Source organism: Melozone crissalis, unplaced genomic scaffold (genome assembly GCF_028551555.1).
Source record: "Melozone crissalis strain CALT ecotype California unplaced genomic scaffold, PUWL_Pcris_2 ptg000023l_1, whole genome shotgun sequence".
NCBI lineage: Eukaryota > Metazoa > Chordata > Aves > Passeriformes > Passerellidae > Melozone > Melozone crissalis.
In genome coordinates, this window is record NW_026535801.1 from 39,804,529 (window position 1) to 39,876,160 (window position 71,632).

Here is a 71,632-nt window from a genome sequence, read left to right on the forward strand (position 1 = left end):
GGATCTTAAATGGAATTTAAGGTTAACCCAACCCTCCCTGGGCAGGGACACCTCCCACAGCCCAGGTTGCTCCAAGCCCTGGAAGGAGATACCTCTGGAAAGGTGGGAAGTAGTAATTCTCTTGGGCAAGGCAAAATTTGGGAGCAAAAAATTCCCTCTGCAAGCTGCTACTGGAAACTCAGAGCCTCTGCTTAGAGGAAAAAAAGGTCTAGGAAGAAAAAATCAAGTTTAAGTTTCTAATGCTGATCTTTTGCAGGGCTTAATTCTTTCTCTTTTTTTTTTTTCCTTTCTTTTCTGCTCTGCCTCAGTGGAAAACCAGGAATTTCTGTGGTCTAATTCCTCCCAGAACTTGGTGTCCAGAGTCAGCTCTTGCCCCTTCCCCTCAGGAATTCTGCTGGAGGCTCCTTGACCACTCTCCACCCCAGCCTGGGGGAACACAATGGGTTGGGGAGGATTTAAATCCATGAAAAGCTTCCCAAGCATCCTGCAGCTCTTCCCATCAGTGCCCCAGCAGCCAGGGATGGCGTTTCATCTCCCCTCTCCCGAAATTTCAGGAGAATGAACCAATTCCCTGCCTTTGGAAATCCCTTCCCAAGTGCTCTGGAGCTGCTTGGGGTGATAGGAGAGGGATGGGCACTGCTCCCTGCTCATGGGTGGTCCCAGCATTCCAGGGATTTCCCATCAGAGGAGCTGGGAAAAATCAGGGAAACACTTGGGCAGAGCTGAGCTCTATCCCAGGGAAATCCTGGGAGACCTCAGCAGGGAAATAAGGTGGGAAACTGGGAATTGCTGGGATTTCTGTCCTGTTCCTTTAGTGGTGCAGGATAGTAGGGAGAATTTATTGTCCTTGCTGTCATTGGGGTGTAAATCCCAGGACTGTCACTTTTTTGGGATGCTGCAGCACCTTCCTGGGATGGATATATTGAATATGGAAAGCAAATACACACACATATCACATATAGATAGAACATCCCTTTGAAAAACAAATGCATTAATTATTTCCTCAGGCTTTCCTTTGCTCTTGAGCTTTCCCAAGGTCCTCTGGACAAACTCCAGCACCCAAACCAGCTGGGAATTCTCCTGCTGGACATCAAGGAGTGGGAGCAGGGGGATCCCACTGAACTTGTACTGTGAGAGAGAAAACCAGAGTTATGGTTAATCTGCTGCAGGTATAAACAGCACAAATGATCCCTGCAAAGTTATTTTCCTCTTCCATTTCTGCCAATAAATTTAAAAAAAAAAGGAATTACTTTTAATATCCTCGAGTGCTGGAAATGTGAACATGTTGGAAATGCCTTGGAAAGGCTGGAAAGGATCCAGTCCCGGAGCACAAAAATCTCACACTCAAATCTCCAGTGAGGGTTTCAAAAAGTGATGGCTTGGAGCTGTAGTCATGGTGAGAAAACAAAATAGATTGGGAAAAAATACGGGGAAAGATGGGAAAAGGGGATTGAGGAGAGGAGAGGAGAGGAGAGGAGAGGAAAGGAAAGGAAAGGAAAGGAAAGGAAAGGAAAGGAAAGGAAAGGAAAGGAAAGGAAAGGAAATTTGAAGTTCGTGTTGGAAGGGCCCCTTAAAGCTCATCCAGTTCCAGGGCCAGGGCCACCTCCCACCATCCCAGGCTGCTCCAAGGACAGACTTTGCCCCGGCTGAGAGCTCTGGGGGGATTTCGAGGATGGGCCAGACGAAGCATCCCGAGTGTGCTTGGCCGAGCATCATCCCCGGGCTGGCACGGAGCAGATTCCTGCTGGCTCCTGGGGGTGCCCGGTGCCAGCCCTGCCCCTGAGGAGAAGTTTGGCACCGCAGGGAGCCGCTGGTGTTTCCCCGACCGTGCCATATGCGGGCAAACGGAGGAGAGGAGGGAGAACGCCCTTTTACCACGAACATTGGAAAAGGCAAAAAAAGAAATTAAAAAAAAAAAAGCGCCCCCATCCCAAGCCATTAGCACGGGCATTGTAGCATGAAACACAAACCCTTCCTCCCGAGGCACACAAAGGCCGGGCAGAGTAATTAATGCAATGAAAGGGCCGGGCCTTGCAGATGGAGATGCGGGAATAAAGGCGCTCCCCGGCGCTGGGCTGTCATGCATCGCATGCTGCATCTGTTATGGAAATCAGGGCTAGCGGGGCCCTTTGTTCGGGCTAAAGCCCTCCCAACAGGGATTTGGCCGCAGTAGATTTTCTTGTTATTAAACACGATTTCGGGCTAGTTGAGAGCAGATGCTGCCGCAGCGTTTGGAACTAATAACGGAGCTGGGAGCGTGCAGCATCCCCGAGAAGCCTGGGCAATTCTGCCAGAGCGGTCCCAGCGCCGCTCCCTGCTTTGCACATGAATGCTGCTGGCACCAGCTGAGCCCTCTGGGCTGCCCCGGCACCCCCATCCCGCAGGGACACTCAAATCACACACCCCAAACTCATCTCTGCCCTCCTCGGCACCACACGGCACCCAAAAAGTCACCCAACGCAGCCCAAAAATTTAAAACATCCCTCTGATGTCCTCTGTGATGGGTGTTTGGCCGTGTCAGGAAGGAGAGGAGCGCTCAGGGATGTCGGGGTTACAATGGGAAGGACTTTATTGCTCTCTACAGCTTCCTGAAGGGAGGTTGCAGACAGATGGGTCTCTTCCACCAGGCAGCACTGACAGAACCAGAGGACACAGTCTCCAGCTAGGCAGGGAAGGTATAGTTTGGATACTAGAAAATAATTTTTCACTGAAAGCATAATAAAGTACTGTTTTGTCATTACATTGCAAAGGTTCTATTGTCATTACATCACAAAGGGTTCCATATTGCCAGGGTTTTGTACCTCCTTGACGTTTCTTGTAGGCAGCTCCTCCAGGCACTGACTCTCCCCTGTCCTCACAATAACCAACTCGAGTTCCCACCAACCCACTCTTTTATAACACTCTTCTTATTGGCTACAGCTGTGACCTGTTAACATCAGGCCTGCTCCTAATCCTTCATAATTGGCTCAGCTGCAACTCTTTAGGGGGTAAGATAACTTTCTGTACTGCCTTTATTTACTTATGTTCTATCCCCCTACAAAGCACTGGAATGCTCTTCTCAGGGAGGCGGTGGAATCACCATCTCTGGATGTGTTTAAACAAAGACTGGACATGGCACTTGGTGCTATAGTTGAGGTGTTAGGGCACAGGTTTGGACTCAACGATCTTAGGAGGTCTCTTCCAACCTCATCATTCTGTGATTCTGCGTGATTCTGTGATTGTGTGACAAAGGCAGCGAGGTGAAAAAAGCCATGGGTGAGTCCCTGCAGGAGCACAATGTGGGAATGTTCCTCACTCAGGGTCACCAAATGTGGTGGTGGTGTTGACAGGAGTCCCAGGACGAAGGAAGAGATGAGAATCTTGACTCCATGCTTCAGAAGGCTGATTTATTATTTTATGATCTATATTTTATTAAAAGAAAATGATATATTAAAACTATACTAAAAGAAAAGAGAAAGGGGACATCAGAAGGCCGGCAAAGGAAAGGAACGATAACAAAATCTTGTGACTGCTCACAGCCTTGACAAAGGTGGCTGCCATTGGTCATCAAGTAAAAACAATTTCACATACTGGGTAAACAATTCTCCAAATCACATTCCAAAGCAGCAAAATGTGGAGAAGCTGAAGAGCATCAAACACATCCTGAGAAGCACAGAGAACACCAAAACACCTTTAAAATGGAATAAAGGGCACCAGAACACCTCCTGAGCGGGACAAAGAGCACCAAACTCATCCTGAGCAGGACAGAGAGCACCAAAACTCATCCTGAGAAGGACAAAGAGCACCAAAACACCTCCTTAAGAGGACAGAGAGTACCAAAGCTCATCCTGAGCAGGGCAGAGGGCACCGAACAGCTCCTGAGCAGGACAGAGAGCACCAAAACAGCTCCTGATCAGGACAAGGAGCACCAGAACACCTCCCAAGCAGGGCAGAGGGCACCAAATACCTCCTGATCAGGACAGAGAGCACCAAACACCTCCTGAGCAGGATAAAGAGCACCAAAACTCATCCTGAACAGGACAAAGAGCAAAACACTTCTTAAGAGGATAGAGTACCAAAACTCACCCTGAGCAGGGCAGAGAGCATCAAGCACCTCCTGAGCAGGACAAGGAGAACCAGAACACCTCCTGAGCAGGACAGAGGGCACCAAACACCTCCTGAACAGACACACCTCAGCAAACCGGCGCTGCTGTGCCAGGCAGGAGCGGGTGACAGGGCAGGGCAGAGGGCAGAGCCCGTTCTCACGTCACGGGCGTGCTGCTCCCATCAGCACTGACAGATTTCCCTACACGCCAGACAAGGAACGAGTCATGTCTGCTTCAGGGCAAGTCCTGAATCCCATCTGCAGCTATTCCAGCCAGGATGAGGTTAATGGCTCTGCTCGGAGTAACCTGAAACTCGGCACAGCCACCTCCAACCCCCTGACTTGGGAGGTCTCGACTTTGGGGGCAGAAAATGCCCTGCAGCCCCAGGATCTGCTTTTGTTCTCTGGAAAATGGTGCCGATGCCATCAGCATTCCCGAGGAGGGGGAACACATTCCCGAGGAAAAGGGGACCCATTCCCAAAGAAAAGGGACACATTCCCAACGAAAGGGGCCATATTCCGGAGGCAGGGAAACATTCCCAAGGCAGGGACACATTCTTGAGGAAAGGGGATATATTCCCAAGGAAATGAGACACATTCCCAAGGAAAAGGGGCATATTCCCGAGGCAGGGACACATTCCCGAGGAAAAAGGACATATTCCGAGGAAAGGGGACACATTGCCAAGGAAAGGGGACACTTTCCCGAGAAAAAGGGACATATTCCCGAGGCAGGGGCACATTCGCTAGGGAAGGGGACACATTCCCGAGGCAGGGACACATTCCCAAGGAAAGGGGCCATATTCCCGAGGCAGGGACACATTCCCAAGGCAGGGACACATTCCCAAGGAAAGGGGCCACATTCCTGAGGAAAGGGGGCCATATTCTCAAGGCAAGGACATGTCCCCTAGGAAAGGAGACACATTCCCTAGGAAAAGGTGCACATTCCTGAGGAAAGGGGCCATATTACCAAGGCAAGGACACATTTCCGAGGAAAAGGGACCACATTCCCAGCGCTCTGGATCACGCCGTGAAGGCACAGAGCTGTAGAAAAGAGGGCTCCATCTGTGTGGCTCCATCCCCTTTTCCCAGTCTCAGTGGTTTCTGTCACCTTGTCCTCAGCTCTGAGGTCACACCCAAACCTAACCCTCCTTCCTACATCCTCTGATCCACTTCCCCCATGCAGTTTAATCAGCCAAGATGGCGCCAACCCCGTGAGGGGACCCGCCATCTTAGGCCAAATGCTGCCAAATTTCACTTTGCCACTGCAAAATGGTGCCCAGGAGCACCCTGCTCCCCTCTCCCTTCCTGCTCCAGGGACTGTCACAGCTCCCTGGAGGTGTCCCAGGATGTCACTGCCGGTTTTTCATTCTCATAGCAGAGCACTTGACTCAGCATCCTCTGGCCCCCACCACAGGGACACCCCAAGGCACTCCCAGGACCCCCAGTCCCAGTGGCTGCCATGGATTCCAGCCCTGGAATTCCAGCCCTTCTGTTTATTTATCCTTCTGCTCCTTCCCTTCAGGTGTTTGCTCAAGTTGGGCCTCCTCGTGCTGGGGGTGAAGCTTTTCTTTGGGTTTTTCCCTCAAAAATCCAGGTGGCCCTGGCTGAGGCCACATGCTCAGGCTCACAGGGCATAACTTCACTCTCCATCTGTAAATAGTTCATAATATTCAATATTATCACCATTATTTCATTGCAAACACACTGAAAATCCCCTTTATTTCAGAAAAGCACACTGCAGGGGATTACTGCTAGCTCCTCACCCCCATATTTTATATTTTGCTGCAAAATGAGCAAAATGGTAACTTTTATCTCAAAATAGCACCTGGACTGGCTCCAAGGGGGCTGTTCCCAGGAAAATGACCCAGGAACACGGTTTAACCAGGGAATGTCCCTGTTTGCTGTAGGATTAAAGTCTGGTTTAGGGGCTTTGCTCATCCCTTCCTCATTCCCATGGGAATGATCCTGGTGCCACCTCCAGAGCAGGACAGGTGGCCACAGCAGAGCAGGAATCATCCTGAAAGGATCCATCTCCTTTCCATGAGTGAAAAGCTGGGAATGCCTTGCCAACCTCCACAGCAAATTGTAACAGAAGGAGATTTAGGATCACATCCCAGAATTTGTGCCATGAGGTGGGTGGAAGGCTAAAAATCCATTTCCCCACTTGGAATTCTTTCTTCACAGATCCTTTGGAAAATTGAGTGAGATCTTTTCTCTCCTCCTCCTCAGATTATTTCTCATCCCTCATCCTCCAAGATCATTTAGGGAGGATAAATAAAAACACTTGGCAGAACATTCCAACATTCCTTGTGCCAGATCCCAAGGATCAGGATCCAAGGTCATTTTGGACAGTTTAGGACCTGCTAGGAAGATGAAGGAGCTGCAGGAAAAAAAAAAATTAAAAAAATTAAAAATACGCTGTTTGAGCTTTTAAACTGGCAGCAGGCACTGTTGCAACTCCAGCCTCTCCATGGCTTTTTCAGGAAGGCTGGCACAAGAGTGGGATGAGATGGAGAATCCCTGGAAAAATTGGTTCATAAATCCTTTAAGAAAGGAGTTTGGAAGGAAGAAACTAAATGAGCTGAGAATTAATAATTACTTGATTTTCAGCAAATAATCCCTCCCTTAGGAGAGGCTGGCTATGTGAGGATGAGGCAAAGAAATGCCAGCACCCGACCCCGAATCCACCAAAATCCCAAAATACCCTTGGAGCTTTAAACTACCACCAATCTGGATGGGAAAAATCCTAAATATTCATCAAACAGCCCAACTTCAGCATATTAAATTTGGGTTTATTTCCTTTCTGGAGATGGTTTGAGTGTCCTTCAGCAGCACCTTGCTAACCCACCCCGTTTGGGTTGTGACCACACCACACTGGGGAGTGACCCAGGAGCACCATGAAACATTCAAAATCCCTACAAAATTTGGGGAACCTCCAAACTGGAGGCACCAGAAGAGACATTTCTATTCCTCAGCCTCACCAGGAGCCAGGCAAGAGCGGCTCAGAGGGAACAGAGGAGACACAAAGCCCAGCTTGCAGCTCACACAGAATTCCCTGCAAGCTCTGGTGAAATCCCAGGAAAAGCAGCAGGAGCCTGGTGTGGGACCACAAGGGTTGGGATGAAGCCAAAAAGAGTGACCCAACTGCTCCTCCAGGTTTGCAGCTCTGATAGAGACACCACAAACCCTCCAAGAGGAGCCATTAATTGGGAAAAATCCTTTATGGAAAGAGGCTCCAAGGAAGGAGGAGTGGAACTTTGCTGCTGGCTCAATTTTGGATCAGTGACCCATGAGCTGCGTTCAAATCCAGCACTCAAGGGCTCCTCAACCTGGCAAACACCAAAGACACCTTCAGATGGCAAGGACAGGGCGAGTTTGGGTCATTAATTAACCCCTCACTCATTAATTACAGCACCTACAGAATTGCTGGGTCATCGGGAATATCAGCACAGTCCCAAGGAACAGGGAGATGAACTTCTGTAAATTCAGAGATGGAATTCTGAGATGAGAGCACCACAGGGAGACAATCCCAACCTTTCCTGCCTGGACTGGCAGCAGCAGAAGCCCTCAGGAGGGCTGAGCTGCAGGAGGGATGAGCTGCAGGTCCTGGGTCCCAACAGGACACAGGAATTCCAGGACAACTCAGAATTCCAAGGATCTCTCAGTAGCACCAGCAACAGGAACAGATGGAAACATCAGAGATACCTTCAGATGGCAAGGACAGGGAGAGCTTGGATAATTAACTCCTCACTCATTAATTACAGCACCTACAGAACCGCTGGGTCATCAGGAACACCAGGGCAGCCCCAAGGAACAGGAGATGAACAACTGCTGAGAATTCTGAGATGAAGAACACCAGAGAGAGACAATTCCAATTTTCCTGCCTGGACTGACACCAGGAGAAGCCCTCAGGAGGGGAGGATGAGCAGCAGGTTCTCTGTCCCAACAGGACACAGGAATTCCAGGATAACATGAAATTCCAGGGATCTCCCAGCAGTGCCAGCATCAGGAACAACCCTCGGCTGGGAATGAGTTTTTCTGGCAAAGAACAACCTGCAAGCTGAATTTGAAAATGCGAAAATTCAGCCTGAGAGGCAAAGCAAAGCAATCCCCACGTGTTTGCTTTGCTCCTCTGCCTCTGGCATTTCTGGGAAACAACTCTGGGAACGAACCCACAGCAAAGTGGAAAATTTAATGCCCAAAAGGCTGTTGCAAGAGAAAGATTCCTATTCAAACCCCAGCACAATTATGCCCCAAAACACACAAATATTAATGAACTACCACACAAAGGCCATTTCCACTACAAGAAAATTCCTTTTTTTGTTTTTTAATTCAAAGGAAAAAAAATGGTATTTTAATAAATACTGCAGAAACATTAACCAAACATACAAAGTGACTTCAACAATTAAAAAAAAAAAAGTAATGAATGTCCTGCTTTATAACAGTTATAACTTATTTTTCCACAATATTTAAATACAGAAAGAAGCACTTACCAGCTATTTTGTAATACTGCCCTAAGAGCACTGTTGCATCAGTTAAAAGCTTATTATGGTGGTCAAAAATGTCTTTTTTTTTGTTTTTTGTGGGAAATAACCAGAATGGGAGTGAGATTTGTCTTCTTTTCTCAGATGAAACAAAGTGCTGGGAACACACAGAACTGAGATTGAATTATGAGTTAGTTCATCTTTACCTTTGCACGAGTGAACAGAGCTTTTAAACACTTCAAAAATGAAGCATCACCATTGGGAATGAAATGCTTGTCCTCCACAAGCAAAAACCAGCCTGCTCAGAGCTTTGTCTCCTTCCTTTGGGAGAAGTTTGGTGAGTCAGGAAGAGTTGCAAACCATTGGAAAAGGCTGATTTAATTCAGTGTAACAACAGCAAAAAGGGATTGGACTGAACCAGTTCACCCCATTTCAGGATTTGGGGGGCTGGATACTTTTTGTGTTAATCCTAAAACTAAGGGCAGTATCCAGTTCCCACTGGGGACCCCTTAAGGCCTCACAGTTCTTCAGACCCCTTTTCCTCCCCAAAATGAGGAGCACCACAAAAGGCTCTGCTGGCTCATTTGCAGGTTTTTGAGGGGTATTTTTGTTATTTTTGTTTTTTGCAGTGAACCACATGCCAGAAGAGCATTTCTCTGCAGCTTTCTGCGGGATCCATGGGCTCTCCAGCTCCTGGGAGAAGCCCGGGGGGGTTTTTGGGGCTTCCCCAGGTGGGCAGTAAGGCTTTAGGAACGATCAGGGCTGGAAAACCACGAATCATTTGCCATCACAGCTCTCAGCACCTCCCACTTGAACCTACAGCAACGAGGCCACACAGAACACCAGCACTGGCACCAACTGCACTCCACATCACAACCACAACGAGGAACAGCCGAGTCAGAGCCCTGCAGGGCTGCTTTGCCCCCACTCCCCTCCCCCCAAACTGCATCCATCTCATTTCCACGGGAACGCTGGGAATCCTCAAACACTTGTCTTCATCCCCACCGTGGATCAGCAAGGCAAAACTCCACAATTCTCCTCCAGGTGACACACACGGCCTCGGTATCCTCTCCATTTTCACAATCGGCTACTAAAAAAAATGAGATCAAATCCTTTGGAAAACCAACGCTAAGGTCACGGGGATAGTTCCTTAATGAGAAGGGCGTATTAATAACGTCTTCATTAAAAAAAAATGATCCCAATAAAGTATTATTTGAATGAAATCAAAGTGGTAGCATCCAGGAGCAGAGCGTTACTAAAAGAAACAAGCACTGTCCATCACATCTCTCCTTTGCAGGGTTATTTTTCCCAATCATTCTCTCTTCTCTCAGCACATTCAAACGTTTTCCCTTTTATTATTATTTTTTTGGCATTGTCTTCAACAGAAATTCCTGATGCCACCTCTCTCAGAGCCTTTTCTTCCTGCTGCTCAGTCCTTAAGTACAGTCTCACACAGCAGGAGAAGTCTCCACGAAAGCACTGGCAAAGCCCTCATTAAACACCCTGTGGCTGTGACTTCATTGAGCTCCAACCCCTCCTGGATCTTCCTCCTCCTCCTCCTCCTCCTCCAGGAAATCCCAGCTCCTTCACATCACCGTGCAACTCTTGGCTTTGTCCTTTCTCAAGTCCGTGGCCACTGTGGACAGTTCTGGCCTGCCAGGCATGTGTGAAATTCGCTTTGTGGCCCTCTGAGATTTGTTTCGTTTCACATTTTTGTTTGTTTTGTTCACACACGCCAGGGTGGCGACGTGAAAAATGTCTCTGACACTGTTTTCTGACTGTAAGGCTGAGCATTCGATGTATGTGGCTGCTCCAATCTGTTTGGCCATATTTGCACCCTGAGGGGAAAAAGGAACATGTGATCAATACCAAGTTGTGCAAAATCCTCACAATTCCAGCTCTGCGCTGTTTCCCTGGAAAAGCCAAAGCTGACTTGGGAAAATAAACAGAGATTTGCTTCCAGGAGGAGTTGAACAAGTGTCCAAGCATTATCTGCTGTGCTGATAAACAGAAATTGGGACAGAAAAGGAGCTCAGTGACTGCAAACAACTGAGTGAAGCCTTTTCAGCAGTTTCACCTTAACCTGAATCTGGGAAATTCCTGGAAAATATGGCAGCTGAAATCTCCCAAGAGAAATTCTGTGCCTTAAGGAATAATCAGCTGTCCTGAGCTGGAGCAGAGCCCCTGTTCCAGCTCCAGGAAAAGGGCAAAGTTCTTAGGGAAAAGTGTTCTGGGAGAGTTCTATCACCTCCCTGATAGGGAACACAGGAAAAAGAACATGAGGGGTTATGGGAGCCCATTTTTCATTTCCATTTGGCCATATTTGCACCCTGAGGGGAAAAAGGAACATGTGATCAATACCAAGTTGTGCAAAATCCTCACAATTCCAGCTCTGCGCTGTTTGCTGGAAAAGCCAAAGCTGACTTGGGAAAATAAACAGAGATTTGCTTCCAGGAGGAGTTGAACAAGTGTCCAAGCATTATCTGCTGTGCTGATAAACAGAAATTGGGAGAGAAAAGCAACTCAGTGACTGCAAACAACTGAGTGAAGCTTTTTCAGCAGTTTCACCTTAACCTGAATCTGGGAAATTCCTGGAAAATCTGGCAGCTTCCAGGCTGAAGCCTGAAATCTCCAAAAAGACATTCTGTGCCCTAAGGAATAAGCAGCTGCCCTGAGCTGGAGCAGAGCCCCTGTTCCAGCTCCAGGCAGAGGGCAAAGTTCTTAGGAAAAGTGTTCTGGGAGAGTTCTATCAACTTCCTGATAGGAAAAATGGAAAAAAAGGGGAAAATAGCATGAGGGGTTATAGGAGCCCTCCTTTAGCGATTTTAAGAAGTCAGAGCAGGGATTTTTGTTCCAGCAGCACAAGGCAAACAATCCAACATGTGACAGATGACAACGGCCCAGGATGCCATGGTGGATTTTGCTACTGGAACACAATACAGCATTATGTGAAAAACCAGGAGTTGTTCCAAAGGAATTTGAATTCTGAGGGGTGAATCTTTACTAAGTTACAAAAAGCAACCACAGCCTTGATTTTGCTACTGGAACACAATACAGCATTAAACAAAAAAAAAAGGGAGTTGTTCCAAGGGAAATTTGATTTCTGAGGGACGAATCTTTACTGAGTTACAAAATCCAACCAAGTCCTTGAGGTGCCACCCCCGTGGCTGCCTTCAGTCCCTCAGTGCCAGCCTGATGACACCAATCCCTGGGCACCCAGCCTCCTGTTTGCCCTGCAGTGATGCAGCCCCTTATCAGCGGCAGAGGGGAGAGGCTTGATAAGGCAGCAGGAGCTGGTGGGAGCAGCCCTCCCCACAGCCAAACAGCTCAGCTGAGCCTCAGAAATGTTTGCTCAGGTGGAGCTGCCCGCAGTGGGAGGCTGGAGCAGGGTGTCACCAGCCTGTCCTTACCCTCCCAGGGCTTCCTGCTGGAGTTCAGAGGAGTTGTAGCCATGATATTTTCTGAAAAAGTCTTTCTTTAGGATTGTTCCTCCTGAGAAGCTGAGAGGCTTCAAGAACAAAATGCAAACAATGGTTATCTGCTGCTGTGGGATGCAACAGGTGCATCTGGGATTGGGCTCATGGGGTTGTTTCTAATTAATGGCCAATCACAGTCTGCTGGCTCGGACTCTCTGGTCAGTCACAAGCCTTTGTTATTCATTCCTTCTTTTTCTATTCTTAGGCAGCCTTCTGATGAAATCCTTTCTTCTATTCTTTCAGTATAGTTTTAATATAATATATATAGTAAAATAATCAATCAGCCTTCTGAAACACAGAGTCAGATCCTCATCTCTTCCCTCATCCTGGGACCCCTGTGAACACAGTCACAAAGAATGGGAAAGCCCTGCCTCCATTCCAGGCAAGGGGATTTAGAAAAAGCCCTGTCCTCTGTGTTCAGCTGACTCCTCAGGGGTACAGGCTGAGCTGTGAATCCAGGGGAAAAATCCACCTGCCAGCAGAGTTTTGATCACTCCCATGGAAAGATTTGATTTTACTGAAGTCCTGCCATTTTCCAGTGTAAACATGCTGCATCCTGAGTAACCCCACACCAGGAGCTGCTGCTGCTTTGGAAAACATGAGGGAGAAACCATCCCAAACTGCTTGCTAAAGCCACTGAGGTGACTCGTGGAGGTGCCACTGTGCCTCCCACAGGGTGATTCAGCTGCCATGAGTGATCACACACATGTGAGTAACAAAGGGAAGCTCACCTCAGAGCAGCTTCCCTGCTCTCCCCATGACCTGATTCCTTTCCCTTTTCTCTCCTCTAATGCCTGCCTCCAAACTTCTCCCTTCCCCAAGAGCAAAGACTCATCAAGAATTCAGATGCCTTCTGGTGCTGCTGCACCTTCAGAAGGACAGACAAGAGGTTTTTTAAGGAATTGGGGACAGACTATACTCCTGTCTATAATGTCATGATTCTAAAGTCAAACAACATTCAAATCTCAAGTCTGCAGACAGCAATTTTACCAATTTGTCAGTGAATAAACAGGATGTGTCACCTTTTAGCTACATTTTTGGTGTGTGCAAGCACAGAGCAGCAGGAAGTTTTTAACGACTCACCCAAAAAGCAATTTGCAACCAAAAAGCCGACAACTTATGATGTTTAAAGCGATGATTTCACGATGTCTTATGGGGCTGCAGGATTTCCTTTAGAGCAAGGCAAATCCGCCTTTTAGGCTGCACTGGTGTCATCGTGAGGGAGAAGCTGCTCACAGTGAGGGCTCCAGTGACACAAAAGGGGTTTTTGTTCCCTCCTGGAGGGCAGCAAAGGAGGTGGCCCTTACCTGGTCGTAGGACACGGGGGTCTGCCTGTGGTTGGAGAGCTCCACCAGCGTGCTGACGTCGGTGCGCAGGTCCGACTTGCAGCCCACCAGCAGCATCTTGGTGTTGGGGCAGAACTCCTGGATCTCCCCTTTCCACTGCAAAATTCCAAGTTTTGTTAACTGCTGCAACGCTGAGAATTTCAGACTTTCTGTGTTGTCAGGCACTAAACCCCAAGAGAACACTACATGTGACCTGAGGCCGTGGAGAAAGCTTCCAAAATTGAAATTCTGAACTCCAAAATCAGGAGTGTGCAGTTCGATTAGAAGTGTGTAACATCACACAGCGGAAAACTCAGAGTTTAAAATTTTAGACTATAGTAATATATATAAAACAAGATAAAAGTTTTAAGATAAAAGCCAGTCTTTCGTCATGGGTTTGGGTGGTATTGTGTAATTAGATAAAAAATCCACATTACGAGCCATGAGTAGTTAGTTAAGTTAATAATAAAAAGAATTTAAGTGCCTATTTAAACTATTTATTTTTTAATAGGTTAAATTAAATTTAATAATTATTTAAATATCATATTTAAACACTATTACATTTTATATTTATAAAATATTTTAATATTTAAATATTATATTTTGTATTTATGTAAATAATATATAGTATATAATGTATAATATATAATGTATAATATATACAATATGATATATATAATAGAATATAATATATATAATATATGATATATGATATATGATATATAATATATATAATATATAATATATAATATATAATATATAATATATAATATATAATGTATAACATATATTTTATTTAAATATAATACTAAAATTAAATTTAATAATGATTTAATTTCTTAATCAGATAGTTTATCCTTAAAAACCCTTGTAAAAAAAGAAATAGAACTCACTTTTAGTTTGCTAAACTAAAATACTGTAGAATTCACAGTTTGTACAACTGTGATATAAATAAAAACGAATAAACATTCAAGTCCAAACAAAAAATACCATCTCACACATTTAATCCTGACCCTAACAAAATAAAAAGATAAAACTCAACAGTTAATGTTTAAATCCAAAGAAGCAATGGGTAACAATTTAATCAGTCCTGATCAGGCTGAAATATTTTTATGTAATAAAAATTTGCCTTCAAGGTAATTTGCTGAAGGCATCAGCTCCAGCAGAACTTGGTCAAGGATGAAATCCTCCTATCTCACACACTCATGAATTCCACTGGCTTACTAATCAGGAGGGAATGAGCTGAGATTATGCACCCACATGAGCAAAGGTTTGCAGAGCTGCTGTTTCTCACACCCAGCCCCAGCAGAAACGGTGTCCCCACCTTCAGCTGTACAACCACAGCACCTGCAGGGCTAAATGTGGGTTTATTGCTGCACTGTCACCCCCAAAACTACACAAATGTGGGTTTATTGCTGCATTGTCACCCCCAAACTACACAAATGTGGGTTTATTGCTGCACTGTCACCCCCAAAACTACACAAATGTGGGTTTATTGCTGCATTGTCACCCCAAAACTACACAAATGTGGGTTTATTGCTGCATTGTCACCCCCAAACTACACAAATGTGGGTTTATTGCTGCATTGTCACCCCAAAAACTACATAAATGTGGGTTTATTGTTGCATTCTCACCCCAAAACTACACAAATCTGTCCCAGCTGAACAGCAAGGAGCCCCAAAGACAGAACTTGGGATAAATTCATTGGGTTTCACCCTTTTGCAAGGTTATGTTGAGAACTCCAAGCCAAAACTTCACATCATAACCCAAACAGATGATACTCCCTAAAATTTAAGGCTGTAATTTGGGTTTAAAAGCGTTTTAAGAAAAATCTCTTGCAGAATTAAGTAACCAGCATCAGCAGGGACAGAAAAACCACAGCTCTGGATGCTTTTTGATAAAAAGAGAAGCTTTGAAGTATTTTTTGTGGGCTGTTCAGAGCATTGTAAGGCACTTTATCCCAGTGGGACAAGAATCACTGGCCCCAGCCTCAGAAAAAAAGGAACTTCAGGTCACTGAGCCCCAAACCCACCACAGTGCAGCTGAGTCATGCCCAGCAGCCAAGGAGAGGAGCAGGACCACCCTGCAAACACAGGGCTGATTATGAAATTCTGTGTTTGAGCCGGTGGGAAGTGCGACACAGGCTGGGATCGGTGATCTCATGAAGGGCTCGGGGCAGGGCTGCATTTCTGTGCCACTGCAAGCCCTGCTGGTGCCTTCCAGAGGCATTTGTCACTGCTCCTTCACACGTCAGCCTCACAGATTATGTAAGGCCGTGGCAGAAGTCCAAAATGTGGCAGATAATTTTTACCCAGCGAAGTTTCCCAGTGCTGTTACAGGAACGTGTGAGATACAGTTTCTCACAGCACCTCACACCACCCTCAACAATTCCTTGCTGTCTCAGGGCTGAGGAATGAGAATTTCCTTCAGCTCCAAGCGTCCATTAGCGAGTTTTTGTTTCCAATTAACATCCACCCCTTTCAAACAAATGACCTCAAATTAAAGCAGCCTCCTGTCATCGCTCCATTTAAAGGAACAAAGTGGAAGTTTCCAGAGCAGGAACAGCACCACTGCAGGGGGATTTCAAGCTGAGCTTGTCCAGCAGAGCTCTGTGCTCGGGGCTTGCTCCAACACTTGCCTTTTTTAGGACACTGTCCAGGGTTTCTGGCCGACTGATGTCAAAGCAGATCAGCACAGCATCGGAGTCGGGGTAGGAGAGCGGGCGCACGTTGTCGTAGTAGGGAGAGCCTGCAGGGAAAACAAACAACATCTCCTTTAATTGCTGCTTTCCTCATCCACACAGCCCGGACAGGCTTCCAGAGACAGCCCCACAGTGATCCATTGTGGGATCTCAGCACATCAGCCCTGATGTGCAGAGTCACCGAGACAACCCTTGGGGGGCTCGGAGGTCCTGGACGTTGCCAGCAGTGTCTGGTGGCTGGGCTGTGACCCTGCACGGGAGACGACACCTGTGTGAGGATGGGAGGGTCACACTGGGATAAATGGTGAAGGGATGGGTTAATTACAGTGTGAAACACAGGGTTTAGAATTTCGGTACAGGGGGGTCTAGAGAAGTAAGATGGAGGAATTGGGGCGTGTCCTGTCCTTCTTCTTCTTCTTCGTGGCCTCCATCTTCTGTGGTGGTGGTGGCACTTTGGGATTGGTTCTTACTAAAAGTGCACTTGACAATAAGGGTGAAAGGCATTGGGGAAAATAGGTAAATATCTTATAGGTAGTTTAGGGTATAAAGATCAGTGACCGCCCCGAGGGCTCGCAGTGTGCTCATGGCCGACGTGCTGTGCTCTGTGGGGCCGGGAGAAAATCTTGTAGATAACAACTGATAAACCCTGAAGGCCGAGAAAAAACCTGAAGACTCCTTTCGTCCTTTGGGGCACAGGCTGTCCCAGGGCCATCCCGAGCCTTTCCAGGCCATCCAAAACAGCCGAGAACGGAGCAATCCATCACCCACCAAAGGCTCGGGATGCTCCCAAGGACAGGGAAACAGTTCAAGTTCAAGGCCCCCCATTAACCCACAGGAGAACAAACCCTCCAACCCCAAAAAGGCTTTTTCCAAAGCAGATTTGAAATTCCCCAGCTTGGATTTGTCTCACAGTTAATTTAAAACAAATAGCTCCAAGTGCAAAAAGCATCTTTAGCTGTCACGTTGGCAATGTTTAGAAGAAACTCTTGCTTCAAATTAAAGAACTTGTTGCGGGAAACAGATTTCCAGCAGGGAAAAATCCCAATCCTGTAGGCAGGCACTCAAGTTATTTGTCACAAAAAGCCTCATTAATCTGTAAACCAATAAAGCTTGCAATAAATGTTTATGTTTGGCCCATAAACCAGATTTTTATCAACAAGATCAAAGCTAATTTAGTAATCTGGGGGAACAGATGTAGGTACAGTGCTGCTCTTTGAGCTTGTTTTACTTGCAGGCCTGTGGAGGGATTTTCTGTTTTCCTTAACAACAATCATGATGTGAGATGAGTTAAAATCTGTCCAGAGTTAAAAGTTGTAATTTAATGATCTGGTGAATCTGGCAACAGGTTGGGGGGAGAAAGAACAGAAAAAAATCTTTGGTTTTTCTAAGAAGTTGCTCAACCACCACTAGGTTTGGCCTTAACTGTGCTGAGCTTCACTTCCTGAGGAAAATACATTTCTTAATGCATTTAAAAGAAAACTTAAACCAGCTCAGTGGTACAAAAGGGGAAGGGCATGGGCAGCTTAAAATTCATTTTCTCAGCCATCACACATCCTCATCTCTGTAAATCCTAAAATAGAGCAGCCCCTAAAACACAGCGTGGAACACCCCCCACAAAAACCCAGCTTGCAGGAGTTTGGGGGTTATCAGCTCATTATCCCACGGATTTCCCAGCTCTCCAGAACTAATTGGCTGCAAGGTCCGTGATTATTAACTGGATTAGAGGAATGGCTCAGGTTTGGCCCTGACAGACAGCTCAGGCTGTTGCACAAGGAATGGTGTGAAGGGCTCGCAGATGACTTCACTTGGAAGGCTGCTCCTGCACGGGAAAGGAGGCAAGAATCCCAGGAATGTTGTTTTTGAAATGAGGAATAACACATGGGGAGCGAAGCATTACCAAAGTAGGTAGCAGAAGGTAATTTGGTGAACGAGAAGGATTTAATTCGAATGCTCATCTCTGTAAATGATGTCAATCTGACAGAGCTGTCAGAAAAGGCTCTTCACACCCCACTTCAGCTGAATTCAGCACAAACGACACGTTGGGAACAAATCTCAGCGAGGTGACCCGGAGTTAACTCCTCTCTGCAGCTATCAATGAGCATTTCCCGGTGCTAATTACAGCCCCGTCCTGCAGCCCCGGGGCTGGGTTATTCACCCCGCAGCCCCAGGCTGGGTTATTTGTGCTGGGCAGGAGGAGCTGCAGCACCGAGGGGCACTCAGAGCCACCTGGGTGGCACTAAAGCACGGCTGAGCTCCGGCAGGCCAGGGCAGCATTGAGGGAGCCCTTAATGGGTGCTGGCTACAAAGGAGTCTCAGCAAAGCCTCACCCAGAAACTCATTCCTCACACAAATACCTCCGGGCTCACTCAGCAGCTCCAGGGATCCCATTTAAGTCCAGGACATGGATTTGTGCTCAGAGTCCCCACCTCCAGCCCCGAGACTCCTTCCCAGCCCTGCTTTGCTTGGAAGGTTTTTCTTTTTTTGCCCCCCTCCCTTTGAATTTCTCCTATTTCAGATGCTGAGCTGGAATAAAAGCACTTTCAGCAAGCTCAGGAGGGACATTGCCCGGTTTTTCTCCAGGCTGGTGTGTGGCAGAACAAACAGAGCCCGTTTCAACTCCTGGAGCTGCAGGACCCACAAAGGAAATTTCCTGCCCTCATTTAGAAGCAAAGCTTTATTCCTGTGCAAATAAAGAGGGGCTGCAGCCCTCACTGTGCAGGCCTATTCAAGCTGGCATTTCCATGCCTTTGCCCAGAGAAACCCTCAGAAGGCAGGAATGTGAGGAATGAGGCTCGCTCAAGTCTGAACAGACAAGCCCAGCACAGCCCAGCCAGGCTGCTCGCTCTTTTTCATGTTCCTCTGCAGATTTGAAGCCGTGCCAACCCTCGAAAACAGAAGGAGAATGTGGAACTGGAGCCATGGTATTTGTGGGGAGAGAGAAAAAAAAATAATAATAATAATAAAAAAAAAGCCTATTTGTGTTTGGGATTCTGTTCCTGCAAAATAAAACATTTTTGGCAAGGACAGCATGGGTGGTTTTTCAGTCTTATCAAGGAGCTGCTGATAAGGCTGTAGTTCATTTTCCTTTGTGCTGGACATCTATTCCAGCTGCAATCCTCTTATTTTTTAATTTGTTTGGCAGCTTCAATCATTTCAGCCAAAAATACTTGCAGCATTAAGGATGGTCTGCTTTTGAAACCTTATGTTTCATGCAGAGTCCAACAAAAATTCAGCTTTTAGTCTGAAATAAAACCCCTCCCCAGCAATATGGTTGGGTTTGGCCTAGGGGGATGCCAAGCTCAGCTTCAAATATTGCTATCTTAATAAAGAACAGAATTACATCATTAAAAGCTGAAGAATATTCAATTTTGGGGCGGTTTAGCACCACTTGAAGGTGCTGGATCGGGGAGAGGTGTTTGGCTGGAAGATGCAGAGGCACCAGGAGGGTTCAGCTGCACATCCTGAGGCAGGAGGGCTCAGTAACAGGCAGGATTTTCCTATTTCCACACCAGCAAGCAGCCACCAGGAATTAGGCTTTGGAGCCTTTTGGAGCCCAGTCAAGTGAAAGAACAACAGATGAACAGCAGCATTCTCACTCCCAAACCCTTGGGCTCACTAATTATCCCAGAAATCACAGCAAACACTGCCTGCTCTCCAAGGAGCTGATTCAGTGCTGATGGTTTCCCTCCTTCAAAAAAAAAAAAACCAAAAAACCTGCACTGAGAATCCACCTCAACCATCCCAGTTTATCTCCAAGCACAGACAGAACAAAATATTCAGTTTTTTGTAGGATCACACCTCCAGGGGAAAACTTTGGGAGAGCACTTGGCATTCCCAGGTATCAATTCTAAGTAATTCACTTGTAAAACTAATAAAAAACCCTGCTAAGATGGACAATTAAAACCAGAATTCAACAAGAGAACTTGGAGGCAAAGAGACAGCAATTGGACTTTTCCTTTGCAGTCCTTACTGCCAGGGAATTTGGGGAATTAGCAACTTTAATTCCTCCAAGTTTCAGCTTTCTCCTGAAAGGTTTCAGCACGAAACTTTCCAATTAATTTCTGTTGGTGTATGGACACTGAGCACATTGTATACAGCAAAAATCACAGCAAAACCAACTTGACTCTCAGCCCCAAGGCCCTTCTGGATTTAATTACTCGCTAATCCCCAGCAGTTGTAAGTATTTCTGGCCCTGTTGAGAATTATTTTATTGGTTCAAGCAATAAAGAAACCCCCTAAAACACATTTTGGGGAGACACAGGTATGTACACCTAATTAATGGCGTTTCTAAGCCACAGCTGCTGCTGTCTTAGCAAGAAATATAAATATCAAAGGAGCCAAAAAAACTTGATAAATGCAGATTAGATGGGAGATAAAGGCAGCTAATGCAGATTTTTCTCCTTCACAGTGGCCCTGAAAGTACCAGATGAAGCTTTAACCTGGAGAAACTTTTAATATTCCACCTCACACAAGAAGCAGAGCTCCCAAACAGCTCAAGACCGCCACATGTTACCACAGAGCAGAGTAATTTATGGTGTAGTGAGATTGCAACCAGACATTCCTGCTTTGAGAGAGGGCTGGTAGTCCCAAACCCCATTGAAATTCTCCTTGGCAAGTGCCTCCCTTAATGCTGTGGCTAATTTAAATCCTTCTAATGACTTGCAGAACTAGACAGCACCAGCAAACATTTGAATAATGAACCTCCCCGTTCCACTCCACTCTTACTTGTCCCATATTCCTATGGGCAAATCCAAGATGCAACAACAACTCCCCAATGAATTTTCAATTTTCTATCAGCTGCATGACACCTACAAGTTCTCTGGTAAAAACGCATTATTGTCGTTGGTATATAAAGAATTACAGACCAAAACTGTGGCAGCAGGGCCTGTTCTCACCCTCACACAACTATTTTAACCAATGGCCACAGCTTTTCTGATTTTCCCAGGGAGCAAAAGAGGAGTTGGAGGTGGCAGTACATCCTTCCAAAGGATTCACTGCAAAACCTAATTATCAACTTTGATTCAAGGCTGTTAAATGCTCCCAGTTAAAAAAAAAAAAAAAAAGAGTTGAAGATGAATACAAAATACTGATTGAGTCATCTTGGAAGTATCTGCAGCATAGTCCAAAAAAACCTCAATTGAACAGCATCTCTTCCCCCCTCCCAAGAGAGGGGGGAACCTGCAGCCACCACCTCCCCCGTGTTGCAATGATCAGCCCTCTTTTGAAGTTAATTGGATTTAGTCCTGCTTTAAAAATGCCATTCAGACATCTCTTCCAACTCAGTAGAGGAGCAGGACAAAGACTCGTAAAAATTAAATTACCGAGACTTTCAGATAAGGCTAAAACACTCCCTTATCTTCTGCCGTCTGTTATCTGCTGATGAGATTTTGCTCCGGGTTAATGGGCTTGGGCAGAGCTGGGTTTTTGCCCTGGCTGGGAAGGGATGTTGGTCACGGAGCCAGAATTCCTCATGCAGAGTCCCACAGCCAGAGGATCCACTCAGCAAAACCAAGCACGGGGTCCTTCAAGCATCTCCTCTTCACTTTGGGGTGTCACACAAATCACCCACTTGGTCCCAAGCTTCTGACTCAGCCTCATTTGCTCTGAGTTCCAGGACACAGGACAAAGGCTGGCAGGTGGTTTTTCTTCCCCTGCTTTTGTCTTTTGAAGTGCTAGGGAATATTTCATTCCATGGGTGTCTCCAGCCTCTGACAAACAGATTCCAAACCTTCCCACGTCCAGCCCGTGTGCGTGTGCTGTATGTTTAATAAAGATAACGTTTTCCAAAATAACTAATAATTTTTAATAAGCCCTTGCTCCATAGTTCCAGGCAGCTTAGTAATCAGCATGAAAGCTCCAACCAGACATACTCCAGAAATCTGCAAGTCTCACTTGGCATAAGATGAAGAAAAAAAAAAAAATCAGCTCAGAGCAAAGCTGATACTGGTTGTGGGCAGAGGCTGCCTTTTCCCAGTAATCGTGTTGCAAGAATTTGGAATCGTTTCCTCAACAGCAAGAGGGAAGCCAACCCGCCGCCTAAACTCCTCTTTTAAACAGGGATTAACATTTTCATTCCTGGCAAAAGAGCTGCTGTCGCACTGAGCTGAGGAGGAACTGCCGGGTCCAAATTCAGCATTAACGAGCCATCTACACAGAGAACGAGAGGCACTGCGCGTTCTGCCAAGTTCCCGCAGGTTTTTTTGCCAATCAGCTCTGCAGATGATGTTGATGCACACCTCTGGTGATAATGGATCCTGGTGTCATTCCCCCCTGGACATCCTGGACCGGCTCCCCACGCTCCTCTCCAGCACTGAGGCAGCGATTTTGGGGTGCTCCCTCACCCCCCTGGCTGTGTGCGCAGCCCAATTATCCAAATTATCAACGACAGGCGGATCTAGAGGAGCTCCTGTCTCAACACGCGAGCAGAGCCAGCCAAACACCAAACCCCTCAACCTCGGAGCCGTCTGAGCCGGTTTCTTCCAGGTAAAACTGGAAGAATGAAGCGCCTGATGGGGGAAAGGATGTGAGGGAAAGGATGGTTCCCTCCGCATCCCAGAGAATCAGAGATTAATTCTAAAGGTTTTCCCTAAAAGCCGCTCCTGGCCTTAGACACTCTCTAGGACACTGAAAAGTGCTGTGTTTTGTAAAAAACCAAGGAGGCATTAAGAGGCCAGCAGGAGCTCCAAAGCGAGCTGAAATAATTCCCCATTAGCACATAAACACCTTTTCCCTCTGCTGTGAGGCCAAGCGGGGTTTGCAGGCAGCAGAGCAGCCCAGGCACCCCCGGAGCTCCCCAGAAAGCTCCTTCCAGCCAGGCAGGTGAGAACACATTCCCCCGCAATGCTGACAAACCGCTTCCCGGAGCCTTGCCCACACCCTCAGCCGAGCACATCCCGCAAGGATAGCTGAGATTTTTGTAAAAAGCCGTCAGAAGCCGCCGCACGCGGAGCCCGGCAGCCCCGATCCCCCCCCCGAACTGCCCGGATGCGAACAGGAGCGCTCACCCGAGGTGTCCCAGAGGCTGAGCTCGATGCGCTGCGTGTCGATCTCGAAGCTGGCCGTGTAGTTCTCGAACACGGTGGGGACGTAGCTCTGCCGGGAGACAGCGCACGGTCAGCCCGCGCCCCATCGCCGCCGCCCCGGCCCCGAGCCCGGCCCCAGCCCCGCTCCCGTCCCGCGCACCTCGGGGAAGCAGTCCTTGGCAAAGACGTGGAGCAGCGCCGTCTTCCCGCACTGGCTGTCCCCCACCACCACGATCTTGCACTTCACGTTCTGGTTGGGATCCATCACCGCCTTGCTCGATAACTTCTGGCTCGCTCTTCTTTCCTTCATTGATCTCCCCTTCGTCCCTCCGGCCGGCCACAACAGAAGAGAGGAAAAAAAAAAAAAAACAAACACCAAAACCAGCCAAAAAAACCAAACCACACCCGGGCTCCTCGAGAAAAAAAAAGGGCAAAAATAATGTAAAAAGCACAATAAAGCCGATGCGGTGGAGGAGGCAGAGCCGCGGAGGCGCCGCCGCCCGCCCGCCCGCTCGCCGGTCCCGCGCTCACTGCTTTGTCCCCCCGCCGCACGCCCCTATTTATAGCCTCGCGCCCGCCAATCACCGCCCGCCGCCGCCAGGGCCACGCCCCCATCGCGCGCCGTGGGGCAGTGCGCCCCCTAGGGGAGCCGGGGGGCACTGAGGGGGGCCCGGCGCCCCCAGAGCGATCGGGGCCGTAAAGGAGGGGGCTGTGGTGGTTATCGAGGGATTTTATCTGTAAATGTCGGCGGTGGGAAAGGGAACGGCGAGATCTGGGGCTGTGCGGCCTCCGGAGGTGGTCCGGGGTCCCTCAGGGGTTGCCCAGTGCCTCGGGCTGGGATGAGGGATGAGGGATGGTGGGGAGAGCTGAGGAGGGCAGGGGGCTGAGGGGGATGAGGGGAATGAGGAGGGATGAGACAGATGAGAAGGAAGGGCTAAAAAAGGATGAGGAGAAATGAGGAAAAATGTGGAGAGATGAGAAGGGATGAGGAAAGCTGAAAGGGATGGTGCTTGTGATGGTGGGCAAAGGGGCTTTCCCCTCAAAACATAGTCACAAGGAATATGTTGGGATATCACGCAAACACAGAATCATGGAATACTCCGAGTGGGAAGGGACCCACAGGATCATGGATCCAACTCCTGGCCCTGCACAGACACCCCAAAATCACGCCCTGAGCATCCCTGGCAGCGCTGTCCTAACCCTCCTGGATCTCTTGGGAATGTGCCCATTCCCTGGGGAGTCTGGGCACTGCCAGCATCCCCTGGGGGAAGAGCCTTGCCCTGATATCCCACCCTAAACATGCCCGGACACATCTCCAGCCATTCCCCCAGTGTGTCACTGTCACCGAGAGCAGAGATCAGTGCCTCCCAACCATCAACATCCTCCTATTTTCTCTCTTCCTGGACACAACCCCAAGCGAAGCTGGCGGGGGTTCAGCAGAGGATTGAGCATCGTGTCTGAAAGGAGAGCCTTGAACAAGGGACGGTTTGTGAGCTCCTCTTAGCACTCATCTCCCTCAAGAGCTCCTCTCTTTTCCCCATATGGCTCCGTGTGGCAGCGGGATCCCTGGAAAAGGGGCTGGAGCACAGCCTGCCTCCCCTCCTGCCTCCTTTCTGGCTTTGCCTGGCTCAGCAGGACTCGAGGGTGGCCACCCTGAAGGTGCAGCCTTGGCCTTTTCTCTTGAGTCATCCAGGTCACGAACCCGGCCCGTGTCAGTTCTGGGCTGAAACGTGAGCGATTCATCAAGTTCTAAAACAACATCCTGATAAAAGGATGTTGGCTCGTGCCTGTTTGGCCATGGGGAGATGCTGCCCTGACTCACATGAGAGAATCCCAAACATGACATTTCAAAATTCTGTGCTGATATTTTTGGGGTTTGTGACGTGCCATATCTTTCATACGTCAAATTATTCATTTCCAAAGAATTGGTTTCTGTTTGGAAACAATGTGTAAAACACTGAAATTTGCTCTGTGTGCCTTTTTTTGTAGGGCCCTGGAGCAGACAGATTTCCATCTCTTTTTTATGTTTTTAAATTAAAAGCTGCTCCTTTGCAGTCTCCATCCATCCCCTGCTGCCCACCAGCTCTTTAGAGAAATGGTGGAATGGGAGGAATAAGCAACAAAGAAAATTAATGCCCACAGGAAGCTGTTCAATATTGGAACAGGAGATAAATCTGGAAAAATAAAGTTGTGTCAATGCTGTCAGGTATTCTCCAAAGGGCAGAAAATCCTGATTTTTCTGCCTTTCCCTCTGCTCCACACTGGAACACCTAAAAAAGGGCCAGCCTCACGGTGGGGATCAAGGTGGGAGTTTCACCTTGATCAGAGGAAGGTGGGATCGAGCTCTGGAGTTTCACCTCCGGTTCTTTGGGAGTCCAACACACCAACCAAGGAATATCTTGGATCTAAGGAGAAAAGAAGACAGGGTTGAAGGAGCTCTTTGTTCATCCTGAGTGTGCTGGGTGTGCACATCTGCTCCTGATCAGGCACCTCCGCACAGATGGACACAAGATGGACCAAAGCTGGTGCTGATGCTGCCCTTACCTTGGTGCTTTGGCTCCCTCCGAGGAGGAATCAGTCTCCTCTGGGGTCCTGGAGGAAACATCTCCCTCACACAGCTCCTGTGGAAAATCTGCCTGCATCCAGCTATGCCTGGAATGTGGAAACTTTAACGCACAGGAACCCTTACTCACCGTGAGCAGAGAGCTCCCATCAGCAGCTCCTGGTGATATCATCTTCTCAAGATTGGTTTGCTGCCAGCATGGCCCAGCCCGTCCCCAGGGATTTCGGGTGCTTTGGGCACTGGGGACAGTCCTTGCAAGCCACCAGCTAGTTGGAATTCCTTGGGGAAGCTGCTCCAGATCCGTTAATCCCCATAAACCCATTATTCATGTCAGACCCTTAAGTTTAATGCCTTTTCCCATATCCCGATAACCACGGGGATAAGGCAGTGGGGGCTGATGTTTCCACCAGGATTTTTCACATGCAGTCTGGGTTTTTGATTTGTAGGCCCCAGTTTTGTGCTTTGCTTCCTTCAAATTCCCCATTTTTCCCCAGATCTGATCGGAGCCTTTCACAGTTTCTCCTCTTTCCATCCCAGAAATCATGATGTGTATATTAATAACGCACACACAATTTGGGACTGGCGTGGTAATGACTCCTGATCCCATCTAAGATTTCATGGGAATATCAAAATACATTTTTCTCCCCTCACAAATAATCTGCCTGAGCACTTTCTATGACTGCAATAAACCAGCCGAGAACAAGTGCTTTTAGCTTCAGAATAACTGCTCGATGATTTAAATCTAAAATTGCTCTCCAGATCTCTCTCCCCGCAATTCCAACCACTAAAGCATCCATGGAAAATACTGAATAAAATACATAAAACATGGATTTTACACATCCCACCCCTTCTCAGCGCTGCTAAACGCACATTAAAAGAACATTATCGAGGTTTAAGGTCGGACATTTGCGGATTAGGAAATGCGTGTTTCCTGCGTGGGGGAAGCGTGGGCTCCCTCGGGAATCAGTGAGGATGGGCATTCAGTCCATGATCACATCTGATTTTTTTTTTGTTTGGTTTTGGTTTTGGTGGTTTTTTTTTTTTTGTTTGTTCCAGAACCCAGCAGTGATTTTGTCCCCTCAAGGAGCAGCCATTGAGGGACGTCTGCACCTCGTGGAATCCCCACCTCATTTAGGGCTGCTGTTCTCCTGAACCAGACCCATTTGTTATCTCTTTGGTGGGCTTATCAATGTCCTGTTCCACTTCTCAACAGATGAAAAGAGATTATTTCTCTCTGCTGCCCTGGGACATGATGCCACAGCTGAGCTGGCCTGTTTGAGAGGTCGCAAGCACTCCCTAATTCCCGCTAAGGGATCATTCCCAGCCCTTATTGTGCTGCAGATGTTGGAAAAGGAGCTCCTGCTACTTTCCCGTTAGGACTCCAAATGGCAAACCACACTGGCTGCCCAGGGAATTCTCACTTCGGGAAAAATCAGCTTCAAGGAGCTCGACCGCCACGCGTGGCTCGGACCCTGCCAAGGGACAGAGCTCTGGCTGCCAAACCCCAACCCCAAAGTCCCTCTGTTCCAAGGAGGGCTTAAAATTGATGGTGGCAGGGTGAGAACGAGCCTCTCCCGTTTCGTGATGTCGGTGGAATACTATGCAGGAGCAACGGCATGAAAATCGATGCTAATTAGCTGTGAAGTGAAAACAAAATGAAGCTTGACACTCTTATAATCTCTATTTTGGCATTTAGAAATCCGGCTGTGACTCCAGCGCTGGGAGAGAACTGCATAAATCCATAAAATCAGCTCAAGACACCCGTGAGTCTCCCTCACCTGACTGACAGGTCCTTGGGTGCTAAGCCTTGGATGAGAATGAAAACTCAGCTGTTCCAAGTTTCAGGAGCTGAGGGCAAAGCTTTACCAAAGCCAAAATGTTTTTTAAAAGCCCTTAATGAAGGCAGGGCATTAAGACAGAGGCTGGGGTGGTTTAAAATCCAACCTGGCTGTGGTGTCATTATTCACATCACAGGCAGGATGGAATCCCATCTCTGCTGCCAGCCCTGGGATCTGTCCTGCAGGGCCTGCAGCTCCCTGGCTGTGTCCAGAGGCTGTCCCAAGGCGTTTATCCCCATGGGGGATGGCAGGTGTGAGGTTCTCTCCCCTTTACAGAGGGATAATACTGTGGAGAAATAATTCTTCCAGGAGTCCACGGCAGCATCACTGAAGTGAGGACATGTGGGAGGTGATCACTCCCTTCCCATCACACCACCCAGCCAAGGAGGATCTGTAAAAACCACCAAAATCATGTGGATTATTCAGATATATCTGATTTCTCCCTCTGGAAAAGCTTCATGTTTTGGGAGTAGAAAATATCTTTTAGGAGCCAGAGAAATGCTCTGGGCCCACTTAGGGAATTCCAGAATGGTTTGGGTTGGAAACCCATTACACCTCATCCCATTCCACCCCTGCCATGGGCAGGGACACCTTCCACTATCCCAGGCTGCTCCAAGCTCCATCCAACCTGGCCTTGGACATTCCAAGGGGATTCTTGTGAGGGATCAAGGTCAGACACGCTGTTCCTCACGGCTGTCTGACCTCATCCCATGGGCTGGGGCATCACCTCAGATCCAACCTCCCCTGCAGCAGGATGATTCCTTTTGGAGAAATGCACCCAGAGCAGGAGCACAGCGCGGTGATCCCGAGCAGATCCAGCTCTGCTGTTCCATATTTATGATTTGTTAGCGCTGGCAGGAAGAACAAATTGCACGTCGGGGGTGCTCTGCCATCCATGAAATCACACGGAGCTCAAGGACATTCCCTGCCTTGGGATGGTGGGGCAGGAGCAGCCCCCAGGGAGCAGGAACGCCAAAATTCCACATGCCCAGCCTGCAGCTGGAACTCCAGGATTTTGTCTGAATTCCTGCTGCTGTTGTGCATTCCTGGCTGTGAAAAATCAGCACAAACATCTTGGGAAGGACAGGGATCAAAGCCTGCAAGCCCTAATCTGAATGATAACACAAGATTGGATTTCAACAACAAAGAAGAATTGTTTTGAGGTTGTTTGTTTTGTTTTGTTTTTTTTTCCAAAGCCCTGTTGGCATTTGAAGGAACACCAGCGTTGCATTACACTGATCTGGCTCTGAACTCTGATGTGAACCAGGCCTGAAGATCCATAGAAATTTATGGAGAAATCCCACTGAATTTCTTGTGCTTTCTCAGGGTGAAATGGTTCCTAGATGTTGTTGAAGAATATCCTGCAGACAAAAAGATTTCCTTCTCCATTCCTGCAGGTTAATTATGGAAATTCCTTACACAGGATCAGCAGTGCCAGTTGCTGGGGAGACAGGAAAAGTGTTTGTTAGGGAATTCTAGCCTGGAGCAGCATAAAAATTTTCTGACAGGATGGTTTTCCATCAGAAATATTGATATGCTGAAGGCAGCTTGTTTTGCTGAACTTCTTGGATTTCAGTGGAATTTGGTATTAGGAAGATCTCTGCTAAGGTTGCAACTTTCAGGTTTAACCTCTTCTTATATATTAAATTCCAAGATTTCTTTATAATGTAGTTTCTGCAATGGATAGGAAATGAGTAAACTTGGAACATTTTTAGTCAAAGGATGGAGTTCATTTCACAAGGAATTTTGAAATCCTTTTGCTTGCATCCTGCTTTGGGCTGGAAAAAAGGAGTGGAATTGCATAATCCCCACTCCTGACCCAGCTCTGGCCAATCCCAGTGGGTGCTGGGGGCCAAAGGCAGGCTCTGGGAGCAGCTTCCAGGGAAAAGTGCACTGGATTAGGTCAGTACTGCATGTCCTTACCCATCCCTCCAAATTCCTCCCCCTTCCCTGAAGGCAAAGCAGCTCAGAATTATTGCTGAAGAGCGCAAAACTCAGCGAAGGGGAAATGTCATTTTTTGGCTGTGGCACCACTGAGGCGGATTTGTTATCCCGAAGAAGTTCAGAGTGTTTCTCCTCCCCCAACCCCCTTCATTCCACCCCAAGCCTCAAATATTCTGTGATCCAAAGCTTTCCTGGCTGCACACACATATTTGTAATTCCTGCCCGTGTGAATGAGTAACAGCAGCACAGAGCCTTGGAAACATTGCAGGAATTTTTTGGGAGCCATTTGAAACTCTTCACGCGCTCGGGCGTTGATTTTTATTGTTTTCTGTCCCTCGGGCACAACATTTCCCACCATAAAGTTGTGAGGACGAGTTCAGAGCTGCATTTCAAAATCTGTTGGGCTGGGAGCTTTAGCTCGGAGGGTGCCAGGCTGGGATTAATCAGGCTCTGAGCTGCAGAAAAACCTCAGGAATTTCAGGGGGGAAAAGCAGGATGGCCATGGGCATCCATGAGGGGAAAGCACCAAGCAGAGACCAGAGAAGTGAGGATTGGACAGAGCCTGGAGCTCCTGTAAAGCAAATACAGAGAGGAGAAATCCTCTGGGAGAGCAATTTTTCTGGGATTTGGGAGATGCAAGGTCCATGAGAGTGGGACAGCTAAAAAACAAGAACAGCAAATGTTCCGCTTTAGGAAACTCCCGATCTCTGCAGCAGCAAAAGCTGCTCCAGCAAGTCCTCGCTCCCAGATTCCCAGATTTCTAATTAACTCCAATTGTGGAGGCAGCTCCTGCACGGCCCTGGCGAGGGATTGGCTTTGGGAGGAGCTGCTCTCCAGAGCTCTCCGAGGGAGGCAGCACAAAAATGAGATTTCAACCAAGCCCCGGGTCAAACAGGACATTTCTGGGTCACCGGGGCCCTGGCCTGGATTTTCAGCAGCTCTGCCTGCAGCCAGCGAGATGAAATGCAGAGCTTTGCTCCCTTTCTCTGCTTCCTTGGAGCTGCTGCTGTGGAGGGTGGAAAAATGAGACATTTCCAGGGGCTGGAGCTCACACAGCACCAGCATGGACGGATGGATGGATGGATGATGGATGGATGGATGGATGGATGGATGGATGATGGATGGATGGATGATGGATGGATGGATGGATGGATGGATGGATGGATGAATGGATGGATGGAGGGATGGATGGATGGATGGATGGATGGATGATGGATGGATGGATGGATGGATGGATGGATGGATGGATGGATGGAGAGATGGATGGATGGATGGATGGATGGATGGATGGATGGATGGATGAATGGATGGAGAGATGGATGGATGGATGGATGGATGGATGGATGGATGGATGGATGGTGGTGGTGGCAATTTGGGGCTTCCACACCACGGTGAGAGCATCTCCCACTTCAGCAGCTCCTAGAGCAGATTTCCCTGGAAAAGTGTGACCATCCCTGGGTCACACACAGCCTTGGACTCCCTGCTGAACAAGGCTAATGAGGCAAGCGTTGGCTGCAGCAGGTTTCACACCCTTTCCACCCCGGGATTTCCACGGGCAGGGAAAGTTCCTCGAGCTAATTAAATGACTCAGAAGAGCCCAACTGGTCTTCTAACACATTCTAGCTCTGCTTTTGTTGTCAGGTGTTTCCACAGGAATGATTCAAGGTTGGAAATATCTTCTTCTTACATCTGAACTAAGGAATTATTGGAAGGCTGCAGAAAACGAGGTCTTCACTTTATTCCCAGCTTGGTGGGATGTGTGTTGTCAAAGAAGGGTTGAAGGGAGCCTGCAGGAAGCTGCTGCTCCATCCCTTCACCTCCAAACCCCACAAAGCAGCCAGATCCAGGATTTCTGGGCCCTCAGGAACAGCCTGGTAGAAGGAATGAGATAAATCCCTCCAAAACTCTTGCTGGATGCATTAAAAATTATTTCCTTTGCTCAGGTATTTCACTGGGAAGACCAGACAGAGCCATGAGAAGCTGTCCTCAGATCAAACCATGACATCAGCTCACATGGGGCTGTCTGGGAGCCTCCAGGAGCCCGGAGCTGAGCTTCCCAAAATTTTGCATATCCCGTGCTCAGCACATCCCAGCGAGCGGCCGCCGGCCGGGAGCTCACGCACAACTTGGATTTCAGCTGGAACATGTATTTGCAAAGTCCAAGGAGAGCCTCATTTTTTCACCATAAAAGGTTGGGAGCGAAATTCCAGAGCTGAATTAACACGTCCTGCTGCTCCTCCACGTGGGAAAAGAATGCTGCGTCCTCCCACGTCGCTGCTTCCCATCCCAGGGCTTCTTCCCTCCTTCTGACTTGTCCCTGCAAGTCAGGCCTTGACTGCCAGGAGCCAACAATTAATTAGAAGGATATAATTACCTCTCATCAAGAGAGATACCTGCAGAAGCCAGGTCGGCCTCTCTCCGTGCTTACATGGCTTTTATCCCGCTGAATTTTCTAAATTAATTGGAGTAGCCCAGAGTTTTCACAGTTCTGGGGGGAAATCTGGCACAGGAATTTCTTCTGACCTCCTGCTAATAAATAATGATGGGAAGAGAGGATTATCCAGCAGCCAAATGTGCTCCTGAGGAGGTTGGAGGGGTTATTCCTGCTGGGAATGGGATGCCAGTGTGGGCCACCATCCCTGCACGGTGCTCAGGTCACAGCACTGCTCCACATTTCCATCCTTGTGAAAATCAGCAGGGCATGGGCGAGAAATCTTTTCCAATACAAGGAATTGGGAATTCAGCTTTGGAGTTATGTCACTTGGGGAGTGACAAGGGTGCTCCTGCCACAGCTTTCCCCTGTGGAAATGAGGATGACAGAGAGGGCTGACAATAACACAAAGCTAATTTTAGGCACTAAAATAGTTACATTTTCAGCTTTCTGGAATTTTCTGGTGCAGGAAGAAGAGAGCCTTGCTCTGTTCCTGGTTGTCCTGCCAGTTTTCCAGCGGGATGTGGGACAAGCCAGCTCATGTCTCCGTGCCTTTCCTTATCTGAGGTTCTCAGTAACTCCCAGGCTCAAAAGGGCACTGGGAGGGTGAATTCGTCACCACCACCTCCCAAGGATCTCAGGTTCCTCCTGGGAGGCTGGGATTCAGCTGGAAAACGTCCCTGCTGATGGATCCTTGGGTGCTGCTGGCTGGAGATGGTGCTGTCCCATGCCTGGCACATTCCATGGGTGTTCCCTGCACCAGGAGGCTCCAAACCCAAGTGGGCTGATCCCAGCACCAGATGGAGCACCCAGGAAGCAAATCCAGGGCCAGAGGGTTGTGCTGCCAACCTACAGAGCTCCAGGAACACCTGGGGCATTCTCCAGAGCTTTTCCAGCTGGGAAAGGCTGAGATCCTGCAGGAGGGTGGGAGGGATGAGCACAGGCAGTTCCTGGGCTTGGGTGATGCCGTTCACACGCTGCCATCCCTGCCCCAGTGCCAGTTTAGCCACACCTGGAGCTCGTGGCTGCCCCAGACAAGCCAGCTCACATCCCTGACTTTCCCAAAGCTGCCCTGGGTCCAGCCTGGAGAATTCCCCATTTCCTCAATGGAGGATTTACCAGCTGTGGGGATTTTGGGGATTTAATAGCTGGTCACCATGGAGAGCGAGGAGCTGCATCTTAGCTCCCTGAGTGACACCCGGATGTCCCTCAGGGGTGGCAGTGCCACATCCAGAGTCTTTGAGCAGCACAGCACCAGCTCCTGATGGACAAGACCACTTCAATAATTGGGAAACCAGGAGGATTTTGCTGGAGTTAAACCCTCCCTGTGGCTGCAGCAGACGTGAGGGGGCTGCATGAGCTGATAAAGGCCCTCAGGAGATGGTGGAGCTGTCCCCACCATGCAGCTGAGGCCACTCGAGCTTGGCAGGGCCAGAGGGGACAAACCAGCTTGGAAATTGTTCCAGGTGTTCCCAAAGGCACCAGGCTGCCCCATCTCTGGGGTGAAGGCCTCTGTGTTCCAGCAATGTGGGGCTGCTTGGATCCATGGGATCCCTTCCCATCCCTTCCCAAGGCACAGAATTCCCTCCAGGAGCTGCTGGTAGAGCCAAGTTAGTGTTGGCTCCTTGATCAATTCATTGGAGAAGCTCATATCCTGCCCAAAAATGGAGGAGCATCTCCTGTGGAGACCTTTCCACATGAAGGGATTTCTACTCCTCCATTTTACTCAGCCTCGTAAAACCAGCTGTGAATTTTGCACAGGGGATGAAGGGGGTGATTAGCAGGGATGTGGAACCAAAGCTGAACAGCTCCCATCCTCTCATCCTGGTGGGTATAACACAATCCAGGCATTTCATCCTCAGAAATCCTCAGGATTCCCATACACCACATCCCTGCAGCTTCATTTCTTGGTGCACAATACCCCAGGCTTTCAGCTTGGGGGATGATTTCAATCCATGCTGCTCACAAGGGGAATAAACCCAAAGGCTGGGGGATGAGCTGTGGATAAAAGGAGATTTTTGCCCAAAAAAAGCCCAACTTTCAGTTAGCTGTGACCAGCCTGGGCAGAGGGATGTCCCCTGTCCCTGTGCCAGCAGGACACCAAACCTTTGTACAAAACTATGTATTAAAGGGCCTCTCCCCCACTTTACAGCCAGGAAAGTGGGCTGGGCTGAGAGCCAGGGGGCTGCTGGGGGGATCCCAATCCCTCCTCTTCCTCTCCAGCAGGTGGGAATCCCCCTCCCAGCCCTGGGGCCCTTGGCATGGGCACATTCCCTTGGCACGGGCACATTCCCTTGGCTCCCGTGGGCACCTCGGGAGCTTTGTACTGACTCACCCTGGGCAAAGCAGAGATAAGGAAATGACTGGCAGCCCTCCAGCCTGCACAGATGCTGGCTTATTCTGAACTCCACAAATGATTTATGTGCACAAGGAAGGATCCCAACACCTCCTCCTCCTCCTCTCAGAGTCCTTTTTTAAAGTCCTCCATTTCTCCCTGTCTCCACATTCTCCCTGTGGTGTCAATACTTTCACTCTGGGCACCCTAAAAAAAAACCAAAGGGAAGGCCAAACCAAATATTTTGTTGAGAATTAAATGGAGCTAAAGCTCCAGGGGGGTAAGAAAAGGTTTTGTTTTATCAGCAAACCAAACACCCTATTCGGGAGCAAAATGCTGTTTTCCCTCTTGGAACAGCCTCCTGAAAATGAGGCCAATGCAGTTTTCATTTGCAGCACTAATTTGATGAACTCCAGCGGGTTAATGATATTGCTGGATTTAATTAAAGCAGTTGTTAGTCAGGCTGAGTCCTCCTCCTGAGGAAGGGCCTGGTGTTTTGGAAGCACTGCTGACATCCTTCAGCAGAGCCCAGCCTCCGGCCAGGATCATGGAAACATGACCATGGGCAGGACATGGGGGTACAGCCCCAAATCCCTGTGTCAACCCCACATTCCTGTTACAGCCCCAAATCCCTCTTTCATCCCCAAATTCCTGTTTCAGCCCCAAATTCCTGTTTCAGCCCCAAATCCCTATTTCAACCCCAAATCCCTGTTTCAGCCCCAAATCCCCGTTTAATCCCAATGCCTGTTACAGCCCAAAATTTTGTTTCATCCCCAAATACCCCTTTCAATCCCAAATTCCTGTTTCATTCCCAAATCCCTGTTTCATCCCCAAATTCCTGTTTCATTCCCAAATCCCTGTTTCATCCCCAAATCCCTGTTTCATCCCCAAATTCCTGTTACAGCCCCAAATCCCTGTTTCATCCCCAAATTCCTGTTTCAGCTCCAAATGCCTATTTCAGCCCCAAACCCCCAATATACCCCCAAATTCCTGTTTCAGCCCCAAATTCCCATTTATTCCCCAAACACCTATTTCAGCCCCCAAACCCTGTTCCAGCCCCGTGTCGGCAGCAGGTACTTGATTGCCCTGAAGGTTTTCTCACCCACATGGTGCCACCAAGTTTGATTTGGGACACCAGAACTTCCACATTCAGGTGACACCCAGGGGGGACACCGCCCCACTCCTGCAATTTCCCCTCAACTCTTCCCAAAATTTCCTGACACCACAGAGTCTCCTGAGAGCTTTGTGTGCCTAAAACCCCTGAGGAGCTGTCTCAGCTGTAGCCCTGACTTCTCTCCAACCTTAGAACAACCCAAACCCAGCGGTGGCTGCTGCTTTCCATGGAAAACTTTCCCTGCAGGAAGATCCTGAGCAGCTCCAGTGAGTCACTGCGGGGTTACCTGGCACCACTTTGGGCTCTGTCCCTGTGGTGACACCAATCACCTCATTTCTGGGCTGGTGACACTGCTCACCTGGTTTCTGGGCTGGCTGTCACCTCCTCATGAATTAGAGCTGAATGATTTCCAGCCTGGAGCTGTCTGTGCTGGGAATGCTGAGTGATGGAAAGTCCCAGCACACCAGCAAATATCCCTCTGTCAAAGGTGGGGTTGGAGGATCTGGCTTTGTTCTGCACCCTAAAAACCCTCAGACTGCTGCTCAGGCTCACCCTGGCCTCTCCATGGATGCTGGACTTGATCTTGGAGGTCTTTTCCCACCTTCATTCTCATTCATGTTTTGCCACAGGATGCTCGGGCTCCTGGTGGTCAATTTTCCAGTCCAGTCCTGCATCCCTGCTTGTGGATCAAAGCCTTTTACCAAACTGTTGTTTCTTTGCTTGGAAAATGCACAGAATGTGTTTGATGTCTCTGTGTTAATTAAAGGAATAATAATCTCCTATAAACCAGTGACATCCCTGCAAGTTCCCCATCTCATACCCCAATTAGCTGCAATGCTGATTCCCAGTGGGATGCCTGCCAGCAAAGCTTGGGGAATGAGTGCCCTTCCTTCCCCAGGACATGCAGATCCTTCCAGGGCTTTCATTCCCATCCCTAAATTTCCTGTCATTAAGTTAATAACACCATTGTTTTAAGTGCATCTTCAATTTTGGAGGCACAATACCCCAGGCTTTCAACTTGGGGGAAGATTTAAATTTGTTTTAGTCAGGGATGAACCCTTGTCCCTCATGGGACAAACACCACAGGAAACAGAGAAAAGAGGTGACTTGCTCAGTATGTGGGAGCTTTTCAGGAATAAATGCATTTTTGAAGGGGTTCAGCACAAATTCTTTGATAATTTAGATTTACAAGAGTATGGGGTGACAGGACAGGGGGCAATGGCTTAGGGCTGGAAGAGGGTGGATTATGATTAGGAAAAATTGTTCCCTGTGAGGGTGGTGAGGCTTGGAATAGGCTGTGGCTGTCCCTGGATCCCTGGGACACCCAGGCCACGTTGGATGGGGCTTGGAGCAGCCTGGGACAGTGGGAATGTCCCTGCCATGGCAGGGGGTAAAACAGGATGGGCTCTGAGATCCCGACCCAAACCACTCTGGGATTCCATGATTCACACCCACCCCATTCCCTGTTTGGCCCTGGCACGGAGCAGAGCCAGTGTCACCACCCCTGGTGACATCCTGGCTGCTCCCCACACCCCAAATCCTCTGTCCCGTCAGGATTTTCCCTTCCAGCCTTTTGCCTGCACAGGAAGAAGGCTTTTCCCTTGTCACAGCCCAAGCCTGCATTTCACATTCATGCATTTAAAGCACAGACAGGCTTGTAATTAAAGCCTGGAATATTTTAAGCACTCGTAGTGATTGGAAGGTCTCGGAACTGAGCTCAGCATATGCTGCTCTCGTAGTAAGCTCCAGTTCTGCCAGCTGCCTGCGTGGGCTCTGCCTGCAATTCCCACTCTCCCATCAATGAGCTGCACCCAGGAGCAGGAATCATTCACTGATGTCGATTCTTTTGCTTTTTCTTGGTCAAGGTTGGGATTAAATTGTGTATTTTTTTGTTCAGACTCAGATGTTTATTAGTTTCTATATATATTGTGGTCTTACAAGCTGTGAGTTCTACAGTGCTTCACTAACAAGGTAAAAATGGAGCTGTATTTCTTTTTCTATAAGGCTTTTTAAGGATAAACCGTTTAATTAAGAAATGACACCTAAATTATTATTATTGTTAACTTAATAACTAACTACCTGTGCTCCTAAATGCGGACTTTTTAATCTAATTATATAATGCTACCCAAACCCATGGAGAAGAAGGTGAAGAGGAAGGACCAGCCTCCATCTTGCTTTATATATATTACTGTATTCTAAACCCTTAAACCCTCCATCTTGCTTTATACATATTCCTATATTCTGAACCCTTAAACTCTCAGTTTTCCACCCTGTGATGTTACACAGTTCTACTCAAACCACACACCCGTAGTCTCAGTGTTATCAATCAATTTTGGAAGCTTTCTCCAGGGCCTCAGGTCAATGCAGTGTTCTCTTGGGGGTCAGTGCCTGGCAGCACAGAAAGTCTGAAATTCTCAGCATCCAGGGTTCCAAGACCCTCCAGAGCAAAGTGTGGCCCCATCTCTGCCCAGGAGCAACCCCTGATGTTTCCTGAGCCAAAAGCTCCGAATCTGGAATGGTTCAATGGGAGCATGGCAGGAATTCTCCATCTCCCAGCGAGGATCCTTTGCTATGGTTACACGAGGCAGGAAGAGAAAAGGAAAGGTGGGGGATACTCAAATGTTATTTTTTTCCTTCTTTTTCAAGCCCAGCCAGTTCCCAGCGGCCGCTCCCGCTCCCGAAGTCGTGGCAGGAATGTCACCAGGCAGGAAATGCTCCTGACTGAGTACCTGACCCAAACACGTGCCTCACCTTCCTCCTGCTTGTTTGTTTTGTTGTTCTTTCCCTGGAAAGAATCCCATCCTCGCCTACCAGCTGGTAAATATTGCTGCTTCCTCCTGTGTGCAAAGCTTGGCTTCATCCTCTCAGGGGTCACCCATGGATGCGGACAGGGACAGGGATGTTCCGGGGGAAAAAGGAAACCTTGTGTGGGTCACTGACATCCTCGCTGCTGGTGCTGGCACAGCGTCCATCCATGGGCTGAGATGTTCCTCAGCACAATTCCCAACCTGTCTGTCCTGCAGAGATGGGGGAATAATCCTGCTCGATAATATAACCAATAATCAATAATTAGAATCATTCTAATATTTTATTATAATGTATATTATTAATGTTATATGACATATTATATATTCTATTATATTATAAATTATATAACATTAGATATTTTATATATAAGTATATATTTTATACGTATATATTATATAAGTTTATAAGTATAAATTATATATAATATATAATATATAAAATATAATATATAATATACAATATATGATTTATGATATATTATATATGATTTATGATATGTTATATATTATATATTATATATTATATATTATATATTATATATTATATATACATATATACAATATATATGTATATATAATGCTCTATACGATGATATACGATATACGATATACTATATAGTATATACTATAATATATAATATATATAATGTATACTATAACATATAACATATAACATATAACATATATAACATATAACATATAACATATAACATATAACATAACATATAATATATAATATATCATATATAATGTATAATGTACAATATATAATATATAGTATATATAATTTATATATTTTATATATGATATTATATATAATTTATATAATATTTTATAATTATTATAATAATTTATGGAAATAAACTGCTGTTCCTAATTAACCAGTAGTGTGAAGGGTGTTGTTAAGAACCAATCAGGCTCTCAATGAACAATCCTATCTATTGAATAAATGAAGTTCCTAATAAAACTCACTTTATTAGGAACTATAAAGTGTAGTGTAAAGGACTACACTTGCGTTTTACCGATGTGAATTGTTGTGAAAGTGCTTTCAATGCATCACCAAAATCAGGGACATTCCCAAAAAAAACCCAGCGAGCTGGGAATGCTCCCGGAGCCACCCAGCCCAGCATCCCTCAGGCTCCAGGGCTTTTGGGACATCCTGAACATTTATTTCTCTCCTGGTTGGGAAAAATTCCCGCTCTGCTCCTCCTGGGTGGCACCCGAGGGTTTGGGGACACCGGGATGTCCCGGGACGGGAAATGTTCCCGGCTGGGAAATTTTCCTCGGAGTTTCCACCGGGAAATTTTCCTCGGTGTGAAATTTTCCCGGAGTTTGTCAGGAAACTCTTTCGCATTCTCTTTTTTTTCCTTGGAACAGCTCATTAACACCGCAGCGGAAATCTGCAGGCTCCGCGCCAGGTTTCGTAATGCTCCCGGAGCAACGCGGGGACAGGAGGGTTTGCATGGAGAAACCACAAAATTCCAGCGAAAAATGAGAAACTTGGAGCTCTCCGAGTGTGCAAACATCGCCTTTGCTCTGCTCTGCGCGCAGCCGAAGCGCTCTGCAGAAACCACACGGCCACAGCTTGTCCCAAAATAACTTTTTTAGAGGAATATCCAGCACGTGGGATTGTTGGCTGGGTGGGAATCGCTGCTCTGAAGGCTCTGGAAACACAAAATGTTGGATTTGTTCAGCCCTGGCCACGCCAGCCACAGCTCCGGGCTCCCACACATCTCATCTTTCCCCAGGAGCATGTCTGGGTGCTAACAAGAGGGAAAAAAGGGGAAAATCCAGCCAGAATCTCAGCACATTTCAGGGAATAGAGTGGAAAAAAAAATCCCTTTTATGTGTCAGAGTCAGATCCCACTCATGCTCTGGTGTAAATCCACGGGGGAGAACGTGGGAGGAGGAAAAGCTGGAGCTCCTGGGGCTGCCCGTGCCCAGGGCATGAGGGAAGAGCTGCCAAAATCCACGGAAAGAGGAGAACCCGTGGCATCCACACCCACCCACAGCTCCCAAAAGCTGCTCTTTTTGTTCCCCTCACCTTTCTATTCAAATTCAGCGGTGCTTAACCAATATTTATTCAGTTTTTTTCCCGGTCAGGAGCCACTCCCTGCGTGCTGATATTTCAGAAATGTGTCTGGTTGCCCTGAGGAGCTGTAGCTGCGTGTGGCTGAGGAGGAGGAGGAAAGCTGCACTGGGATATTTTTAGCCCCGTGTTTGTCTCAGAGCCACGTCCCAGAGGAATTTTTGGTTTCATCCCCGCCTGGGGACTCAGTCAGCTTGGGTGAGATGCACAGCACGGGCAGCTCAGTGCTACCAGCCCATGCAATGGGTTATAAACAGAATTATCCAAGCATTAAAATATTCCAGTCTGGCATGAAAATCCTTGAAAGCAGAGCTGAGACTGGGTGGAGGGAGCGGGGAAGGTGGGAGGGTGTTGGAACCCTGGATACTGAGAATTTTAGTGTTATTTAAGTATCATTCATGATTAAGAATTTTAGCAACTAAGAATTTTCTGTGTTGAAAGACACAGCCCCTCAAGAGAACATTGCATTTAACCTGAAGCCGTAGAGAAAACTTCTAAAATTGATGGATAACACCAAGATTGTGTGTGCGTAGTTTGAATAGAAGTGTGTAATATCACAGAGTAGAAAACTTAGAGTTTAAAGTTTCAGAATATCATAATTTATATAAAATTAAATAGGAGTTTTAAGGCAGTAGCTAGTCCTTCTTCACCTTCTTCCTCAGGAGTTTAACTAGTAATTTGCAATTAGACAAAAAAGTCCACATTACAAGACATAAGTAATTAGTTATTAAATTAAAAGTAAGTTAAAAATAATTTAAGTGTAATTTCTTAATTAGATAATTTTTCCTTAAAAGACCTTGTGGAGATAGATAGAGAGCCATTTTGGCTGGGGACAGTTGTGGGTGTGTGACTGTCCCTGCTGTCACCCAGGACAAGGTTTTTAGGGATAAAGCAGCTCTACATCCATATTTCTGTGGGTGCTTCCAACCTGGAGCATTCCCCTCTTATCACCTTCCTCTTATCTCTGAGCAGAGGAGCCTGAGCACGGCCTGGCTGGGGACACCTGGCAAGGGTCACAATCCCTTTTTCTGCCTGTTGGGGGACACAGCTGGGGTGGTTTGGCTCCTGAATCCCCAAATCCGCATTTCCAGCACCCCTCTCCATCACTGCCCCAGGCAGCAGGGATGTGCTGCCTCCTCACTATCCCATTTTTGGGGGTAGAAAATGATTTCACTGGTTTATTTTCTACCTTGCAGGACAGTGGGAGTCTGCCCTGTGCTGCTCCATGAGCCACCCGCTGATTTCAGTCAATCTTTGAGCTGAAATTCATTTTAAACTGAATGTCCTGAGCACAGAACATGATCTGAGCTCTCTGCCCTTGGTCACTCTTTAAATAACCAGAGGTGGAGAAGGAAAATGCCTTTGAGAGCCTCTGCCCTTCCTTTCCCTGCAGCCTCGGGTGTTTTTTGCAGCCACCCTGGATTATTCATGCCTTTGGTATCTTCACCACCTCAGCTTCAGGATGAACTCATAGAACATAAATGTTTTGCGCTTTATTTTATGGTTTCTGGGTATTGAGCAAGCACTTCACGTGGCCCAAGCTGTGGATGTCCCCCCAGGAAAGGGATGTGCAGGGAATGGGGACGGGGATGGGGTCCCTGCACTGCAGCATCACCACTGGATCAATAATCAATGGGCTTGCCTTTTTATTAATGTACGAAATAACTCATTTTTTAGTGTAAATCGTTCTCAATAGCCAGTAAAATGTAATTACAGGACATTCAGGGGACATCTCTGTCAGGGACAGGAGTTGCCAGGGATCCCTTAGCCAGGACAGCCCCACATGAGGAGAAGGAAAACATCTGGGAGGAAAAAATGGGCAGAAGATGAGAATGGGTGACTTCAGCAGGGTGTGCTCATGAATGGGAGGGAGGAAGCGCTGACAGAGCTTCTCTGCACTGGAAACTCGGTGAAAGATGAGCTAAGTGCTGCACAAAATGTGCATTTCTGTCCATATATCTGCTGTGGGACGAGAAACATTGCCAGGATTGCCAGGAAAGGTGGGGCACAGAGGGCTGGGCACTCCTGGGGGGGCTCCGGCTCCTTTGGGATGGGGAGGGAGTTTTGGTGAGGGAATCCCACTCAGGGCTCATTCAGCTGCAGCAAACAGGGATGCAAACATGGAAAACCTGCACTTGGAGCCTCCCCTTCCCAGCAAAGGCCTCTGCCAGTGACAGCAGTGCAGAAACATTTCAACAATGCGCTCCAAACCACTTCCAAATGTTTTCCAGGCTGGAGCAGAGTGCCACAGAGCCGGGGAGCTGCCCTGGCTCTGGGCAGGCTGCCCAGCAAACCTGCTTCCTCTGCTGGCCCAGCAAATTCCTGCTGGGAACAGGATGCTCCTGAAGGGAGGAGCGGCATCACCCTGCTCCCCTGCAGCTGAGGGAATGCAGCATTTTATTCTGTTTGATTTTTTTGAGTCATTTCCGTGGCTGCTGAGCCTCCCTGAGGCCGGCCACCCGCCGTGGATGCAGTCACCTTCGGTCATTCGCCCCAAATGTGTTTCCTCAGGAATCTGGGGATGCCTGTGGCTCTGGCAGCCTCTGCTGAAGGGTTTCTGGTGCCAGGGACACCTGGATGCACTTTATGGAGCTATGGAGCAGCATTCCCAATCCTGCCTCCAGAGCAGCCACCCTGACCAAAGGTGAATTTGGGATTGCTCCAAATCCCAGCTGCTCCATCCTGCATCTCTCTTCCAACTGCAGCAGCAGCAAATTCCCTGTTTTTGTAGCTCCATGAGCCCCAGATGGCTCCCAGGATGGGATTGGGGTCTCTCAGTGCTGCCACTGCAAGGGTGCTGGTTTGGGTCCTGCTCCTCTGCTATCCCATTTGGCTTGTCCCAGGTTATCCCAAATTGTAGCCATGATATTTTCTGAAAAATCCTTTCCTTGGGATTTTTCCTCCTGAGAAGCTGAGAGGCCTCAGGAACAAAATCTAAACAATGGTTTTCTGCTGCTGTGGGATGCAACAGGTGCATCTGGGATTGGGCTCATGTGGTTGTTTCTAATTAATGGCCAATCACAGTCAGCTGGCTCGGACAGAGAGCCGAGCCACAAACCTTTGTTATAATTTTCCTATTCTATTCTTAGCCAGCCTTCTGATGAAATCCTTTCTTCTATTCTTTTAGTATAGTTTTAATGTAATATATATCATAAAATAATCAATCAGCCTTCTGAAACACAGAGTCAGATCCTCATCTCTTCCCTCATCCTGGGACCCCTGTGAACACCTCCACAACAAATTCCTTCCCACCCAAGCTCCAGCAGATGTGGAGTCCAGGAAAGGAGCCCAGGGTGGGGTGGCACTGATGAGAGTGAATTGCCAGCACTGTTTAGTTCACTGAGGTATTTTTGGGGGTAAGGATGAAATATCCAGCTCCTTTCCATCCTCTGTGCATCTCCACTTCCCTGACCTGGAGTTCCACTGTTTAAAATAACTCCATTCTGCAGGAACAGTGTCCTAAAATACACACCTGACCTACTTAATGCAGCTCCCTTCCAAAAATGCCATCCTGCAGCTTGGGCAGAGGGATCTGTGGGGCAGGACACGGCCAGGGTCAGGCTGCTCCAGCTGGGAAGGTGAGGGAATGACTCCCTTTCCCTGAGGATCAACGTGGGGATTGGAGCTGGGAATCCAGCGTTGGGTTCGGTTTGGGGACACCATGGGGGATTCAGGACTTGTCCAAAGCACACAGGAATGCAAACTCTGCTTGTCAATCCCTTGGGAATTCCTGCAATTTCTGCCTCCCAGCCAGCAGTCATCACCCAGAACTGGGAATTCCACATGGGAACAGCTCTGGAAAGGGGGACAACAGCCCCCAAGCCAAGGTTTCAGTGCCAGGCCTGGGACATCTGACCGGTGTCACCTCCCAAGGCTGCAGGAATTCAGTGCTGCCCATGATCCAGCAGAAATCCAGAGCTCCTTCCCCATGTTCCAACCAGAGCCGTGGGCATCAGGACAATGTTTAGATCCCACCAAGATCAGGAAAATGCTCACGTCCCACCAGGATCAGGACAGTGTTTGCATCCCATCCAGATCAGGACAATGTTTAAAACCCATCAGGATCAGGACAATGTTTACATCCCATTTTTCCTTCCATTTGACCCCCATTCCAGAGGTGAACCCCCTCATTCCTGAGGGTTTTCAGGGCAATCTGACTGGTGCCACCTCCCTGGACACCTCTCAATGCCACAGGAATCCGGTGCTGCTCATGATCCATCAGAAATCCAGAGCTGTGGACATCAGGACAATGTTTGGATCCCACCAGGATCAGGACAATGTTTCCAACCCATCAGGATCAGGACAATGTTCGCATCCCATCAATACTTACATCCCATTTTTCCTCCCCTTTGACTCCCGTTCCAGGGGTGAACCCCCTCATTCCTGATGGTTTTAGGGCCCTGCTGAGGTTTTTGGAGCATTTCCCCCCAAGAAAAGGGGGAAATGCAGCTCTGTGAGGAGGAGAACAGGCACCCAACCTCCAAGGATTGATGGGTACACCCAGGAAAAGGATGGCTTTATCCAGGTCACCTTTTTCATCTGCACCCAGGGAGGAAATTAATGAAGCTCCCAGAGTTATTCCCACTAATTGATGACTTCTTAATGGCCATAAAGCTTTAAGAAAGCACAGATGTATTATGTGGAAGGGCAGAAGTGAGTGGCTCTGGGTGGTTTATCTTGGTGATTTGGGAGGGGGGAATTGCAGGGAATTTGATCCCTGCTCCAAGTTCTGCTCTGCATTTTAGTGGGGAATAGCATTAAAATTAATCCTGGCACTTACAAATGGTGATTGGGCAATTAAAGGCTGATTAATCCAATTTTATGTAGGGAAAATGGATGAGGGAAGGAGCTGGTAAATGGGAAATGATGGAAAAGTGGAGCAAAGGTGAAAGAAAGGATAAATTGGCCTGGCTTTGGAAGAGAATGGGATTCTTAGAAAAAGGGAATGCAGGAGGTTGGATCTGTCTGGACAGCAGGAAGAGGAGGAGACAGGGACAGGGAGGGGATGGCAAATGCAGGTAAGAAATTGAGCAAGAGCAGGTGACAACCGGAGGGGCCAATTCCTTCCAGATCCATGTGGAAAACAACGTTTGATATTTTTCTAAATGACCATAAAAAGAGAAAAAAGCGTGTGGAGGGGTTTTGCTGGTGAAATTTCCTGATCAAATCCGCTGATGGCACCAACTGAAGGGGAAACATGGACAATTTGGAGACTTAAGGATTGAAATAAAGCACTCAGGGTCCCACAGTGAGGATTTGAGCTGTGTGGGAAGAGTGAATCCGTTCAAAGTGATGGAGAGCGAGAGATCCCAGGAGATGCACCAGGATCTCACTAACCTGAGGTGTTGGATACAGCTGTGATGCAGAAAAAATGGGCTGTCCCAGTGCAGGGCAGATTCCAGGAAATTGGTGCATTTAACCCCCCAAAATCTCAGCAAAGCAACACCTGAGAAAATCTCTGCAGATGTTTAAGGGCTGATATGAGGCAGAGGTGAATTTCTCACGGTGGGAGCTGGAGGAGGAACCCTCCAAGCTCTGCATCCAAACCACCCCGGAGGTTCCAGAGGCCACAGCCCTGCTCTGGTGGCCAGCTGGGCACCCAAGGAGCCAGCTCTGCCCAGGGTGGCTCCATCCCAGGGGAGCAGGAGAGGGTTTGATGTGGTGCCTGCAGGAGAGGAGCCCTGATCCACCTGGGATCCTCCCGGTCGGACCAGAAAAACCTGAGGCGCTGCCACCCACCCTGGTGTGCAGCTGATGTGATCCCGGGTGATAGCAGAGGCACAGGAGGCCGGGAAGGTGGCCAGGAATTCTGTGTTCCCACGGCTGGCTGGCAGCTGATCACATCAGCACCAAGAACCTGGAGTGAGAATCGATTCTGAGACAATTCCCTCCTTGTCCTGCAGCAGCACCCCAAGGGTTGAGCTTAGGGTGCTGTGGATCTCAGTAACCTGGTGATTTTTGGGACTGGGAAAAAACTGAGGGATGTGTTGGTGATAATTTATTTATTTTTCCCATGTTTTTTTCCACAGCAGCAGATGGGATCAGAGGAAAGGAGGGAGGATTCTCATTTTCTCCTAAGAGCCCACCTGCAGAGCTCTGGAGAACCCTAAATAAGGATGTGGAGCTGCTGGAGCGAGTCCAGAGGAGGGAATAAAACACTCCTGATCCAAACCCTGAAATCCAAACCCCCAGCAGGTTTGGGAGACACAGCAGTGACACCAAGGGCTGGAATTTGCTCCATGGGATGCTCGTGCTCCACATCCTCCCAAAGACGTTGGGAATGTGAAATCTGGCTGGGATTTGGAGCCTTCTATTCCTGGTATTCCTAAACCAGGATAAGAGGGAGGATGGAGAGGAGGAAAAGCCATCCCAGAAACCCCAGATACAACAAACACTTGGGGCAGCAGCTCCTGGGCTGGGAAATGCTGATATTCCTGGCTCAGCTCTCCTTCCCTCTGGAGAGGGGTGGGATAAGGGCTCTGAGCAAAGGATCCCTTTGGGTGGAAATAAAAACTCCAGGATGGAGATGTTCCAGTGCTCGGGAGCCAGGCTGGGAGAGCTGGGAATGTTCCCCTGGAGAAGGGAAGGCTCAGGCAGAGCTCAGAGCCCCTGGCAGGGCCTGAAGGGCTCCAGGAGAGCTGAGAGGGACTGGGGACAAGGGATGGAGGGACAGGAGCCAGGGAATGGCTCCCAGTGCCAGAGGGCAGGGATGGATGGGACATTGGGAATTGGGAATTCCCAGAGCAGCTGTGGCTGCCCCTGGATCCCTGGCAGTGCCCAAGGCCAGGCTGGAGCACCCTGGGACAGTGGGAGGTGTCCCTGCCCATGGAACTGGATGGGCTTTAAGGTCTCTTCCAAGCCAAACCATTCCAAGATTCCCTGAATTTGGCACCAAACGCTCCTCAGTGGGTCCCAGAAAGCCTCTCTGTGTTTTCTCTGCCCCAGACATCAAAGTTCTCCGTGGCTGAGGGGGCGTTTTCCCACATCCCTCTGTCTCCCCACAGGGCTGGGCTGAAAAACCAACCCCGGTGGCAGCATTGGAATGCAAAGCCCAATGGAATCCTCTGCTCCTCTCAGCTTCATTAGCAGGGCCAATTAAGGGGAGCCAATCAAAATTCCCTTTGAAAAACACACATTAACAAATGGGGATGTGTAAAAGCAGCCCTAAAAACCAGCTGTGAATGGTTCCAAACACAGAGCAGGGAATGCAGATCCCACAGAGCTCAGCTGAGTTTAGGAATTTCTGCAGATTTATGTCCCAACAGCCGAGCTGGAGCTTCCAATTTTGAAGCCTGTGGCTTTCAAACCACGACAGTCCCAGCTATGAAAATCCTTTGATTCCACCCAAAACAACAGTGGGGAAAGCACTGGGAGAGGAGGAATCCCATAAATTGAAATGCTTGTGGGATGGAGGAGATTGAAGGGCTCGGGCAGCAGCTCCAAGGGTGGTGATGCCTGGAGAAGCCTGCCCTGGAGCAGAGGCTGGGCAGAGTCCCAGAATGAAGCAGGGATTCATTCACAGCATCTCCTCCATGGACCCACCTCGGGCAGCACCAGAGCCCAGCCAGGGCTGCACCCAAGATGAACCAAAATGGCCCCAAAATGCACGAGCGCTGCCGGGGTCTCTCCCTGGGATCAGTTCTGCTCCATTTGCACCTTGCAGTTCATTGTCCCATTCCAGCTTTAGCCCCTGCACTCCCACCCTGCTTGTTTTTCTCTCTCCAGCCCACGGGGTTTGTGCTCTTGGGCTGAGATTTGGGTCATTTGTCCTTGGTGCCCAGCTGGAGCAGGAATTGTTTTGTCTCCCTGCTCTGTGCACAGAGCTCAGCAACGCTGAATGTGAAGCTCAGAGCTGCTCACTAAAGCAGCAGAGGGGCTGAAACATAGAAAAGCCAAACCTGAGGCATCAGGATTTTCCTTAAATTCTTTCCCATTTCCCATTACTTTGCAAAGCCTGGGCTCTCACTGTGCACTCTGTTCTCTGAGCAATAGCACAGGGAACAACATCTGGTTATCTAAAGAATGGGTGAGTTTTAGTAGAAAACAGCAAGAAATCCCAATATTATTGTTTCCTTTGTGGGCCCTGGCCAGGGGAATATTTGAGGAAATCATAAAAATGTGGATCAAACAAAGATTCTGTGGTTGAAATGTGCAGAAAACCCGTGCTGCGCTTCACTCTTCCCTTTCCAAAAAGGGTTTTCCTTGTATTAAGGGATCCTAATGGATTCTGGGATGAATCTCCCCAGGCAGACGCCGTGTTTGACACCTCCCTCTCACGAGTCTGGCAGCAGGAGGAGGCCACAGAATGCAGAATTCCCAATATTTTGACTCGGCTCCTCAGCAGGCTCTCCCAAATCTGCTCGGCAGAATGGATGGGAGGGGGGAATTTTCTCACTTGGGAAGCTTTAACGTGATGTTGGGAAACTCAGCTCTCACCCAGGGCTGGCACTGGGACGGCATCCTGAGGATGTTTCTTCTTGGGATGAGCAAAAAGACAAGACCCTGGAAGGAGGATTTCCCTGGCATGGGGAAATTCTCAAATATTCATCCCTAGGGAGGGTGGGGAAAACTTCCAGGCTCTTCCCTGCTTAAATCTGCCCTGTGGAATGGTTTGGTTTGGCCAAATTTTTCTCTCTGGATGGGAACATCCACCCATCCATGAGCTGGGATCACTTCCCTGGATGTGCCTGCCTGTTGAGCATTCCCAATGGAGCCCACCCCTGGGAATGTCAGGATTTTCTGGCTCATTTTGAGTCCCAATCCAGCAGTTTGGGGAGCTGTGGATGCAGCAGCCAGGAATTACCAGGGAGCAGATTCCACAGGGATCCTCTGCATCCCAGGAATCCCAGGGCAGGAAAACAGCTGGTGGGAGAGGTTTTCTCTGAGGAAAAAACACCAGCAGCCACACAAAGGTTCAAAAGAACAGATCCTAAATCATTAAAATAGATCATTCCTATGGATTTCCATAGATTTCCATGGATTGCCATGGGGTTGGATATAGATCCAACCTGCCCAGTGGGATAACACCTCCAAGGCTGTTCCCAACAGGTTTTCTCCGAGGAAAAAACCAACAGGAATCAAATAAAGGTTGTGCCATTCAAAAGAACAGATCCTAAATCATGAAAATAGATTATTCCTATGAATTTTTATGGATTGCCATGGGGTTGGATATGGATCCAATCTGCCCAGTGGGATAAAAGCTCCAAGGCTGTTCCCAACAGGTTTTCTCCAAGGGAAAAGCATCAGAAACCACACAAAGGTTGTGCCATTCAAAAGAACAGTTCCTAAATCATTAAAACAGATGATTCCTATGGATTCCTATGGATTTCCATGGGGTTGGATATGGATCCAACCTGCCCAGTGGGATAACACCTCCAAGGCTGTTCCCAACAGGTTTTCTCCGAGGAAAAACCATCAGGAGCCACACAAAGGTCCAAAAGAACAGATCCTAAATCATTAAAACAGATGATTCCTATGGATTTCCATGGGGTTGGATATGGATCCAGTCTGCCCAGTGGGATAACAGCTCCAAGGCTGTTCCCAATATTTTTCTCCAAGAAAAAAAAAAAAAAAAAAAAGAGGAGCTACACAAAGGCTTTGCCATTCAAAAGGACAGATCCTAAATCATGAAAACAGAATATTAAATCCTATAGATTTCCACGGATTTCCATGGATTTGGATATGGATCCAACCTGCTCCAAGGCTGTTCCCACCAGATCTGATTTTTGGGATCCACATCAATCCATTTCCAACTGCTCCACATCCTAATGGGTTTAATTCCTGGAGCTGCCTGGCTTTGGGATCAGTCTGTGTTTGTTTGAAGCCTGAGCTCCACCTTTCATCTCCCACGCCAGGAATGCTGTAATATTCCAAGAACAATTGGATATCCCATCCCATAATCCAATAGCCTGCATCCCCAAATCTCATTTTGTGCTGTGGGGATGACATCAGGCAGGGAGCAGGGGAACAAACAGCTCATCAAGGATTGGATCTTTCCCCAAAACAAACCTGGAACATCCACAGGGATGGATGGAGCTCCAGGCAGGAGCTGCCTGATGAATCCATGGATTTTGCGGCTCTGGGATGGTGGAAAATTCCTTCTCATGGTGGATGGTACAGCCAGGAATTCACCTGCTGGGACTGCAGGGATCCTGACTGGGATATTTGGAATTATCTTTCATATTAGAGGAATATCCCATTTTCACCGGCTCAAATCCACAATTATTTTATGGATGCAAACTCCCCAAGCCTGGATTTGATTCTGATCCCAAAAATGGCCATTTTCCAAATCTCCAGGTGTGGGGAAAAACCCTTTTGGTGGATCTAGATGAGCCACTGGAGTTCTGTGTGAAGAAATGGTTTTAACACAGTGAAAAACCAGTGAAAATCAGGAATTTTGGCCTTTAGTGGGCTTTAAAGACACATTTATTGGGAAGGAAAGAAAATGGGAATGTTTATTAATCCCTAAGGATTATTAAATTGTCCTTTCCATGGAAAAAATCCCGTGTTTAGGATGCCTTTGCTCCTCTCCAAGATATTTTATATATTCTACATTTTATATTTATATATTTTAATTTTTATTTTTTATATTTTATATTCAAGGCTGCTTCTCCCAGTTAGTATTTCCCTGTCCTTGGCAGATGAAGAGCCTGAAGCTGTCAGAGGGGTGGGAATTTGATGGGATCCTGCCTGGCCCTGCCACCCTCCTTTGTCACCTCTTGTCACACCCTCATCACTCCATTATTCATGCGCCAAAAAGGGACAAAAATCATCCCAAACCTGGAATTCTGTCATGGATATGGAGGAGAATCCCTGAATCCCTCTGGCAGGAGAGGAGGCAGGAATGGCTCATCCTGGTCTGACCAAATTCCTCCCAATTCCCAAAGATCTCTTGGAGAAAGCGCACGCAGGAATGCTCATGGTGGAAAATAAAAAGGATTAAATCAGTATTTTCATAGGGAATGGGATTTGAGGATTTGGATGGGGAGTTTTCATTCCCACCCAAAGGGGATCCTTTACTCAAACCCCTCACCCCACCCATCTCCAGAGGGAAGGAGAGCTGAGCCAGGAACGTTGGGATGTCCCATTGATGCCTCAGGTTTGGCTTTTGTATTTTTCAGGTTCAGCTTTCCTATGTTTCAGGCTCTGTGCTGCTTTAGTGTAAAAGGGATAATGTTTGAGGGATGCTGAGCTCTGTGCACAGAGCAGGGAGACAAAACAATTCCTGCTCCAGCTGGGCACCAAGGACAAATGAGCCAAATCTCAGCCCAGGAGCACAAACCCCGTGGGCTGGAGAGAGAAAAACAAGCAGGGTGGGAATGCAGGGGCTAAAGCTGGAATGGGACAATGAACTGCAAGGTGCAAATGGAGCAGAACTGATCCCAGGGACAGACCCCGGCAGCGCTCGTGCATTTTGGGGCCATTTTGGTTCATCTTGGGTGCAGCCCTGGCTGGGCTCTGGTGCTGCCCGAGGTGGATCCATGGAGGAGATGCTGTGAATGAATCCCTGCTTCATTCTGGGGCTCTGCCCAGCCCCTGCTCCAGGGCAGCCTGAACAAGGCATCACCACCCCTGACGCTGCTGCCTGAGCCCTGAGCCCTTCAATCTCCTCCATCCCACAAGCATTTCAATTTATGGGATTCCTCCTCTCCCAGTGCTTTCCCCACTGTTGTTTTGGGTGGAATCAAAGGATTTTCATAGCTGGGACTGTCGTGGTTTGAAAGCCACAGGCTTCAAAATTGGTTCATCTTGGGTGCAGCCCTGGCTGGGCTCTGGTGCTGCCCAAGGTGGATCCATGGAGATCCTTTGAATAAATCCCTGCTTTGTTCTGGAGTTGTGCTCTAGGGCAGCCTGAACAAGGCACCAATCCCCTCTGAGATCCTTTCCTGCAGGTAAAACAACTTGTGGAGATGGGGGAATATTTGAGGATTCAGCAAGTCAGGGAAAATCCTTCTCCACTCCTCCCAAGGCCCTGCCCAGTTAATTCCTGAGGCTCCAGGTTCTCCCAGCAGGATTTGATGCCCTAATGATGCTCCGAATTTCCCTTCCCCGGAGCAAGGACAGCCCTGCGGGATCGCTGCCCTTTGGAAATGCATTCCTGAAGCTGCTCCTGGCATCAATCATCCCTGTGCAGCACAGCCTGACCTCCTCCCCATCCCAAATCCCTGCCCAAATCCCTCCTGCGGGTCAAACATGGGCTGGGCTAGGGATTCATGGCAATTAAAACGTCTCTTTTACAATTTATATCATTCCCATCAAGAGCAGGAATTTGTGGGGATTGGAGCCCCTCCGTGCCCAGGGCTGAGCTCTGTTGGAACATCAGGGAGAAACCTTCAGGGCATGGGCTTGGCTGGCTCTGAAAAGAGAGAAAATTATAATAAACCTCAAGGTTAGTCCCAAAAAGTGGCTTAAAAATTTTTGAAATAAAATATTCAGGTCTGAGGAACTAAAGAAGGAAAAGTTTTGCTTTTTCTCCATTTGATTTTAAGGGTGTTTGGCACAACTTAGAGGGGATCTGCTTGGATACAAATGAAGGATGAGGGAATAATCACCTGTTATTTACTAATCACCGAGCCCTGTGATTAACTCAGCCCCTGGGTGAGCTGCCCCTCTCTGTTATCCAGCAGAGAATTCCAAAAGCATCATTGCCCATCTCAGAAAACTCCTTTATCCACCTGAAACGGCAGGAGAGCGATCCCAGGAGGGAAAATTCCCGTGATTTGGTGGAATTCCACCTTGGATCGATTCTGCTGTTAAACCCGGGGTGCTGCAAAACGTGTGGGGAGAGGCTGTGGAAAAGGAGCTTTTCCACCCCAAACCGTGATCCCAGAGTGCTCAGCTCTTCTCTAAGAGTTTTTTGGATTCTGGTTTAGTTGTGGACAGAAATAAAATGAGGAAAATGTCCCTGGCGTGTCCCGGCATCCCAAACCCCCAGCAAATCCCTCTCCTGCCTTCTCCATCTCCCTGACCTGCAGCTGCACTTGCCTCCCTCAGGAAAAAACGGGAAAAACCTTTCCAAACTCAGCCCATTATCCTGATAATATCACAAAAATCGCACCCGACCCCATTAATATCCCTTTTTTTCCGGGCAGGAATCCAAAAGCTGCCTTCAGGAAGAGTGGAGGGAGCAATTACCCCATTGCCAGCGATCCTGATCCCGGGGGGCTCCCCGTCCCCACTTTCATCAGAGAACAATCCCCCCATCCCTGGGCCGGGAGAAATCCCTGAGCTCGCCTCTAAATCTCTGCAAAGGGAATTTTCCAAGCTGTCACCATCCCTCCCCTGGCTTTGAGCTGCTTTTCCTCGGGATTTTAATGAGTTCTCTAAGAGGGGGGAGAGAAAATAAAGGAGGAAAAATGGGAAAAATTGAGGGTGATGTCATCAGCTCCCCCGTCTGGTTTTATTATCTCAAATATCAGCAGCTTGTTCAGCTGGGGCAATTTTATTTTATGTATAGATAGAGAGGTGGAGGCAACGCAAATATAAACACAGAAATATAAATGCACTTATAAAAATACAGGGACGGAGGCAGCACTGCCCCTTGGCCACAGTGGTAAATGTTTCTCCAAGAGAAATGGGAATAAAATGAGTGTAAAACCATATTTTTGTGGTAAAATCTGGGAGAAATGGGAATAAAAGGAGTGTAAAACCGTATATTGGTGCAAAACCTGGGAGAAATGGGAATAAAAGGAGTGCAAAACCATATTTCGGTGGCAAAACCAAGGTGAAATGTAATAAAAGTAAGGTAAAAGCATGTTTTGGCGTAAAACCTGGGAGAAATGGGGTAAAATTAGTGTAAAACCATATTTTGGTGTAAAACCTGGGAGAAATGGGATAAAATGAGTGTAAAACCATATTTTGGTGGTAAAACATGGGAGAAATGGGATAAAAGGAGTGTAAAACCGTATTTTGCTGAAAAAATTGGGAGAAATGGGAAAAAAAGGAGTATAAAACCATACTTTGGTGGTAAAACTGGGAGAAATTAGATAAAAGGATGGTAAAACCATATTTTGGTGTAAAACTTGGGAGAAATGGGATAAGAGGAGTATAAAACCATATTTTGGTGATAAAACCAAGGAGAAATGGGAACAAAAGGAGTATAAACCCGTATTTTGGTGGTAAAACAGTGTCCAGCCAGACAATTGAGGTTATTTTTTGGGAATTAATACAATTTTCCCACCTCAGGTTCAGGTATGGGGGAAGAGAGGGATGTGGGTGGTTAAAGCTTTGGCTGTGGGGTTTTGCTGCTGAGGATCCCTGCCCTGCTGATGGAATTTGGGTCAGAAACGGGGAAAAAAGGGCCATAAACTCAAAAATTCCTGGGGGTGGAGCCAAATCCCACTTGGGAGGTGCAAGGGGAGAGATTTAGAAGCTTCTTTTGGGATTCTGTGCTAATAAAGACAAATTAAAACATCCTAAATTAATTTCCCTTTATGATCTCAGAGCTGGGGGTGTTTGTGCAGCTGGCAGAGAAACCCCAGATCCTATTGAAGGGCACATGGGGTGGCTTTATTTATTTATTCTTTATTAATTTTATATTTAATATATTTAATATATTTAATATGTTTAATATAATATAATATAACATAACATAACATAACATAATGTAATATAATATACAATATACAAATATATAAATTATATAAGAAAAATATATATTGTATAAATATATTAAGTTAATATATAAATATATAATTTATATGTTATTTATGCATTTTATTTTAGATATAATATATATATTTATTATTTATATAACTATATCAATAACATAACAGTATATAAATATAGAAATTACATAATATAAATATATATTGTATAAATATATATTAGGTACATACATAAATATATAATAATCTAGAATATATATAAATATATACTGTATATGTTATTTACACATTTTTATTTATTTTATATATATTATATTATGTTATTTATATTTTTATATAAATAATATAACAGTATATAAATCTATAAATTACATAAGATAAATATATATAGTATAAATAGATATTATATACATACATAAATATATAGTAATCTAGAATATATATGAATATTTAATTTATATGTCATTTATGCATTTTCTTTATTTTTTTATATTATATTATATTATATTATATTATATTACATTACATTACATTACATTACATTACATTACATTATATTATATTATATTATATTATATTATATTATATATTAATCAGAATTTCCGGCATTGATCACCCCCCAAAGCTCAGCATCCTTTTAAACCAGACCCTTCCCTCTGATCCTCCAGCAGGAATCCAGCTGAAATCAATAGGAAAGCTTGCACTGAATTTAATGGGATTTTAATCAAACCCTAAAGTGACAAATAAAAAACCCCAAACCAATATTTCTGAGCGGAAGGAAACACCAACACCAAAACCTCCCTGGCTCCCAAGGGAAATATTCCTTGTAGGAAAAGCAGAGCCCTCCCCTGCTCCCTGGGATAAATGGATTTGGGAAGTGCTGGAAGGAGCTGGGTTTGGGTGAAAGGCAAAGCTTCCATTGCAACTTTTTCATTAAAAAATACATTTTTTTTTTGTTTAAAGCTTGAAAAAGTAAAAATGTCCGAGTGGATTCTGTGAGAAAATGATGATGGCCTCTAATATGTGATAATATAAATAAGATTAAATATTAAATCATCCTCTTCAATAATGTTTTTGTCCAAACCAGTATTTTCTGGGAATTTCAGGAGAATTCTCCCTGTAAAAGGATCAGAATCTTGAATTTTTCCCTCAGTTTCCCTGATAGGGCTGAGAAGGTGTTCAGAGCTTTATCTACAAGACTAATATCACATAATAACATAAAATAACTGGGAATTTATCAAATTCCAGCCTTCAAATGTTCATATTTCAATGTTTAAATCTTTGTAAAATTCAGAGTGGTGCCTGGAGATGGAAGGATGGGGATGAGGATAAGGATGAGGATGAGGATGAGGATGAGGATGAGGATGAGGATGGGGATGGGAATGGGGATGGGAATGGAATGGGAGTGGGAATGGGAATGGGAATGGGAATGGGGATGGGAATGGGGATGAGGATCAGGAATGTCCCATGGGATGGAAGGACAGAGTGTCCCATGTCCTGCTCTTCCAGGCTGGATGGAGTGAGGATGACAAGAGAAAGGAGAAGGCAGGAAAAGGAAATCAAGAAAATGAGGAAAAGAAAATAATGGAAATAAATAAACTAAAACAAAAAAGGAGTTGAGGGAAAAGCAAAATACAGAGAGACCTGCAGGGAGTGTTGTCCAAAAGCTGAATTTTCCATTGATTGTGCTGGATTAAGATCCTGGGCAGATCTGAGGGGTAAATGTGCCTTTCCCAGCTCTTCAGAGCACAGGGAACATCCTTGGAGAGCAAACCCATGGAGATGGGGTGAGGCAGGGCAGCAGAGTGCTCCGGAGGTGCTGGTGAGCTCTTGCAGCTGTTTCTTTGGGAAAAAAGGAGGAAATTGGGGATTAAAACTCAACTCTGTGGCCACGCTCAGGCTGCAGTGTCCCTGCTCAAGCCCAAGAACTCACCCACATCTCCTGGTGTTTTCCAGGCTTTTGGGAGCAGCTTGGGGAGGGCTGGAAGTTGGGGAAGGGCTGTCCCAGGGCATCTCTGCCCTGCTCTGATGCCAATTCATGCCCAGAACCCTCTTGGGTCAGAAGGAGCTGCTAAAATCCGGCTCCAAGCTGTCCCTTCCCCCGGATCCCGCCCAGGGAGAGGCAAACGAGCTCCTCCATCCCATCCCAAAGTTCAGCCTCCTGGACAGTGACCTCCCCAGTCCCGATTACGTAAAAAATTCCATGGAAAAACAGTCGGAACTCTTCCAGGGGGAGCTGCTTCATTAATATGGCAAGAATCAAGCTGAGGGAATGAGTCCTTTAATGAATGAATCCTTTAACCTTGGGATAAAACTTCGGAAGTGCTGGTGCAGTGATAAACCCTAAAATTCCTATAAAACAAACCCCAAAGGCCGCCTAAGGCTGTTGATAAGACTGAGCTTAGTGGTGCTGAGGGGAGAAGGGGAAAAAACCACATTAATTCCAGTTACTCTTTAATTATCCACAACAAATCCTAAATCCCAGGTTCCTTCCTCAGGTCCTGTCCCCTCCTGGATTGAGGGATGAACAGGACAGATTATTTAATCCAGGATGTTTTTAGGAGTTCTGTAGCTGTTTGAGGTCTTCTGGGATAAATTCTCCTGCCCAGTGTCAGAATGGGGGCATTGAGGTTTTCCCAGTTTGAGGGTTAATATCCCATTCCAGCCATGCTGTGGGGTGGTAATCCACAGGTTTCTGCCAGATCCTGAATTATTTTGCATGGAAAAGACCATTAAAGTGTTTGGGAAGCACTTTGAGCCACCAAGGACTGTGGGATCTGTGAGAGATCCAAATTTGGGATACCCTGGGGAGGTTTTGAATCCACACCAAGGCACCAAATCCATCTAAAGAAAAGGAATAAACTTTTGGGAAAAAAAAAAACCCAAAAAAACAGGTGAAATGTGGTGTCTGTGGGGCATTTTGTGGTGGAGGGCAGTGGGAGCCTGGTGAGGGAATTTTGGCGTCAGTGAAAAGCCAGGAATGGTTGGTAGGAAGTGATCCCAGGTGTGAATTCCAAGAATTGGTGCTGCCACCAGGGAGATTTGACTTTTCTGTGCCCATCCTGTCCATCCAAAACCAGAGATGGGAAGCTGGATGCTCCTGGAAGAGCAGAGCATGGAGCAGCCTGGGATGAAATCTGGGCAATGCCGAGGGAGCAGATGTGGGATCTGATCCCTGCATGGATTTTGGATCCAGCTCTCTCTCCATCCCAGGTGACCCTCAGGGATCTGTTTGGGTTTCCAGCCAAACTTTCCCAAGCCAAATCCAGTGGGATTCCCACATCTCCAGAGCATTACCCAGCACTGACTCAATTCCAAACCTTGGGATTATGGATTTGCCCCCGAATTCTTCTACAAGCCCAACCCCAAAGCCATTTCCAAGGCCCACAGAGGCCACTGGGATATTTTCCGGCATGCTGCATTTCTCTGCACCACATTTCACCTCCATCCTCCACAGATATCCTTAATTTTTCCCATTTTTCCAGATTCACCCCTCTATTAGTTTGCTTTTGGCTCTGCCTCTAATCATTTCCATTGCTAATTAGCATCCAGTCCCATCCATGGACATTTTCCCACTCATCCCTGAACCCCACAGGCCGTTTCACACATTCCAGGGAAGAATATCCCAGGAAGCAGATGCTGGGTGTGTGGTGTGAGATGCCAGCCTGAATTCCACGTGGGAACGGGTCAGGAATGATTTATATCCCCCTCCACTCCTGAACGACCTTGCCGATGGCATCCATCCATTCTCCAGCGCTAAGCCGCGGGAGACAAAACATTCCAGGCGGATGTGCTTCACGTGCTGTGCCAAACACGTGTTCAAAACCCAGCTACAAGACAATTTTCCAATTAATAAATTCCCTGGGTGGCTGGGAATGCGGCAGGAAAACGCTGCACAGAGCAGAGGTCGGATGATCAGGAAGAATTCCCGCAATTCCCGCTCCGTGGATGAATTTCCACAAGGATTTTGTGGGTCCAGCCTGCACGCCCTTGGGGTGGAATCAGAGCTGCTCTTCCCAGAGTTTGTCTTGGTTGCAGGAATGTTTTGGAGCGAGGTGGGGTTGGGTTTCCAGCAGGAGAGCAGGGGGGTATTTATGGGGTGCAGCTGCCCCTCCCTCCCACAGAACCTTCACGAGTCTCCCACCCTCGGATTTCCTTCTGCATTTCCAAGGTCAGCTCGGAGCCCAAAGGCAAGGAAGGATTTTTGTGGTGAAAACAGAGAAATTTAACCTTTTTCTGCAGGACTTGTCCTCCCAGGGTGGATTGGGCCAATAATTATCATGGAATCATGGAATGGAGTTGGAAGTGACCCAAAGGATCATCGAGTCCTGCACAGGACAACTCCAAATTCCCACCATGTGCCTGAGGGCGTTGTCCAACCACTCCAAGGATATTCCTGCACCTTAGGAAGGTGGGGGGAGACCCAGAGCTGCTGCAGATGGCACCAACCTCTCATCCCACTCTAATTCCTTCCCCTTGTCACTCACCCCTCCCAACATCCACACTTCTCCCTGTGATCCGCATCCAAAGCTCTTCCTGATATTTAAAGCAGCTTTTTCTCTACCTCCTCCTTGCTAATTCCCCATCTAATTTTAAACCTCATCCATAATGGGAGCTTTTCTCTGCCTCTTCCATGTGTCACCACATTTTTCCTCCTATTTACATCTGTGTTTGGAAGAGAATTGAAGCAAAACTTATGGCCAAACCCAAACTATTCTATAGAATCTGGAGATGCTTCCCAGTGTGGAGAGTTGCCCGGAAAAGGAGCTTTAAATAAAATCCCAAAAAACAGCAGAAGATGCATCCAACTGCTGCTTGAATCCATGAGCTGGGTTTTTTGGCAGGGCTGAAAGAGCTGACAGTCAGCAAGTCAGGAAAGGATTTAATTCTATTGAATTAGAAAAATATTAAAAATACAAGTGTACGAAAAGATTGAATTCAATATTCAAATATTTTTCCACGCTCTCCCAAACAGAGAAGCCCCAGATCGTGAACGCTGGGGTGAAATAACATTTCAGAAATAACATTTCTGAAGCTTAGGAAAATGAAGGGAGATGTTACACAACAGAATCTTCCGATGTCGCAACGGGATCCCCACCCTAGGCTGGGGGAAGCGGGCACCCAGCCAGCCCCCTGGGCTGCATTCCCTGCCCAGCCAGCCCCTTTTCTCCAGCACATAAACGGAGTTCACTCAGCTTTGACCTTAACTCACTCTTTAATTTATTTTTTTTTTTAATAGGAAGTCGCCGGAATGGTCCAACTGGCAGGTCAGGGAAACATCGCGCAGCTGGAGGCTGCCCTGACAGAATTATGGATTGCAGATGTTGCCTGGGAGCTGTTGGGATTCTGAGCAGGGCCAGGGGTCCCTGGGGTGGCTGTGGAGCTGCTTCCCCAGCCTTTGGGAAGAGAGGCTTGTTTTCCACTCCAAATGAACTTTTAACCATTTGGGGCTTGCTCTGTGTTTGACCTGTGGGGTTTGCTCTGAAGACAAGTGACAGAAAGCAGGAAAGGTGAAGGAGAAGATCCAGATCCTGCTCCCTCTGTCCTCAGGAGGGATTTCCCCATGGAAAGGGTGGTCAGGGACTGGCACTGCCCAGGGAGGTTTGGAATGCCCATCTCTGGATGTGCCCAAGAAACGGCTGGAGGTGGCACTGGTGACAAGGTGGAGATGGGCACAGCTGGGACTCGATGACCTTGGAGGGCTTTTCCAGCCTCAGGGATCCTGGGATTCTCCATGCACGCATGGGAGTCCCACAGAAACGTGGCTTCAGGGCTTGGACATCCCCCCAGCCATGGTGGCACCTCAGAACTTGGTGTCAACAGATGTCCTTGGCCATCAGGGACTGCAGAAAGCCAAAGGCTGGAAATTATTTAATTTATTTGGATTATTGTCATTAACAACATTCCAGGTGTAAGGATAAAATGGACAATGCAAAATACTGACTTTGGGTGAAATAATCCTGAGATCAGGCAACTGAGAGTACAGAGATCCTTAAATCAGCTCCAGGAAACTGCTGGAGGTCCTGCCTTTGAGCCAAGCCCAGTTAAACTGAGCTCTGTAGGTTTTCCACTCCATGTTTATTGCCAGGAGAGCAGGGGTGCTCTTATCTCCATGGCCTTGTCCATAATTCCATAGGGAAAATATTCTATTTGAAGTCATGCTTCTTCTTTTTATTGTTGTTGTTGTTGTTGTTCTTCTTCTTATTATTATTATTATTATTATTAGTTATTTTTATGTACAAATTTCATTTATTACTCTGCCCATTTTATCCCCAGAAGCCAGATTTGACCCCTAGAGATGAATTTCTTGTGGAGAAAGCCTTTAAACACCTCCCTGGACAAACTGCCCAGGATGCATTTTCCTCTCTTACACTTTCTGACCACACTCCTTAATTTTTATTGTGGCTTTTTTAGCTGATATAATTTGTAAAATGTGAGGATTCATTAGTAATTTTGGGATCTTTAGAGCTGGTGGACACCATGAACACAGGGACCACAGGCTGAAGATGGGAAGGCCAAGAGGGGATGAAGATCCTCCTGCAGGGCCGTGGTGGAGCTGAGTTCCCTGGATCTGTTCAGCCTGGCGGGAGCCCAGGAGTGCTGGGAATGACTCTGGATGTTTTTCCAGGCTGTTCTCCATGCACAGCTGTCAGTCTGTGAGGATTTGGGACCATCCTGTGTCTTGTGTGCCCCTGGGATGGGGATGGGGATGGGAGGGACTGAATCTCCCAGGAATCCTTTTTTCCCAGGTTGTCCAAGAGCTCCACAGCACAAAACTCCTTTTATTTCCCTCCCCGGACCTCACATCACTTCCCCCTTGCCAAGCAGCCAAGAGAAGACCCTAAGTTTGCATTTTTCAAGAGAGCACTAAAATCAACAATTTCCAGTGCTCTCCTTGCCCAGAGACCCAGCCAGGGAGTCGGGAGGATTGAGGGATAGGAACTTCTGCAATTCCCCCCTGCGTGGGCTGGAGTCTGGGATAATGAGGTGTTCACACTTCAGCAAAGCTGGGGGAAGGTGTCAGATCCCTCTTCCACAGCTGGGCTGGAGTGAGGGTGTGAGGGAACATTAAAGGCTGAGAAAGGAAAACAATAACAAACAGAGAAGGGGAGAAAAACCACGCTGAAAAAAAAAAGGGAATAAAAAAGAAAAGGGGTGGGTGGGTGTGAAGGCTCAGAGTTGTGTTTAGGGGATGCTGGTGGTTGTCCCAAATAATTCCCCTTCCATGGGGGTTCTTGGAGGCTGTGCACTCCAGGGAGGGGTTTCCCTCAATTGTTTTGGAACCCAAACCCCCCAAATCAAATGTGTGAATGAAGAACACGGGAGACTGGGATTAATTTTTTCTAGAGATGTGGAGATGCTGCTCTGGGCACCCTGTGCCAGGACTCCCCACCCTCCCAGCCAGGAACTCCTGCCCAATATCCCATATCCCACAGCCATTCCCTGGCTCCTGTCCCTCCATCCCTTGTCCCCAGTCCCTCTGCAGCTCTCCTGGAGCCCCTTCAGGCCCTGCCAGGGGCTCTGAGCTCTGCCTGGAGCCTTCCCTTCTCCAGGGGAACATTCCCAGCTCTCCCAGCCTGCCTCCAGAGGGGCTCCATGGATCCCTCTGGGCTCTCCCCAGCAGCTCCAGGTCCCACCTGCACTGGGATCTCTGCGCTGGGGCAGCGCTGCAGGTGGGGTCTCACCTGAGGGGGGCAGAGAAGCAGAATCCCCCTTTTCCTGCTGCCCACACTGGGATCAGCCAGGATTTGGGGGATTCTGGGTGCCAGAGGACACAGCTGGGACATGTCCTGGAGTTGATGGAGGGACTGAGCAGGAATTGCCCCACCTGGAGCTGTCAGAGCCAGGACAGCCCTGCCTGGAGTGACAGAGCTCGGGAGGAGGAGGGAAGGCGCAGCAGCACTGGGGAGCGCAGCCTGGAGCAAAGAAAAACATTTGTTAAGAAATATTATAACTGTAAATGACCCAGACACAAAGAAGGGAATTTTTTTTTTTACTTTTTTTCCGCTTGTTTTCCTTTAAGTTCTCTCCAGTTGGCCCGGAGACCCCTGGCAGCAGCTGGAAACCGAGGAGGTTTGGAGCCTGAGAGGCACAAGAGCCCCAGACTGTTTGATTGCTCAAACATTTCTCAAAGATTAGCTCTGTCAAGGCAAGCACCAGGGAGGATGAATCACGTGGCTGGAGCTCAGCCTGGCCAGGCTGCTCCAGAGAAAGGCACAACTCCAGAGGGGTGAGGAGATGGACACGAGCTGGAGCTGCAGTGTCACACCACAGAGCTTCCCACGTAGATGGGGAATAAAATCCAGGCAGGCACTTGCCCCATCCAAAAAAAACCCTGGCTCAAGGCGTCACAGAGATGAGCCAGATGTTTCTCTGGTTCAAAAGGACATTTAAGCACTATTTTTACCCTAACAATAAAAGAGAGCAGCTTAGAGGAGCCATCCATTTTGTCAAGCCTGTTTGCAGAACCCAGGGGTTAAAGTTAAGAAGAGAAAAAAAAAAAAAAAAAAAAAAAAACCAGCCCAGTTTGATGATGATCTTGAGTCCATCTGACTGTGCTGCTTGCTGCTCTCATTTATTTTTAAATCCTGAGCTTGGGGCAGGGGAAGGCCCCTGGAGCTGCTGCTGAGCCTGCTGGAGCTTCAGTCCCTGTGCGCTCTGCAGGGCCTGCTCCAGAGGGCCAGGGCTGGGTTGGCACATCCTGAGGGATCCATGAGGGATTCCCTGCCCCATTCCGGGCTGGTTGAGCATCACAAACAATCACAGAACCTCCTGAGCTGGAAAAGAACCGCAGGGATCATTGATCCAACCCCTGTACCTGCACAGACACCCCAAAATCCCACGCTGGGCATCCCTTGGAGCACTGTCCAAGCCCTCCTGGAGCTGTTGGGAATGCGCCCATTCCCTGGGGAGCCTGGGCAGCACCAGGACCCTCTGTGGGAGAAACTTTGCCCTAAACTCCAGCCTAAACCTCCCCTGGCACAGCTGGCAAACTCCTCCTTAAGGGAAAAGCCATCCCAAACTGGTTTGGATGTGTAGAAAACCCCATCAAGGGGGTTCAGGATCCACCCCAATCCACCTTTCCCAGCACACTCCAAGCCTCTGCTGTTGTTCCTGATGCACTTCAGTCTAATTAAGCCCAGTTTAAATATAGCACAGCTCTTCCTCTGCTCCTGCAGCCCCAGCCTGGGAGGTTTTGTCCAGGGCCACATGTAAGAGCGATCTGCTTTGCCTGGCTTTTATTTATAGCTGCTCTTCGCTACTGGCTGCTCCTCGGTCCCCAGCAGAAGCAGGAGTTACCCTTAGGAAAGGGAAGAAAACACAGGCAGGGTGGGTTTAACCCAGATGCTTCCCCAGCAGCAGGGTCAGGGGCAAAGGATGGATGCTGGCATGGGCACAGGGCACAATCTTGGGCATCATGACCTTATTGTCCAGCTCATTTTCTGCCCACACCTCATCAGAGGTGAAAATTCTTCCCATTTCTCTATTTTTCCTAATTTTTCTTCTTAATTTTTTCCCTATTTTTTCTGATTTTTCCAAGTCAGGAGCACTGATACACAGAAATGGGTTCATGAGGTTTGGCCAGGGGTAAAGCAACCCCAGATTTTGTCCAAATGACTTTGAAAAGATCTTTGCACACCTTTATTTAAAACCAGCTTCTCTCTAGATATGAGCTGCTATCTTTGGAGGAGAGATCAGTGATCCCAGGTGCAGAGAGGAGATAAAACAAGATTATTTTTTACACTGAAATGATCATTATTTTGGGGTTGATATGAAAGGAGAGAAGTAATTTTTCCAGATTCTGGATCTTTGGGAATCTTGTGGTGAGGGCATTCAAAGGGGAGTTCAAGACATTAATCCATTGCTGTTTTATTGATCTGCTCAATTAAAAAATTATTAAAAAATTATTTGTTTTCATCCTACAGCTGTGGCCAGATGTTGAGAGGATGCAGAGAGGAAGAGGAAGAGGAAGAGGAAGAGGAAGAGGAAGAGGAAGAGGAAGAGGAAGAGGCTCTTCCTCCCCCAGCCAGAAGTTTCATTCCATGTCCCATGAGATATCCAGGGATTCTTTCCCTCACTGTCACCCAAAATCATCCCCTGAACAGCCCCATGTCTTTGATCCTATGGAGTGACCCCAAAAAACCCCAAATTCCAACTGGGACTTCATTTTCTGGGTGATTATATAAATAACTGGGTTACATCACCTCATGTCCCAGCTCAGCTAGACAGAAATCCAGCAGAAAATGAAATTAAACAGGTTAAGGGTGCAGCTTTTCCTGGGATGGGGTGTTGGGAAAAGCTGCCTCATGGGAGGCAGGGCATGCAGGAAAGGGAAGGACAGGATTTGGGTGAGAAAATAGGAATTAAACATGGAAGGATTCTTGGTGCTGTCCCATGCAGGTGGAAGAGTTGGACTTCATTCTTGTGGGATCCAATTCCCATTCAGGATATTCCAGGACTCTGATTCAAAGAGAACAGCAAAATACAGACTACACACCCTGAGGGATGAGATTAATTCAAATAATAATAATTTAAAAAATTAATAATAATAAAAATATTATTCTGCACTGAAGACTTTGCACTTAGAAAGTGAGTGATTGTCCCACCTTCTGGAAGTAAAGATACAAGTAAAGATTCAAGTATTAGTAATAATTCAACTACCCACAACTTCTCTAAGGACAGATCATTTACAGAACATTACAAAATTTCTGTAAAGACAGAATATTGACAGAACATTTCAAAATTTCTCTAAAGACAGAACATGGGGCAGCCTTTCCTTGGGAAACATGGGATCATCCATGTCCTGTATCCCAACACTCAGAGGCAGCTCAGCCAAAAAATCCTTTCTGGTGTTTAAGATGCTGCAAAAATCTCCATTTTCCCCTTGTGTTCAGACAAAACCCGGCCAGAAGTAACTCAGAGGCAACATCTGTCATTTTAAACAGAGAATGATTTAGGCCCCAGAGCTGACCTGAATAGGCAGAGCCCAGATCTGAATTTGGGACAGGAGTTTTTTCAAGGCCAGGCTGGGATTTGGGGCTGGCCCCCAGGAGAAGCTCCAGTTAATTCCAAGGGCTCCTCCTGGCCCTGCTCACACGTCATTCCCACGTTGGCTCTGCACAGATCTTTTCATCCAGGATGAAAGGAGAGCAAAAAGCTCTATATTTACAGAGCTGTTAGAAATGAGTGGTCTCACAGCTGCTGCAGAGACCTACATTCCTGCAGGCTGGGCAAGGAGAGGAGCAGAGCCTGGATCCACGGGCAGGAATGATGGAATATCCATCCTCACATCATTCCTGAAATCCACCCGAGGAATTTCATGGGGAAAATGGTGCCAAACCTCAGCAGAGCCACCCTGAGCTGTCCTGGACCAGTCGGGGCCCATTCCTTCTCCTCCTGTGCCTGTTCCCTGGGATAAAATCCCAAATTCTCCCCTCCTGTTTGGGAATTCCAGAGATTCCTGTCCTGCTGGGAAAGCCTGGCCAAACTGAGATATGATCCCAGATTTGCTGATTTTTAGGATGAGGGTTGCCCACTTGAGGGGGTTTGGATGGCTGGCAAATCCTGGGAATGCCCCAGGAGCAGAAGTGCAGGAGGACAAGGAGGGCTCTGAGCCCCAAATGCTCAGCCCAGGCCCAGGGCACTGCAGAAATGCAGCCAAATATTCTCACTGCAACCTTGGCATTTACAGCTCAAAATATCTGGGACTGCCCCACTGGCCTGGCTGCTGTGCCAGGGTTGGAAATGGCTTTCCATGGAGGAATTGCCCCAAAATCCCCCCTGAGCTGCCCTGGGCCAGCCTGAGGCCGTTCCCTCTGCTCCTGTCCCTGTTCCCTGGGAGCAGAGCCCGACCCCCCCGGCTGTGCCCTCCTGGCAGGGAATTCCAGAGAGGGAAAAGATCCCTGGGGATCCTCCTGTGCTCCAGGTGAGCCCTGCCCGGCTCCCTCAGGGATTCTGCAGCCCCTGCCCGGCTCCCTCAGGGATTCTGCAGCCCCTGCCCGGCTCCCTCAGGGATTCTGCAGCCCCTGCCCGGCTCTGTTCCCTTCCCTGGCCCAGCTCCAGCCCCTCAGGGTCTCCCTTAATGTGAGGGGAAAATCAAAAAGTGGGAGAAAATGTGAGGGGGAAAAAAAGTGTGGAAAGTTTGGGGAAGGCTTTGCTGCAGAGCTTTTCCCTCCTGGATCCTCAATTTTTTCCAGGCTGAGCCCCTTCCCAGCTCCCTCAGGAATTTCCCAGCCCTTTCCCATCTCTGTTCCCTTCAGGGTCTCTCCTGCCATGAGGGGAGAAAATGTGAGGGGAAAAAAAAGTGCAGGAAGTCTGAGGTAGGCTCTGCTGTGGAGCTTTTCCCTTCTGGATCCTCCTTTTCCCCACACTGAGCCCCTTCCCAGCTCCCTCAGCTGATCCTAGTGCTCCAGCCCTTCCCCAGCCCTGCTGTTCCTCTCTGGACATGGATCCTGCCATGGATTTTGACGATAAAATTCCTTTACTCAGTGGTGAAGGCATCAGAGTCGTGGTCCTGAGGAAGGTGATGGTGTCTGGGCAGCAGGGTTTGGTTACAAGGAGTTGGAATTGGTGTGAAATCTTCCCTGGAGAACCATCCCGAGGGGCTGCAGGGATGTCAATCCCAACTCCCAACCTCCAGCTGGCACAACTATATATTTTTGTGTGTGTGTGAAAAAAATAACAACAATTCCCTAATAAAATAATTTTAAGTGCATGACATTCTGCTGGAAAACAAACAAAAAAAATCCCCCAAAAAACAAACAAACAAAAACCCCTCCAAAAATCAAAAAAACACCAAAACAAACAAAAAACCCACAAACCAAACCCACTCATTCCGGGGGAACAGTCAAAACAACGATTAGCACAAATTCTCCAGCCCCTTCCCCAGCTCTGTTCCCTTCCCTGGACAAGCTCCAGCCCCTCAATGTCTCTGTAGTCTTGTCCTGTTTCCATATGGGAAAATCCTGTGAAGCACTGCTCTTTACAAGGTACTTCACCGCTTTTGGGAATTAAATCCCAATTATTTCAGCTGCTTTATCTGTCCTGCTTAGAGCTTGGCAAATCCCAGCCCAGTCCTGTGGCATTGGCAGGCAAAAAACAAAAGATGCTTTAATGATGATCCAGCCCAGTGTGAGGCAACAGAGCAACAGAGAGCTGCAGGAATTGTAATTATTTGTGTAATGAAGGTTGGAAAATAGCTGGAAGTATCCAAATATGAGGAATTTACGACTGGGATTTGCCTCTTTGGCTGGCAGAAGCTCTCCCAAATATTGCAGCCTTGCTGTGTGCAGGCTGTGATTCACCCTGGAGGAAATGATGGATTTCAGGTCACCCTGCGCATTTCCCTTGATCCTTTTTGCATCATTTGGACAAACCATTACTCCCTATTCTTTGTTTTGGCCAGGATGAGGCAAAAAAACCCCAGGTGATTGAATCATTTCCCCTTATCTCCAAGTTATCCCAGCAGAAACTCGCCCAAAACTGTCTTGGGAATGACTTAGTGCATCCAGTTATTGTGCTCAGGGAGCCTGTGGGTGGCTATTTCAGTACATCCAGGGCTTTTTTCCCCCCTATAATTCTCCTTTTCAAACATTTTACAAGCGCTCCAGAGCAGGGAGGTTCCCAGCCTCCCACTGGTTTTGCAAGAGCCCAGCCAGAGCCAGAGGGTTTCTATTTGCCGGGGCTCCAATAATGCTTGATTTGAAGGAGCACGAGGCTGCCTTGTTTTCCAGGAGAAGAGAAAAACTGGCAGGGGAAAGGGGAATAATGGGAAAGGTGGGAAGAGCTGGCTGGTGCCGTACAGGCAGGCAGAGATGTTTCAGAGCTGTCAGAAAATCACTGCCTGGGCCTTATCTTCAACACCAGAGAGGGAGGAAAATGTCACCTGGGGCATCAGGAGAGGGAAAACTCCTTTTTGATGATTCTTGCTTCCTTTCCCATGTGTTTCTGAAGGGTTGGAGCATTTTCCCTGCAGAGCAGCTCATGGCATCTCCTGGTGAACCCCAGTGACACCAATGGTGGGCATTGCTTGTGCCTGTGATGGGGAGAAAACTGGGAAAATGAGAGACTGGGGTTTCCTCCTGGAGCAGCTGTGTGCTCTCTTCCTATTCCAATTTAAAATCTCCTTTGGGGGCTGCCACCCCCTTTATTTTTCCTTCCTTTCTCCATAATTTGCTCCGTGCTCCTCCCAGCTGATTTGTGCCACCCCACGTTCCAAACCCTTTTGCCAAGGCACTTCCCAAGTTTTGCAATTGAATATCTCAATTTTTGGAATCCTTCCCGCGTCCCTTTTCTCACAGTTCCTCTGTGCATCCCTTTCCTGTCACCTGAAGCTTTCCCACCCCACTGAAAAATCCCATCAGAATTCCTGCCTTCCTTGCTGGGCTTTAAGCTCTGAGTTGAAATTATTTTTCCACAATAACGACCTAATCCCTTCTCTTATCAGCACAGCAGATTAATTTTCCCAAGCATGGCTGGTACCTTGTCTTCTCCCTAATTAGACAGAGACAAATTTTGCTCCTGGATGAGCACATGGTTGGAATTAACAGCAGGAAAAGCCCCAAAGTGAAGCCCTGCCTTGGAGAGCATCTTCCTCCCATCCCAGCTGGCTCAGCCAAGGCAAACACAGAGCATATTGTGTGTCAACTCTAAATATACTCATCCCTCCAGCTGGGATCCAGGGACACTTCCCAAACATTCTCAAATAGAACCGGGATGTGTCAGCTGGAGCCAGGGGCTGTCAAAGCCTCCCTTCCTCGGGGCCAGGGATGTTTCCAGGGCAGGAGGAGCAGAAATCACCTCCCAAATAATCCAAGGAGCTGCTGTATTTCAGTTGCACAGTTGGATTTGGAGCTCGCAGAGTCCTCACAGTTTGGTTATGACCTGAAGGTGTTGTTTGTTCCAGTTGTCCTCACACTTTTTCCACGAATCTGCCTTAATTGCTCTTATTTTCATTAACAGCTTCGTGATCATTATCATTATTCAGTCCCAGCCCCAAGGGATGGCACCAGCAGGGACAAACTTTGTGCCAACGCAGCCCCAGGAGTTTGAAACACTTGGGAAAAGCAAATCCTCTGTATTTCTCTGGGATAATATCCCAGCACATAAAAGCATAAACACAGAACTCTCACTCCAGGAATTAATTCCTTTAAAGCCTCATTCACCTTAAAGCTCAGACCAGCCATATCAGACTTGCTCTGTTTCACCCAGCCTTAAGAGGAATTTCATTTAATTTTTAAATCCTGCCTTTGGATGAGACCAGGAACAATTCCAAAGTCTCTGCTAAATATTTCCCAGTGTCTTCCTGGGGAAAGACTGAGCAACCCCGAGGCCGAATTCCCTCCTGCTTTATCCCTGTGTGCAGTGGTCCCAGCTCAGGCAGCTGCCTCAGAAATTCCTCGGTTTAAATCTGTGCTCCCTGCTTCCCACGGGACCTGGTTTGGATCACAGGGATGATTCCATGTCCTGGAAGAGAGAATTCACCTGTTGGGAGAGGGTTTGGATTCCCTCAGTGATCAGTGACCACCCTGTGTTCAGCCAATCAGGCGCATCCTACAAATACCCCACTAATTAACATCCCAATTAACACCCTCCTTATTCTTAATGAGCTCTCAATGCCTTTATCTCCTCTTTTTTTCCCCACTTAAAATGACCCTGTGGATGTGAATCACGCCCCAGTACACACAGAGCATCACAAACCCACGACCAGCAGTGTGGAGGAATTAATATCTTAATCTCATAAAGATTTTTAAATATTAACTTAAGCGGCTGAGGGTGGATTATGGACTCAGAAACCAATCACCCTTTCCCCCTGAATAGCTGTTAAATAGGACAAGTATGTCTGGTGTGGGGGAATCAGTGCTCCATTGCTGAAAGGCCTGACTGCCATGGGGATATTTCTGGGCTCCTGACACCTCATTAGGTTATTTAGCAACATCCCAATTTATTGCCATGTCCAGCGATCACAGAAATTCTTAAAATTAAGCAGAGAAAGAGAAAAATAAAAATAGGCATTTATCAGCTTCCCTACAGGAAAGGACACAGCAAGGAAATGTGAAATGTGGGATAACAGAGGGTTGCAACACAGAGCAAATTGCAAATCTGTCTGTGAATCCCACAGGGAATAAATATGCAATTATCCCAGTCCTAGTGGGCACAGAATGTCTGCTGTGGCCTGGTCTGGCTGCCTCAGATTTTGTCTCCAGAGGGAGAATCTCCAATCCTTGGAGCATCTCTGTGGCCTCCTCAGTTCTCACTCCAAAGCTTCTCTGTGCCAGGACCTGCCCACCCTCCCAGGGAACAATTCCCAATTCCCAATGTCCCACCCATCCCTGCCCTCTGGCAGTGGGAGCCATTCCCTGGCTCCTGTCCCTCCATCCCTTGTCCCCAGTCCCTCTCAGCTCTCCTGGAGCCCCCTCAGGCCCTGCCAGGGGCTCTGAGCTCTGCCCGGAGCCTTCCCTTCTCCAGAGGAGCATTCCCAGCTCTCCCAGCCTGGCTCCAGAGGGGCACAATCCCAATCCCTTTCCTGCTGCCTGAGCTGTGGGATCAGCCCAGGCCACAGAGGGTTCTGGGTCCCACATGGTTGGGCCATGTCCAGATTTTCCTCAATTGACACCCCCAGGTCCTTCTCTTCAGGGCTGCTCTCCATCCCTTCCCACCCAGCTGGGTGGGAAAATGCCAAAATGCCAAATGCCAGCTGGATTTGTGCTGTCATTCCCTGATCCCTGAGCAGGACTTGGCCTTGTTGAACCTCAGGAGCTTCCCATGGATCCACCTCTCCACTGGATTTCAGGAGCAGCACCTCCACTCCCGT

At 47.7% G+C, this 71,632-nt stretch overlaps 1 protein-coding gene across 1 annotated transcript; it reads right to left on the reverse strand.

The window, feature by feature from the left end:
• Positions 1-8,782: 8,782 nt before the first annotated feature.
• On the reverse strand, positions 8,783-23,448 carry RND3 (Rho family GTPase 3). Its single transcript, XM_054277818.1, has 5 exons — positions 23,253-23,448; positions 23,075-23,162; positions 16,008-16,117; positions 13,352-13,486; positions 8,783-10,406 (listed from the first exon to the last, which is right to left on the reverse strand). Exons 1-5 carry the CDS (start codon positions 23,400-23,402, stop codon positions 10,155-10,157), a joined length of 735 nt encoding a protein of 244 aa, XP_054133793.1. The 5' UTR covers positions 23,403-23,448; the 3' UTR covers positions 8,783-10,154.
• Between the last annotated feature and the right edge of the window lie 48,184 nt (positions 23,449-71,632).

Excerpts from the sequence above, each read along its gene's own strand:
- RND3 (XM_054277818.1), bottom strand. The coding sequence starts at position 23,402 with ATGAAGGAAAGAAGAGCGAGCCAGAAGTTATCGAGCAAGGCGGTGATG. Across the intron at positions 13,487-16,007 it reads TGGACAGTGTCCTAAAAAAG|TGGAAAGGGGAGATCCAGGA; the intron begins GCAAGTGTTGGA and ends GGAATTTTGCAG. Across the intron at positions 10,407-13,351 it reads CCCCCGTGTCCTACGACCAG|GGTGCAAATATGGCCAAACA; the intron begins GTAAGGGCCACC and ends TTTTCCCCTCAG.